The 60948-nt window shown below is 44.7% G+C and overlaps 2 protein-coding genes across 4 annotated transcripts; one reads left to right on the forward strand and one right to left on the reverse strand.

The window, feature by feature from the left end:
- The first annotated feature begins 24648 nt into the window (after positions 1-24648).
- On the forward strand, positions 24649-51304 carry MRPS5 (mitochondrial ribosomal protein S5). Its single transcript, XM_039718821.1, has 11 exons — positions 24649-24750; positions 25713-25850; positions 35392-35517; positions 35809-36042; positions 38439-38473; positions 45656-45746; positions 46440-46486; positions 47133-47190; positions 48007-48069; positions 49194-49330; positions 50743-51304. The coding sequence occupies exons 1-11, from the start codon at positions 24684-24686 to the stop codon at positions 50965-50967; spliced, it is 1221 nt and encodes a 406-aa protein (XP_039574755.1). The 5' UTR covers positions 24649-24683; the 3' UTR covers positions 50968-51304.
- A 3234-nt stretch (positions 51305-54538) lies between these two features.
- MAL (mal, T cell differentiation protein) lies at positions 54539-59956 on the reverse strand. Of its 3 annotated transcripts, XM_039718823.1 has the most exons (4): positions 59306-59945; positions 55869-56039; positions 55602-55730; positions 54539-55373 (listed from the first exon to the last, which is right to left on the reverse strand). In XM_039718823.1, exons 1-4 carry the CDS (start codon positions 59390-59392, stop codon positions 55299-55301), a joined length of 462 nt encoding a protein of 153 aa, XP_039574757.1. In that variant the 5' UTR covers positions 59393-59945; the 3' UTR covers positions 54539-55298. The 3 variants fall into 3 exon arrangements, with proteins under 3 accessions (XP_039574757.1, XP_039574758.1, XP_039574756.1); XM_039718824.1 differs by lacking the exon at positions 55602-55730 and having other exon boundaries at positions 59306-59956; XM_039718822.1 differs by lacking the exon at positions 59306-59945 and having other exon boundaries at positions 55869-58823.
- Positions 59957-60948: the final 992 nt, after the last annotated feature.

Here is a 60948-nt window from a genome sequence, read left to right on the forward strand (position 1 = left end):
AACACCTGTCTGCTTTGTGAATCAGATCCACAATTACAAGCCTTTGCTCAGTGCAGTTAAGACATCTCTCCAGGACAGGACACTTGCATTCTGCTCACCACAACATGGGGTCTGTGGCCAGAGCAGCAGTCCACAACCTGTGGGGTGAAGAAAGTGTAATTGGTTCCCAAAAATGGGAAAGCAGCAAAGCAGAGTCAGCTGACACCAAAATGTCCTATGGAGTCTATGCTGTTTCACCAGATTGCTCACAGCAGCTCAGAAAATCTTACTCTTGCCTTTTTTAATGCACTATGTTGGACTTTTAATGCAAATTTATATTCTTGTCAACTTCCATTTTTTAGTCATTTTCCAGCTAAACTTCATTGGTCAATGTGAAATGTATTTTTAACTCGTAGGGACCTCAGTTAAAAACAAAAATAGCAATGGAAATTGTTTCATTTTCTTAACAGCCAGGGAAATAAACATCAATAGTTGCACTGTTCTGCACAGAAGCAATGGGAGAATAAAGAGAGATGAGTCCTGCAGCTGAGTGGAAAGCATTTCTTGAAGCAATTTGGAAAGTGAAGTTCATCATAAGTGCTCAGGGGCCAACACTGTGTGCTCCTAACAAAAGTATATGTTGGGCTTTTTCAGTATCTATTGCTATCATTTATTCAGAAGGAAGTTTTTAGTGCTTTTAAGGTAAATGCTGATTTTAGAGTAGTGCCATTTAAATAACCGAACCCGAAATGCTGTTTGCATTAGCAACCAGCAAAAGAGACTCAGATCACTGCCATCATTCCCTGAACTCTCACACAAAGAACACTTAATAACATATCACTTCCTGAGACAGAAAAGAGCATTAAAGGAAAGAAAACCAAGAGGCATCCTGCTGAGATAAGCATCATTCCTCTCAGACTTGCTTTCTTCCCTCTAGAACAGCAGCTCTGATGGTGACCATTAGAATAACCACAGAGGTGGTTTAGTTGCCCAGCCTGTTGGCAGCAGGGATCTGATTTGCTTCACATCTACACACATTGCAAAGAGGGGCAAATGTTCTGTAAAACACTACTTATAACTATTGGTAATTCACAGCCATCATTTTGTGCTGCCTCTGCAGGGCTGGTTCAAGAAATAGCTGAGATTTTGGCTGTGATGTGCCTGCTCAGGAAAAGGAAGGTTCCAAAAGGTATCACTGTGTTCTCTCAAATGTCAGAAGTGCCCAGCATAAGCAACTCATCGAAATAAGAAGTAGAGGGCCAAGCTAAAATAAGGAGGAGGTCAGGGGGCATCCCCAAGTTCTAATGTGATTCCGAATTATTATCAGTCATTAAGAAGCACCCAGTTCATGCAGATTTTACAAATGCAAATTTGTAATCAGAGGAAGCAAAAAGACCACGCAATTGTCAAACTTGAATTACTCACACCGAGTAAAAGCAAGGCAGGGAACAGTCTCCCTGTATTGGGCAGGCTGAATAAGCAACTGGGGTTTTCATTTCTCTCAGGGACCAAAGTTCTCTTGCAAAGGAGCTCCTGTGGCTGTGCATGTGGGCTGGTGCATGTTTGGGCAGATATTGAAAAGAAGGCAGAAGTGGAAGTGCTGAAATCCACATCAAGAGGCAGGAGTAGTTTTGGAGCAGGGTCAAAGTGAACAAAAAAGAGAAAGGCTCTGTGAATGCTGGAGAAGTTGAGAGTAGAGAATGCCAAGAATTAAGCTTTCCTCCTAAACCTCACTGAGGTACGCTTTTCCCTGTGGGAAGTCACCGTGATACTTTTAAACAGAGATAAGAGGGCAGGGCCATGGAAGCTTGGTGACTTGCAAGGAGATGCCTGGTGGTGGCAGCTTTTCCAGGGCTCCTCCTCTCACGATGGCTCAGCTAAATTTAAATGGAGTGCAGTAAATTGAGCACATGCCTGTACCAGGGTCAGGCAAATGAACAAGGGAACAGATCCCACCATCCTCTCAGAGGCTCCTGGTGTCAGGCACGCATTAAAATCAGGAGGATGCTTGCTTTAACATCTGCAAAAGTCTTAACTGGCATTGCTAATTGAATTTTAAGGTGTTGGGGTTTTTTTTAAATTCAACTAAGATTAGCACAGAGATTTGCAGGAGAAAGCTGTTGCTTGGCCTTAACAAGTGGGAGGTGCTGTCAGAGCTGGAGTGCAGGTGGGACAGTGGCTGGTGAGTCAGTGGGTGTCCCAGGAGCCTCACAGGATCCCTTGCAGGATTTGAGGTCCAGAATTTGGCTCCCCAGTGTCTGTGTGGAGTCTCCATCCACATCTGCTTCAACCTGCCCATCAGGCTTGTGCCCTGCTACAATGAAAGTTTTAAACCATAGTTCAGTCTTTCCAGCCATTCCCAACCTGTCCTAGGGGAAATAACCACTGGAGGTGGAATCTGTGGGGATTTTTGCCCAGGATAAATTGTGGCTCAAGAAAATGCATAACAAGAAAAGGCATTAAAGGAAAATGTTTGTCACTGTAAAAATCAAGTACCCATGATTTAGCAGGTAACAGATTTAATGCTGCCTGTGTGAACTTTATTGTACTCTCCCCACCCCACAAGAGTGCTTGATTGCAATGTCATGAACTGCTTTTTTTTCTACAGTGCTTATGTCTCTCTTACGGAGCAAATTTGATTTTCTAACTGCATAATATTTAACTATAATATATTGTTAATGTGAATTCCTTCTAAGCAGCCTGGATGGCAAATGCTGAGAATTTGAAAGTGGCTGTGTAATGGTATTTGGGACGCTTGAACTGCAAAGGTTTGCATGCTGCTTAATTTTCTCTGCATGTAGCAGAGCACAGGAAGAAGTATGTGCAGTATGGAGTACAGAGTGTTATTAAGAGAGAGAGAGGACTAATTCTAGACTGGGGTCTGTTTAAATCAGTGCCTTCAGCAAGGGAATCTGCAAGGGGTAGCCAGAGCATGGCACTGCATCAGGGATATTCCATGCACATTTCATCCAGAGCCCACCACAGGACGGGTCTGGCAGCTGCTTCCATCTCCTGCTCCAAACCCTGGGAGCTGCTGTGCTCCCAAACCACCAGCACTGGGGCCTCGGAGAGGTGGGGACGTCAAGGTGGATGTACTGAAGCACTGAGTAAAGAGGAAATAGAAACTGTTCAAGGGTTACTAAATCTGAAGTAAAAGAATGGCAGCAGAGGCAGCCACAGTCACGAATCTCTCTTTGGACTGGGCCAAAGCACTTAAATCCAAAGCAGTCCCTCCAGGTGGAGTGCACTATAAATATCCACTAATTGCCTTTAACATGAAAGAACGGGGACTTGTGGTGATCCATCTGCAAAAGCAAAGAGTCCTGTTTGGCTCTGTGGAAAAAGCAGCTGGGAAATGCCGAGGAAGGGGAGCTGGTGCTGCTGTCAGTCCCTGTTGTCAGCCTTCCACCCAGCACTGTGAACTTCCAGGCTGGATTGCCTCGTCACAGCGCTGCAGGAGTAGGCCAGGTCCAAGGAGGGCAAATCCTTCAGGTCCCACTTCTCACTGGAGCTGTTTGATGTTAAACTGAAAAGCAGAAAAATCTGTGTTAAAAGGAAGATCAAATGACCCCACCACCCTTCTGCCAGAGGAGGCAGCGCTGTGGAATATTTTTAGGTTTTTGAAATTTAATGGTTTGCACTTCATGATTTTCTGTGGAGAAGAGAGTGAAATGGGGAAAAAAATCTTCCTTAGGCTTTCATTCTCCTGTGCCATAGCAAGCCTCTTCCCATCCTTTGCATCACAGAATAGAGAATAATGTAGGTTGGCTCGGAGGAGTTCGAGTCTGACTCCCTGCTCCGAGCAGGTCCAATTACAAGGGTTTGCTCAGGGCCATGTTCAGCTGAGTGTGAGTATCTGCAGGGATGGCAATCCCACAGTCACTCTGGTCCCTGTTCCAGCACATTTTGTGAAAAATCCATTGCCCTGTTAAATGGAGAGTCACAGAAAAAAAGATTTTCAATCATGGCATTTTCCCATAAAAATACCGAATCCATATTTTCTCCCATGATGTCAGAATATTAAAAACAAAATCAAGAAATAACAGCAGATGCAATAAAATATTCCAAAATGAAGTGCAAAACATTTTCACTGTGTCAGAATCACACAGTTCTCACAAGTTTTTTTCCAGCTTTGACAGAAAGGCATGTTCTTAGGGTTTGTTGCCTGGTCTAAATCTTCCCAGTCAGCTCTAACTAGAACTTTGGATAATGTTACTGTGTGATGGGGTCCTGGCACAGAGCCCAGAGCCTCCTCCTCTCTTGGGCTCTGGAATAAGAGCTGGCGATGACATGTTTGATTCTTTAACCCCTGACTGCCTCCTCTGCCATTGGAAGGTCTCTAACCCAAACACACTGCTCTGGGAACCCCAGAACTGGGAATTTGCTCCATGCACTGTGGTTTTCTTTGTTTTGGCAGGCCCACACTTGGATGTGCAGTGCTGCTGTTTCCAGCTCGATAGGTGCCATTGCTCTCTTCTTCCATTGTTACACACTTCGATTTTAGTGACTGCAGGAAGTTTTCTGGTTTGTTTCCAGGTCTTTCAAAGACATTTGGTATTGATTAAAAGATGGGTAAACTACTTCAAAGGCTTCTTAAAGACCTAAGCACAGGTTTTGAGCACTGGTGGAGCTCTGTGGTGAAACCACTGTGGCAGATCTGAGCCCAGCTGTGCAGAGAACCCCTCACAAGCTGAGGGGAAGGAAAATACCTCACCTGGGCATTTTGCAGGTTGTCCCTATGTGGAAATGTTTTTTTGATCAGAGGAAGAGCCAATCATGATGCCAAGGACTGTGACCTTCCTTTGGTCACTGATGTAAGCCTGCCCAAAAGATCTCTTATGCAGGGCAGAAGTATAAATGCCATATAAATACCACCATATAAATTGTACACCTCACCATTTATCTCCCCCTAATTTGGCAAGATTTAATACAGCAAGATGTCAGCTGGAAGAACCCACAGGAAGAGCAGCCTGAGAACTGCTTTTAGAGGCAGGGCAATCTACCAGCCCTCTGCATTCAGAACTTCTGAGCCTTGCCCCTGAAAGCTGGGTTATTTAAATCCTTACACAGATAGAGAGGCCTTCTGTTCTGCCTCCTGGCACTCATTTCACAGTTTCAAGCCTTTTCACTCCATTTCATTAAAGAAGAAGGAAAAGGAGGAGAAGGAGAAAGTGAAGGAGAAGGAGAACTGAGAAGGAGAATAGCACAAGCTGAGATTCTGGTCCTGCACAGAATCAATTTATTTCTGCACGTGAATATGTGTATGTATGTATATATCCACATATATAAACAAATACACAATTCCAGCACCTGACTTTCTAAGCACAGATGTCTGCTTTATAGATGAAGGAGCTGGCTCGACCACAAGTTTTGTCCTGCAGCTGAGAATAAACTACTTTTTCCAAGCTGTCTCCAGGGCATTTTTCTGCTACTCAGCTCTGCCTCCTGGTGTGCTCTTGCTCTGACTTGAATGAACACAATGACACCAGCGTTCCTCTAGGTGGGAAGTAGCTTTGCTGAGGGCTGTCAGCCCCAGGGCTCTTGTTTAGATAGAGACACAAGAGCAAACAGATATTTTCTCCTCCATGCCATTGACATTTGCTCAGGACACAGCATCCTAGGCCATGCCTGTGCACATCTTTCACCCACATGGATTTTTCTACCAACAATAAAAAGAATGCATCACTTAATGGCTTTACCATTTATTTATTAGGCAGTCATTAATGTTTTTTTTTTCTAATATATGAATAATAAGCTATCTGTTCAGGTGAGTTGGTCTTTAAGTCTTTCAGCATTTGTTAGGCACAAGTCCCTGGAGACAAAGCTCACAGCTGCCAGATTCAGCTGTTCATGCCATTGGTAACCTAGGAAGCTGCAGGTCATCTCCTATTAAGCATTTATGTGGTTACACAAATGAGAAGAGCACAAAGTAGCAGAGGTCCAGAGTATCTCTAGGAATAAAGGTCATGCAGTAGCCATCCCATATAATTAACAGAATTTACACTTGAGGTCGAGCTGGTAAGGAAACCTGGTCTGACTCTGAGTGTGGGGGTGTAGCTGGGAAGGGCCTTCAGTCCCAGCTCAGGAGGTGCAAGAGACACCCCAGAGTGGCTCCTGCATGGTCTGAGAGGGAGGTTTCATTAACATGAGAATGGCCCCTGACCACAGCTGGGCTGGTGCCAACACCAGATCATGCCTTTGCCTGTGTCCCGGCAGCCTCCATGGCTGGCAGTCCCCATCTCTGTGGAGATCCAGGCTTGGCTATGCCAGCCTCCCAGGAAGAGGCCAAACTGATCATCCCAAACACAAGAGCTGGCACCTTGGTCAGCTCCTGCTGTCAGAAGAGCATTTCTCCCCAGGGGCTAAACGGGCACAGACAGTGGAGAGCTCACAGGACTGTGGCAAAACTCATGGTGAGGCACTGTAAAAGAAGACAAAGCTGATTTTAAACCATTTCTGGTTTCTGGAAAGACACATTTCTGTTGCTCTCCCATTCTTCAGCACTCACAAGCATCTAGGCGTGGCTGTCCAGGGTTCCTTGTGGGGACACAGAAGATCAGAAAAAACAGATTCCAAGTGTCCTGATAGCACCCATGACACTGTGTCACTGTTGCTTTTACAACCCAACCCAGACCTCAGTTGGCTTCAGCAACAGCGGGAGAAGTCACATCACTGGTGTTCCAGCACCAACATGCACCAGCAGTGCCCACAGTCCCACCTGCTGCCAGCTCCCAGGAATGGTCTGTGCTCCATTCTGGATGGCACAGCTGCTCTCTTGCCTTGCTGCATATCTGCCATTCCTTGACTTGTGCCCTGCTGCTTCTTCTGGCACTTCCACATATGTGCTCTCTTACAGGAAACTGTCAATTCCCTTGGCAAACCCCTTCAGGCCTGGAATGTTTTACTCACTTGGACAAGACAGCTCTTCTCTTATTAAAAAAAAAAAAAAAGACAAAACAAAAAACCCAAGAGAGTCAGAGACAGTTAAATTAGTGCATGAATCCAACTGAGCTGCAGGAATTTGTATGAATGGTGGTGCTACAGACTGTCACTAGCCAGGTCCTCTCCTTGTTGGTGTCTGTTGCACACCTGGAGGAAAATTTCTATGAGTCACAGGCAGAGCAAAGAAAACAAGACTTCTGCTCTGGGCATGAGGGATGAGAACAACGTGTTGTTCCTTTGTGGAGCTGATGTGCTCTTTGTCACTTCAGGAGTGCCATGGAAATCCAGGTCCTGGGCTTGTACAGGTTGGTGGCTCAGGGGACAATCCAGGCTTCTCTTGGTTTTTCTCTGTGCTGTCACCTGCTGCAGGAACAGTGCTGGGAGAAAGCAGAAGATGAAGAACTCCCAGATGAGATGAAGAACTCCAGCATCACTTCCAAGGTGTCTGTTGTGAACTTTGGAGCTCTGCACTGTGCTGCTGGCTCACACTGCACGAGGGGGTGCACAGCCCCTCTGCCTGTCCTTGGCTCTTCTTCTCTCCATAGGACTGATTAGGGACACATTCTCATTCTTAAATCTCCTTTCAGGTCATAACATTAGATCTGCCCTGACAAAGATTAGGCTGGCCTCAGTTTTTTGCTGGTTTATTCTTTTTTCTCCAATCCATGTCTCCTTTAAAGAAAAAGAAAAAAAAAAGAAAAAATCCGACACCAAAAAAAAAAACCCAACACCAAAAAAAAAACCCCACATGACAAGAAAAATCAGGTTATTATGAAGGGAAACTGTGCCCAGAAGGCAAAATGCTTCAATAAGAGAAAAAAGGGAGAGAAAAATACTGTTCTCTTTAGGCTGGCAGAAGCCAGGAAAAGCTGCAAGTCTCCTGGGAAGTCTTGTTACTGAAGATCAAAGAGGCTCAGAGAAGAATTGCCTGGTTTGGAAAAAATCTCCAGAAAGCTCTTAGCTCCATCCACAAGCCACTTCCCATCCAGCATCTCAGCCAGTTAAATATCTTGTGAGCCTCCTTCAAAGCAATGATCTAAAAACTGCAGAGTGTAAAGTGGGATTTGATGGCCCCATGTATATTCACAAATACGTTTATGCCCTGAGCAGGCTGTAATTCCAAGGGCTGTTGCAAGGCAGGGGCAGAGGCACCCAGGGGAACAACAGAGTGGGCTGGGAGCATCCACAGCATTCCCTCACTCATGATCTATAGCAACCTGAGCAAAGAGCCATCAAGCAGAACAACCCCATAGCAAGAATGTTCATCAAGAGAAGGAGCAAATAGACCTGGCCACTATTGCTGAGCAAGTTAAGGCAAGATTTCCCCAGCACACAGGTGCTTATTTCTTTTTCAGCATAATTCTGCAATAAAAGCTCTCTTTTCCCCAGGCATTAGTGGCAGATGACAAGCTATAAGCATAATTGCACAGCTAAGATATTGCTTTTGCTGCAGCTAATGGCTTCTTTCCTCAATAAATGATACAGGCAAGAATGTTTGCACTTGGTCCTTCAAGTACTCCGAAAATCGGAAAAGACTGAAGCGTTTCCTGAGCTCAAAATAGAGTAATGTATTCACAAATTATATTCAGAACATTGGTACTTTATTCTGAATGAGGCAACAAATAGAGGGCAGACCAAGTACCCACCAGCCTGCTCAAGTGCTCAGCAGAAAGTGCTTCTGACTGTATTTGTAATGCAAGGCAGTCACTACATCGCTACAGTCAAAATATTTGACTTTGTTTACAGATGTCAAAAACAGCGCTGAAATTCATCTTTCCCAAGTGACTGTGCTTCTTCCAAGCAAAGATAAACAAATGCTTCTCGCAGTGTTCTCAGATCCCTGAGTGCCTCAGGTTGTCTCAACTCATCGTGGTACCCAAAGTCACTCTGAGGCAGCAGAAGACTCCCGGGGCGAGTTCTCAGAAGAAAACTGTCAGCATGCTGCCCTTCCCACCTGCCAGCCAGTGCCATGAATGAGGTGCAGCCCACTGCAGGCTCTTCCTGGGCAGGAGCTTGGCTTGGAGAGCTGCTGAAGTGACCCAAGGCACAGACAGGGGACAACTGTGCTGTCCCAGGGAAGGCACACTATGGTTGTGTTCGAGGGTGCCAGGATGAGTGAAGAGATGAGAATCTTACCTCTACATTTCAGAAGGCTGATTTTATTATATTATAATATTATATTATATTATATTAAAATGCTATATTAAAACTATACTAAAAGAATAGAAAGAAAAAATGTATTAGAAGGCTAGAAAAAATAAGAAAAGAATGAATAACAAAATCTTGTGACGCTCAGAGTCTGACGCAGCTGCACCTTTGATTGGTTATTAAGTAGAAACAACTTACATGAACCAATCACAGATGCACTTGTTAGTAAACAATGTTTAAACTACATTCTGTAACTATCAGATATTTAATTATTTACATTTCTTTTTTGAAGCTTCTCAGCTAAAATAAGAGAAAAACCTTAGTAAAAGACTTTTCATAAAATATCACAACAACGGTGTGCCTTGCACTGGGATGTACCACAGGCTTCCTTGCATTGAGTAATCAATTAGCTGGTCCTTTGCTAATTGGAGCAGGTCAGCTGTGGGCTGGGGAGCTGGGTATGAGCTATGTCCATTCCTCATGGAGGGGATGTAGGCGTGCTGGAGAGAGTCCCAGGGAAAGTGTGAGGTGGTTCCAGGTCTGAGACCTGGGAAAGGTGAGCTGTGACAGGAAAAGGAGGGGTTGGCTTTATTTAACCTATCCTGGAAATTGTCACCAGAGGGACTGGGCTTGCAGCCTGCCCAGGCACTGCACACTGGTGATAAGCATAAATATTTAACATTTCATATTAATGAAACAGACTCTCATGTGCCCTAAAGATAATAGCTGGCGAGCTGTCACTTGGAACATTTGAGGTGCAAACAGCTGCATTTTTCCCTGCAGCAATTTTCCTCAGTAAGAATACTGATATTATTAAAGTTTGCCCAGAAAGCCTTTCAGCAGCTCATTAAACACAGCTGTGTATTCTGTGTAGCATTAAAGCAATTCACTTAGTAATTAACTAAATGTATGAGAAGACATTTTAACTAATATTGCTTTCCTCATGAGAGTGGTTTTCATTCATCTCAATCCAGTGTCCTCCCAGCTGACAGCATGGCAGGAGGGGATCAACATCCAGACAGGATGGGGCATGCTGCCTGTGAAGCCACTGCATGGCCCTGGCAGACTTTTCCATCTGAGCACCTCAGGTCCTCCTGCAAACCAAGCATCTGCTCTGGACTTGACACCCTTCTCTCTCTCCTGTCTCCACCCTACTCCTCCAAACAGCAATCTTGGGATTTCTCCACGTTTTGCTCTCCTCTTTTGGACTTCTGTGTTTCTCCTCCTGTGTCCATAGGTACCAAGTATTTTCACCCTTTGTGCTGCTGCTGCCCTGTGGGTTGACCTTTGTTGCACAGATCCTCTTCCAGGTACCTTATCTGCAGAGCATCAAAGCCATCATTTCACTTGTGTTGTTCATAAATGGTGGTATGAGTTGGTTTTTCCTAACAATTAATATAACATATGGCATCCATTGAAAAAATTAAGTACTTTATTACACCATCATGTCCAATGCTCCTAAAGATATACGGGACACTCCCTAAATTTAAAAGGGAAACACATCCCAACCTCAAGACAGAACTAAGTATAATAATAATAATATGAATATTGTTTTTAGCAGCTTTCCTGTATGTTGTTTAGTAACCAGAGAATGGAAGTTAATTGGCATAAATCTTATTTTGGAATATTAGGCCTTGTCCTAGAGTCATTAAAAAAGGTTTGCTTTGTTTTGTTCACTTCCACCAGTGCATGATGCTTGTAAGGGAGATGGAAAACTCCTGAATCAATCCACTTTTCCTAACAAATAGTTTGCCACAGACTGGAACCTCTTTGCCTTGTTAGTACAAAGCAGCCTGCAAAGCTCAGTGTTAGACAGAAAACAGAGCAGGATGAGAAACTCGCCTCGTCTTCTGAGAATTTACTGTAAATTTGCTGCCAGGCTTCCCTCCCTGGGTAGGGGAATGGTGTTTTGCCTGTTGGTGACGAGCTGTAATGGGATCCCACAAGAGGTCCCCATTGTCACTACTTAATGTGCTGCTGAGCAGGAATCTGGGAGAACTGGTCGTTATCTGCTCAGGCACTGGCAGCACCAGGCTGGCAGAGAAGTACCACAGACATCACACTCTGAGGCAAAGTCTGACACCCACAAATGAACAGGATTTTCACTAGCAGCCTCCTCCTGCTACACAGCTAATTTAATTGTGGTGTAGTCAACAGGGAGCAGTGAAACTGGACTTATTAATAAACACATTTTTTTCTTTTTCTTGCACAGTCCCCAAGGTATTATTTTTCCCTCTTGCTTAATGGTGCTGTGTAACTATGGAAACCTCCAAACTCTTCACTCAAGTTTGCAGGGGGCAGGGGGAAGCAGGGGCAGAGAAAATGGAGAAGAGATATTATTTCTTTGGCAGATTTCCTACAACTCCTAGATCCCACAAAAACAAGACACTCATTCTCTTAGGGGAAAGTATTCCTCTTGTTCTGTGAAATCTAATGATCATTTGAACACAGACAAATTTTCCATCTTGGTCTTTATGTCCTGGATTTTTCCACTCATCTGGCTGAGCTCGGGGTTCAATTCCCTGGATGCTGCCCAACTCATCATCCACGCAGGAAGGAAACAGAGGGAAGAGAATCAGGAAAGCCATGGAGACTTCTAGAGGCTCCTCCAGCCTTCCTGGTGAACTCAAAGCAGAGAAACAGGAATCAGTTTCCTGCTCATCCTCTTAGCCAATACATCCCTTGGTTCATTCTTGTTTTCATGGAGCTTTTGGTCTTGCCCTGTCCTGGGAGAGTGACAGTAGTGGGGACTGTGCAGTCCCTGCCTGCTCCTGGGGCAGAGGGGGTGCTGGGAGAAGGTGAGGATGACAGGATGGGCAGAACTTCTGTCCCATGGCAGGGGGAATCTGCCCCTGAAGACTGATCAGCAGTGCATGGAGAAAAGCCTCCCTTGGTTCAGGAGTGAATACTGCAGGTGTTGGTGAGAGCAGAAGTAAAACATCCTGAGAGTACCCCAGGGCCTGGGACATGCTAACACTTTGTCATCAGATACAGCAAAAACCCACAGAGACACCAAGAGGAGATGGGGCAACAGGGATGGCATTAATAATTGAGATTTTCTTTGGCTGAGGGGTGAGAGGCTTGCATGGCAGGCTCAGCCCACTGGGAGCAAGCACAGGGAAGGTCTGTGCAGCTCTTGTGCCAGACGTGAGTCAGCTCGGCTGCACACCCTGGGTGGGTGAAGTGACACAAAAAAACCCCAAGGCAGCTCAGTGAGGGTGTCACTTCTGCTCACCCTGAAGCATTTACATCCCTCAGCAGCTGATCCAAGTCAGTCTCATGTAGCTGCTGAGACAGCCACAGCTTAAAAAAGAACCTGAAACAAAATGGGGAACGTCTGGGGGCTGACAGGGATCTCACACTGAGTATTTTCTCGTTTGGGACAGGAACCTGTTCCCCTTTGATAAGGCAGGGATCACTCCAAGAGCTTCCCAAGCTACATGAGGACAGATCTAGGCAGATGTATGCCGCACCTCTGCCCTGGAGATCCTCAAGGAAGGAGAGCTCAAACTCAAGCAAGCTGATGTTACAATTGGACTCATTTAAAATTCTGTGATCTATGTTGGTTTCAAGACATGACAATGAGATGCAATATCTGAAACCTTCACAAAATCACAGACATGCCCTTATCTTTTGCTGGCTTTTGGCTGCAGTGGCAATAGTCTCTATTTCTTCCTGTGACAATACTTCATCAGCTAGTTCAAAGGATTTTAGGAGTGGAGCAGGATGGTCTGTTTTCCTTACACTGCCCATCTCTGCCAGTTCATGCCTTTCCTCATGTTGTTCTGGGCTTTCATCAGCTTTACAAATGCTCTGCAGTTCTGCATGAGAGCCCTTTAGTTCAGGAGCTTCTTGTGAACCTGTTACAGGTCAACATGTGCCTTTCTCACAATGCCTGGAGCAGGTTTTTGCTAGCAGCTTGGATAACTCATTTTTCTATTCCTCATTGTTCTGGCTGGTCTGATGACTAACCCAGTCTTTAAAATGCATTATTTTCAGGATTTAAACACAGCAATGGTTTACCTTCTCAGCATTGTTCTTTTGTTTTTAGTATTACTTCACTCTGGTGATACAGCAGAAGGTGCACTGGTTTGAAGCCAGCAATAAATCTAAGTAACCCTTGGAGTCTTCAAGGTTTTAAGTCTCCAGCATTAACATATTTCTGTGTGTTATTTTCTGTGGGTGGAGCAATGGATGTCTGTGACTGCCTCATTCAGAGGAATAAAAAGAAGATTCTTGAAACAATTGTCAAGATATATTTTTTGTTGTTGGCCAGTAGGGTTGGGACACTTGGCTCCTTCTAAGACCTTTGAAACCTCCACAATCAATCCTGACCTCCACCTCCTGCTAATATTTGCCAGGAGAAAAGCTCAGTCTAAGGGTTTATCCTCACCCACCCTAAGAGGGAACAGCTATTGCTGCATGTGCCTTTCCTTCCTGTGCTGAAGACAACATGGAAAAAGGGAAGGGAAGGGAAGGGAAGGGAAGGGAAGGGAAGTCCATTGCTCTTAGCTTCCCTCATTTGTTTCCCTTGACAGAAAATTGCTATTTTCTGAAGTCAGGTGTTCAGCTTAATACTCTTGCAAGGATATATCTAAAAACAATATTTTCTCAATGGCCTTCCAAAAACAGAGAATAAAGCTCCCAGTTGGCTTCTGTAGCATGGCCATGCAATGACAAGAACTTTTTATCCATGGTTTCTTCTGGGGATCTCTAAGGATGGTCTGAAGATACAGACTGAACAGATTTCTCTGCATGGATTTCCTATTGCTTGGAAATAGGATCTTTGGGGACACAATGTGCCTTCACCAAGAAAGATCTCTGTTCTTTGCTGAATGACTTTGTCCCACCATGGGTCATCTGGTATAAAGACCAAATTTTCTTACTAGAGTTTATTCTGCACTTCAGGCCCTGAAGATCCCAAAATTTTAGCCTCAGTCCATGGTCTTGAACTACCCCATAGCACTTATGGGATTCTTTCCTTGTAAAATGGAGGGGTTTGCACACCCTGAGTGGTTTCAAAGGCCTGCACAGACTGCAGGCCATGGACTGGATATATTGCACTTGGTTCAGCTATTAGTAACTGAGTTCTTCTCTCTGAGGCTGAAGTATCCTCTGTTGGCAAAGGAGACAGGTTTTTCCCAAGGCAGGAGGAGGAAGGGGAAGCAGTGGGGTCAGTGTAACCTGTGGGATTAGTGGGGCTATGCCATTTCCCACCAGTGAAAGGTTTGGCCCACTGTGCTAATAGCATTCCACAGGGTGTGTTCTGGAGCAGAGCACCCCAAACACGGCTAAAAATAATCCCTTTCAATTGCTTACAAGTGCTCAAGCAACTTTCTATGCAGAATTTTTTAAAAATTATTCACTGCACGTAATTTAAATTTCATTGCTTTCATTACTTGGGGAGGCAGGGAGAAGCTACCATGAGTAGTTATTTTATTTCTGGCTATAAACACTGGCAAAACCCAGTAATTGAAGTTGGAGTTCCAGGGAAATTTCTCAGCATGGAAATTAAACCTCTTTCTTAGGAGACCATTCTTCTTTGGGCTTCCAAACATTCTTGCTTTATTTTTTTCCCAAAGGCCAGTACAAGTAAAAGGTTTCTGCCTTGCTCTTTGCCTCTTTTATCTGCAAGAGAGCATTGGCCTCAGCAATGATGTGCTCCTGTGGGCATCCTTCCAGGTGTGCCCTTGGGAGCTGCTGCTGCTGTTGGTGCAGCTGCCTGGACATCCTTGTGCACTCCAGGGCCAGACATCAGCCTGACCTCTGGCACTCAGCAGTGGGTTGGACTGTTCACAGGTCAGGATCTGCCCCGGGAATGCTGAGGAGCAGGACAGGACTTGACTTCAGGAAAACCTAGTGTCTCACATTGCTTTGGTTTCCTTTCCTTCAGCATGTTATCCCAGGCTTCTGCTGAGATCTTCATTTGTTGATGAAATATTTCAACAGCTTCTTTAGAAGGATGCCAAGCAAGCAGAAAATCAAAGCATGCATTATGCATGTGAAGATACTAGTTCTCAATTTTTGTACAATTGCTTAGATCAAATCTTGACAGGATGTGGCTGTGAAGTTGTTCCACTGATTTCCAGTCAGTCTGTAATTGCCTGGAGATCTCAGCCTGTGAAAATACATCACAGCATCAGCCAGGGCCCCTCCAGGGGTAGCCTCGTGCTGTGGGTAAGCCAGTATTGGAGAGGAAAAGTGGAAAACACAGATAAGTAGGGAGCAATAAAAAGAAGGAGGAACATCTCACAGCCTGTGTTAGAAATGATGCAGCTGTCTGTCCCTGCTGTGAATCTTCCCCAGCCAGTTTCAGGTGCCTCATGGAAGCTTGTTCTCACCAGCCTCCCCTCCCAGAGCCACCTGCCAGGCTTTCTGACAGCCCTCATAGAATCATTTGAGTTGATAAGCACCTTTTAAAGGTCATCTAGTCCAATCCCCTTGCAATTCACAGGGACATCTTCAACTAGACCAGTTTGCTGAGAGCCCCATGCAACCTGACCTTGAATGTTTTCAGGGATGGGTCACCTCCCTGGGCAACCTGTTCCAGCATTTTATCATTCTCATTATAAAAAACTATATCTTATACTTGGCCTAAATCTACCCTCTTTCTGTTTTAAACCATTATCCCCTATTCTATTGCAAATAAATAAATAAATAATAAAAAATTAGTCTACTAACTGCTCTACAGTGTGCCCCTGTCTTTCTCCTTTAAGTATTGAAAGGCCACAGTAAAGTCTCCCTGGAGCCCTTTCCCTCCTCCAGGCTGAACAGCCCCAGCTCTCTCAGCCTTTCCTCATAGGCAGAGCAGTTTTTCACATCCTTTTTTGACAGTGTGCTCATGCTTACCTACCACACCCAAGAGAGAAGGGGCTGAGATTCCCACTCACTATGCTGGGATGTCTGAGGCAGAGTTCAGACCTGTCTGACAGCTATTCTGCCTTTGTTTGTTCTGTATTTCAGACCCTGACACAAACCAGCTCAGCTGCCCTGGCCCAGGTCACCTCCACCAGCTCACAGGATTGGCAGACAGGGAGTTACTTTTAATTTTTTAATTTTTTGATTGTTGCATTAATTTTAAATTTCTTTAATCTCTGGCTTGTCAAGGAGGCAAAAAAGAACCTCACCTCTGTTCTAGAGATGTAGTTTAAAGAGGAGATGACAGTATGTTTTAATTTTTTTAAAGTTCTCTCAAGCAAAATGAACATTTATTTTGTGCCTGAAAGCATCTATTTTCTGAGCCATAACTCCTCATCTCTGTTATTCACAATGTACCCTTTGGCTTCCTGACATTCTCTAGAGATGTCCCAGTCCCTGGCAACATGTCACTCTTATTAGGACTGATTCCTAGGGACCTTGAGTGACTTCTGGGAAAACGCTGGGCTCCTCCTCAGGAAGACAAGGCAGGCTGGTTCTCATTGTTGCTGGGAGAGAAGCAGTCCCCCAGTACCAGCTCTGAGCATTCCAGCCTCCTAATTTTGTGCTGCTACTACTGCGGGCATCCAACATGAGATTTAACTTTTTGGCTTGGTGCTTCACTATATTTGCTATCTCATGAATAAGCCTTTGAGCTGGGTGTGGCTCAGATAAGTCATGCAGATGGGAAACAAGTGAATGTGAGGTGCTGGCTATGGGAAACAAGTCAATGTGAGGTGCTGAGCTGCCAGGGAGCAGGACAGCCCAGGAGTGCAGTCCAAAAGAAGGTGAACTTTGTGGCAAGACCATCCTTGCCACCAGCACAGGAGAGAAGCAAACCCAAGTAAGTGCAGAACTGTTTAAGCTATCTTCTCCTGCCAGCTCTGAGTCACCTGGGTCCCCAGCACTGACTGCTGGAGCTTATTTAACAACCCAAGAATATGCAAGAGAATGTTGTCCTGAGGGTCCTGTAGTCATTGCAAAAACTGAGATCCTGCAGGTCAATAAATAACCTGTTATCCTGGCAGAGAGCACATAGGTAAAAATTCCCCATGGAGTGACTCCATGACAAACACTGCTCTTATTTCCCTCAGTACAATGTTTTTAGAGAAGGAAAACAAAGACCCCACATAGTCAAAGGAGAAATTCCAACTTAGAGGTTTGGAGGTTCCAAGTTAGAGGTTCCATCTTGTAGGTTTAGTGCTGGTAGAGAATGTCTTGGTCCTGTACAGAGTTTCTGCCTTCCTTTGTGGTAACTGGTATCCCTCAGGGTGACCAGTATCAAAGCTTCCTTTTCTGTTTTTTTCTGTCTACACTCATTCTTCAGCCAGAGGCAGGGGTCAGAGCCTGCCAGCAACAGCTTGCAGCTATATTTCCTGCTGCCATGTGACAGTGGCCCTGGCAAGGAGCCTTTGGAAGAGGAGGTTTGCAGACAGGAGTGTCCAGCCTAACTGCAGCAGCAGTTCCTGCAGGATTCCTCACTGTTCTGCAGGATTCCTGCACTCTATTTCACATCAGGTCCTGGGGAAGTCAAGTGCAGATCACCTGAAGCCTGGTGTGACAGATCCCTCTGATTTCCTGTTCTTGGGACCTGCTCATGCCAGCACAACAGTGACAAGAGGACTTGCACAGAGACCCTGGGCTGGTCAGGTGTGCTGTCACTGCCACAGCAAGTGTCTGTGTGTCCCAGCTCTGCTGCCAGTGCTTTTGGATGTGCCCACTGTACACCTGAGTGCCAGCAGCTGATTTTGGGGGACAGCAGCCTTCTGCTCAGCAAATAATGTGTGTGACACAGGTGGAGTATGGATTGCTCCTGCCAGCAATGGGATGGACAGCACACAAATAATGTGAAGAGCAGATCAGTTGCTTTTTTTACCAATCCTGTGTGTCTGGCTGCTGCCATACATGTAGAATCCAACTGCAATGCATTTGGTGCCAGGTAACAATCATATTTAGATCTCAGAGGAAATGTGTGGCCAAGCAGGGGTGAGATTAATGTTATCCTGGATGGGAGGATCCTGCTTTGTTTATTGGTCTGTGTGACTGATTGACTATTTTTCTGACTGCACAGCCTTCAAAACAGGTTAACTGTTAAGAGTGACTGATTTTCCTGCGTGACTCCCAGCACAAAGCAGCAGTTGCAAGGCCCAAGCTGACCACCTGTGTATCAAAAGTGAAGGAGCAGCCAGGCAGAGCAACCAGCAAGTGCTTTAGATATGAACATTGATATCATTTTTGGTATCATTTTTTATTGGGAAGAGGCAGCAAGGGTTTGACCTGATGCCACATCACACAGTGCTGCTGGGTGCAGCATCACTACAGCTGCTGCAATTCTGTTGTGGATATCCCTGACCATGAAAACACCTGGGATTCACATGTCACCACCACCTCCATAAAACTGAGGCTTATGCCCAAATAATAAGAAAAGTCAAGTACCTGGAACTCCTGAAGAAAACAAGTGATCAGACAAATGGACTGAAAACAGAGGGGGAGAGACAGAGAGGAGGAGAAAGCACACTGACCAGGGCAGGAATGTTTCTGATCCCAAGTCAATGAGCAGGTGTATTATTAAACACCCCCTGAAGATTCCAAATTACTGAAAGCTGCCTGCTTTCAGCAGCTGTACAGCACCTCTAGATTAGCAGAGATTTGTATTGCCTTTGCCACTCTCCTTGGCATCTGATCTTCGGTCCCAGAGATCTTATAGCAACTCTTGGTGGCTGGGGTTAAGCCATGACACAGGCAGGAACTGTAGGGGTAGCATTTGCAAAGGGAATTTTGACTTTGCTGCCACAAAACAAAGGAATGACCAGTTAGGAGATGGTGTGTCAGTCACTGCTGCCTGGCTGACAAGAAGCAGGTTTTTGGCAGAAACCCTAAAACCACTTTGGTACTAAAGGCATCTGCACTCTGGCAAGGCACACCCTCATGGCTGCTGTTGATGGCCTTGGTCTGGCATCTTTCATAGCACCTCGTTGAAACAGGATTCAGTCATCAGCCCCCAAGATGTACAAAAGCAAACCCCAGGTTTCCATGGAGAATCTATTCTGCTTTCTCCCTGCATATCTGAAGTTCCTACCAAGGAGGAGCCAAAGCAGTGTGAGGCATTTGTTTGATACTGCTTTTACAACGGGAAAATGTGCACTAGGGAGTGACTTTAAAACATTAGAGCGTTACAAGCAATGAGGCAGGCAAAAAAAACCCCAGGGTTTTATGTTATCAGTTGTTTAAAATTATCAGTCTTGCAGATACAAATTAACTAGATTGAGACTTGGCTATTATTCAGAGATGGGGAAAACCCTAATCAAAATCACATCTCCTCTGGAATTTTTGTCTGCTAGCATTAGTGTACAATTCCTCCTTTATTGGAGCAGGAAGCCTGCCCTTGTATCATGCATTATCATCCTGCATTGTGCCCCTCCCAGTGGCAGCAGCACCCTTCACAAATCGATGACTAATCCTGATTCAAATCAGTTATCAGATATGATGGAATTGTTTTCTGTGCCCTGAGACAGCAAAGAAATAGCTGTTAACATCACTTTGCTGAAAGCATTCCAGTGCAGGGCAGACCTGATACGTGTCTCACAGGAGCACAGTGGGATACTAAATGCAGCTTTTGCTCCAAGATGGTTTAGAGCCTTTCAGAAATTCTTTCCTTAAAATGCAGCTTCATTTTTTAGAGGGGGTGGGAAGAAAATAAGTGCAGTATCTCTCAAGAAGGAGGAAATTCATCCTCTTGGAGTTAAATCTTTAAGCTGAACTTTAGGAACTGGCTTTCAGGACTGTATATTATTTTTTCTCAATCTTTTTTTATTCTATGCAGCATTCTGAGAGGCTAGTTAGTGCATAAAGCAATTGCCACTGGCACAAGACAAGAAAACTCAGCCCTGCTCACACTGCTGGCACTGAGCAGCCGTCCCAGTGTAACAAGGTAAGTGACTAAAGAGCCATTTCACTGCCTGGGTAACAAATTTGTACAAGGCAAATTCCTTCTCTTTGGTAAGTGATGCACAGAAAGTGGCATTTCCATTACATCACCCAGTGCATAAATATAAAAGAGGGTTTAATTCTCTACATGACACAATTACTTCCAAAAGGAAGAACTGGAAATAAAGACCTCAGTGAACATATCTGCAGGAATTTATGAGGGACTAATTGGTTTTACCCAGGGTGACACTGCAGGGTCACGTCCTGGCACATGTGATATCTTAACACTGTGACAATGGGCATATTTAAAGTGCCAGAAGGTAAGATAAAAATCCTGTTTAAAAGATTATGTCTTGCATCAATTTTCTGCCAGCAGCTAATCTGCCAGAACACTACAGGAAATTCTTCCTTACAGCTTCTGGGTGTATTTTTGTCCCATAAGGTACAAAGCAATCACTGTGTTGCATGTTGAATGTATGACAAATACTGAGGACACTGTAGGCTGTGTGCTTCTGCTCACTGATGCCACTGAAGCAATTTGTTATTCCTGTAGTCTTTAATTCTGAAACCAGTGCATCAACAAGGAGATTGGTAATGCAGTATACAGACATGCCTCTATTGTAGAAGATGCTGTTCAGACCAACAACTCCACTGCCTTTGCTGCACAGAAAGGAGAAAATAAGAAGGAAAAAATAAAAAAAAGCTGCTGTGAAGCCTCTCCAGAAACATCTTCCCTTCAGAAAAATGTTCTGAAAGAATTCATTCCCTAGCATTCTGTCTTCTCATCCTTGGCAGGGCAATGGCCCACAGCCACAGTGGCAGGCCCTGTGCAGAGACAGATCCCACCCCAAGAGGACTGCACCCCAGGGGACAAGGTGTGTGCAGCTGGACTGCCAGGCCACCTTCTCATCCTTGCTGTGAGGGACTTCAGGGTCCTGAGCAGCTCCTAAAGCACGTTTGGACTCCCACAGTCTATGGGACTGGATGAGATCCATCCCAGGGCACTGAGGGGGCTGCTGGAAGGGCTCACCAAGGCACTCCCCATCATTCACCATCAGTCCTGGCTGACCACGGAGGTCCCAGGTGACTGGAGGCTGGTCAGTGTCACACCCACCCACAGGAAGGGTTGGAAGGAGGATCTGGGGAGCTCCAGGCCTGTCAGCCTGACCTCAGTGCCTGGGAAGGAAATGGGGCAGATCTCCAGTGTGATCACAGGGCACACACAGGGATCAAGGACAGCCAGGAGGGTTTTAGGAAAGGCAGGACCTCCCTAACCAACCTGATCTCCTTCCATGACCAAATGACCTAACTAGTGGTTGGGAAAAAGGGAAAAGCTGTGGATGTGTCCACCTGGACTTCAGCAAAGCCTTCGACACCATCTCCCACAGGATCCTCTGGGAAAAGCTGGCAGCCACAGCTTGGGCAGGGGCTGCCTTTGCTGGGGTGAGATCTGCCTGGATGGAGGGCCCAGGGTGTATGGGGAATGGGGAATTCTGCCCCCAGAATGTGTCTGGCCACCAGAGGTGTCCCCAGGGCTCCTGCTGGGCCCAGTCCTGTTCAATATCTTGTATCAATGGTCTGGATGAGGGGATTGAGAGCAGCCTCAGTAAATGTGTGGATGCCACCCAGTTTGGTGGCAGTGTGGATTGCTGGAGGGCAGGAAGGCTCTGCAGAGGGCCCTGGGCAGGCTGGATCCATGGGCTGAGGCCAGCTGGTGAGGTTCTGCAGGGCCAGGTGCCAGGTCCTGCACTTTGGCCTCCAGAGCCCCTGCAGCAGCACAGGCTGGGCAGAGGGGCTGGGAAGGGGCTCAGGAAAGAGGAGCTGGGGATGGATGGCAGCACTGAACAGAGCCAGGTGTGCCCAGGGGGCCAGCAAGGCCAGTGGCACCTGGCCTGGATCTGGAACAGTGTGGGCAGCAGGAGCAGGGCAGGGATTGTCCCCTGCACTGGCACTGGTGAGGGCACACCTCCAGTGCTGTGTCCAGTGCTGTGCCCTCAGTTCAGGACAGACACCTCACCTACTATCTATCAATATTGCATGACAAAAACTTTATCTTGAACCCAACAAAAACGCCCACAATCAAAGACTTTACACTACAGAGACAAGACAGCATCTAAACTAAAAAACATTTTAAAACTTTTATTCCATTTTCAATCTCATATAAAAAATAAAACAATACAAATATTATAATTCCCACCATTACAATCAAAAACCAACTATTTCCTAATTACAATACATTATAAACATTTCTTAGCTTATCAACTTTTGCTGCACTATACTATAAATACTTTAAAGCTAATCATCTAAAATTACTCTTGACAAAATTACTCATCTCATTTGCAAAACCATCCTTTAATTATTTCTAATTCTATTTCTCTCTCAACCATATCTAGCCTATTCCATAACATTTCTAAACCAATATTTCTGATCTCAGAATTTACACACGAATACATACCATGTAAACCTTGACTTGAAAAATTCTCTATAAATTCACTTCCCACAGGTGACAGTTCAGGAAGGACAGGGAGGGGCTGGAGAGACTCCAGAGGAGGACAATGCTGAAAGATCTGGAGCACAAGTGCTGTGAGGAGCAGCTGAGGGAGCTGGGGGGTTAACCTGGAGAAAAGGAGGCTCAGGGGTGACCTCAGCACTCCTCACAGCTTGTCAGAGATACACATGATAATGTTGGCTTTTTGCAAGTATTAAAATGGATTTTACACGTGTAGTGTTAAAGTAACTTTGTTATATAGTTTTTATTTCTGTTAATCAGGCTTGGGGAGAAGGATGCACCCCTGACAGTGAACACAAAGAATGCAGAATTTATGGGCCCCAAGGACACTGAGCAGAACTCCCAAGACAAGGAAGAGACCAATAGAGACACCTCAGTGACCGTGCTGAATCAGCCCTGCCTGGGTAAAAGGCAATTCCAGCAGGGACAGATCCCAGCTGTTGGTTTCTCTGGGTCTGCAGTGAAGGCTCTTGAGACAGCAGCTCATGTTCACTCAGATGTTTATTATTTCTTATCAGTGAAACAGTCTCACAACCGTGAGTTCAGCAGCTTTTCATTAAAAGGCACAAAATGGCCAATGCTCTCTTGTTACAAGGTCTTTTAAGACCAAACTCTCCAATTAAGAGCTGACACCTGGATTATTTTCCCTTTTAACCCAATAACTGATCCCTGGAAGCCCACAATGCAGACTTTTCTGCCCAGATACAAAATGCCACCCAAACCCAGGATGAAGAAGGAAAAAGAAGGATGAAGAAGAAACCCGGGACAACACCCTGTGCCCTCCATCTTGCTTCCATCCACAACATACTAAACATCCCCAAACCTGAATTTCTCACCAAGTGATACACCTACACTGCTCTCTATAATTTATTTCACACTTTTGTGGATTCTAGTCTGTATTGAAGTGTAGGAAACTTTCTCCATGAGTGAGGGTCAAAGTCAGTGCTGCCCTGGGGGTCAGGGCACCCCAGAGCAGGCAGAGAAATATTCCCAGTACTCTGGGTTTCCACAACCACCAGCCCACCTCAGGGCAAGGGAAAGCCTGAGCACAACTTGTAGCCAAGGAACATTCATGCCTTGATTTCTGGAGCGCCCGGGTTGGCAAAGCCCTGAAATGCACAGTGGATGTCTCTCCTGGGTGGGTGCCCAGCGGCTCCTCCGCCGGTGCTGGTGGCCAGCAGCATGTGGGAAACACCAACCACTTGGTTTTGAAATTTCAGAAGTTTAATAGTAATAAAATGGTTATACAAATAGCAATATAATTAGAATAATACAATTTGAACATTTGAGATTGGACAATATGAGACAATAAAAACAAAGAGTTATTGGACAATCTGGGTACCTTTTTCTGGGCAACACAAGCCCGAAAAAGGACACAGGTTAACAGAGGATTAACCCTTAAAAACAACTGCCTGTTGCATATTCATACACCTCACACATGGTGCATAAATTCCATTCAAACACGGGATTGTCTGGTCACTGTCAGCTTCTTCCTCTTAATCCTAACAGAGTCTTCATGGCTGAGCAAGGCAGGAAGAAGTTCCTTTCTTCTGATAATGGAGCAAGAAATTCTCTGAAAGATTTAGGTGTCCTGTGGCTCCTATCTGGTGCGAGTCCTTTCTTAAATATCTTGCATAGCACAGTTTCTATTTTAACATTATGTTATAACCTAAAACTATATTTAATACCCTACTTAAGAAAATTAATATAGCATAACTTTCTAGCATAATACAATATCCATTTTAATACTTGCGAAGAGCCAATCATAAAATACACATTTTTCACAAGAAGAACTGAAATGGGAGCAAAGCCCTAAACGCCTCCCCAGTGCCAGAATTTATTCCAGCTATCGGAAACGAAGCATTAACAGCTTCAAAGGTGCAGTCCGCACTATGAGGCACCAGTGCAGCTGGAACAGAAGCACCTAAAAAGAACCTTCCAGAAGAGGCTTCAGTGCCCTCAGACCCCAAACCCGCAGCGGGCTCCGCGCGCACGGGCCCCGCCATGGCGGCGCTGGGGGCCTGCCGGGGCTTTCCCTCCGCGCCTGTTCACCGCTCGCCTGCCCGCGGCATGGGGAACGGCGCAGGGCAGAGCGGCAGCAGAGGCTCCACTAGAGCGGCACAGAGGCTCCGGCTGAGCGGCAGCCGCTGCCCTCCGCCTCCCGCCCCGCTTCGTGCCCAGCCGCGCTCGCTCGCCGCGCTTTGCCGTCAGGCAGCGCGCGGGGCGCCTCGCTACGGCGGCCGGGAGGGGGTGCGGGCCCGTCATGGCGGCGGCGGTGGTGGCGGCCGGGCGGGCCTGTGCCCGCGGCGCGCTGCGAGCGGCCTGGCGAGGTGATGGGGCTGCGAGGGGAGCCGGGGCCGCCGCCGCGGGGACGGCAGCGGCCACCGGCCCGGGCAGGCCGCGGGAGGCGGGGGGGATTCCCTGCAGGGCGAGGGGAGCGCGCTCAGGGTGCACAGCCGGACATCTGTCCATGGGCACAGCCATGGGGACATCCATGGGCACAGCCATGGGCACAGCCATGGGCACAGCCAGGCAGCCATGGGGACATCCATGGGCACAGCCATGGGCACAGCCATGGGCACAGCCAGGCAGCCATGGGCACAGCCATGGGCACAGCCAGGCAGCCATGGGCACATCCAGACATCTATTGGCACACACAGACATCCTGGGCACAGCTGGGCATCCATGGGCACATGGATCCTCCTCAGTCACTTTTCGAAACTCAAATGTATCATCTTTTGAAGTATACTTAGAAGGAAGGGAAAATGTCTTTGTGTTCCACAGTGCTCTAAATACTTTCTTGCCTTTCTTTGCTGCGGCACAATGGAAGCAGTCAATGAATTTCAGGTCTCTTTAGATCCTCAGGGCAGTCTGTAATGAAGAGGTGCCAAACTGTGATTAGAGCCTGAGCATTAAGAAGGGCTTGAAAACAGGCTGGTGGTTTTTCCTTAGTGAAGGGAAACATTTCCACAGCCTAGACACAAGAATATCCTTAAAAAACCCCAACCATTTTTTGCAGGTAAACCAGGGAAATTAAAAGGTGCAACAACTTCTTAATAATTTCTTGAAATTATTAAGAATAATAATTTCAAGAGTGCCTTCTTCTCTTTGTGACATTTTGTGTTGCAATGTTTTCCCTCCCACATTCTGCTTTGCACTTCAAGACAAAAGGTGCAAGTCTGATTCCCTTTGAAAATCACTGGCTTCTCTTCCCATGCCTATATTTGCAGAAAGCACAGTTTTAAGGAAGGGAGTGTGCTGTCTCTAAACACCTGTCTGTCTTTGTTCCCAGGGTTTGCTTCTGTGCCAGTGAAAGGGAGCTGCAGTTCCCACTCCAGCCTGGCATGGGCTTTGCAGACACGGTGCTCCCTCTGTGCCCCCTGGACTGGGACAGTGGAGCAGTGCAGGAAAAGCAGCTTCTTCAATACCTGTAAGTCCTGAGCTGGATGAAAATTATTAACTGTATAATCAGGAGAGGGAAAGAAAGCACTGCTTTGGAGGGAGACAGTCATGAAAATCTGTGTATACTGACTTTTTGTGTCTCCTGAGGTTACAGTGGCAGCTGCAGGTGTTGACAGAAGTGTGTGCACAAAATCAGTTTATCATCTTTTAACAGCAAACAGGGTTAGCTTTGTGTCACAGTGAATCCATCTAATTATGTCATTGGATGGGAGGAGGAAGCAGCTTCCCCTCTGTTTCCTAGGCCTTTATTCAGAGTATGAATTGTGTGTTTATCTCCCAAATTATTTTTGAGCCACGGGCAAGGCCTGCTGTTCAAGCTGTGCTGCCCCAAAAGTGGAATTGCTGCAGTGCAAGAAGGAGTTACACAGAAGCTGTTGGGAACAGCCCTGCAGGTTGTCTGCTCTGCTGCAGTGTTTTCCTCCTGCCCTGAAAGGAGCTTCAGCCATGCTTGCCACAGCTGAGGAATGATGCTGCTTAAATTCACACTCAGGGCTGTGAGCTGGGGTAGCTGGGGGGCTTTTCCACCTGCTCTGTGCTTCCTTGTCCTGTCCCACAGGGGGAGAGAAGAAATGGTAAGGATGCAATCTCTGGCAGAGGTAGCTGCAGCAATCAGAGAGTCAAAATTTGATTCTTTCTATTCCATAGAATTTAGGAGCTCTGCAGAATCAGCCTCTCAGAACTGGTGGTCTCTTCCCATTCTCAGCATCTGGGTGCAGAATATTGCATTTGTTTTCTTTACATCTGCTCAAGAAGAGGGGTTAAACATTCAGGCTGGGCTTGCTGCTCATCTTCTCCAGTAAATTTTGACCCTTGACTGATTCCAAGTACTTGAGGATGGAGAGTCTCCAAAGGCTTGGGAAAGGCTGCAGTGTGAGCTGCAGGCTCTGCATGGAAAAGGCTTTCTAAGGATGCCACCTGCAGGGAGAACTCGTTTGACAAGCAGCAACAAGATGAGAATATGTAAGAAGCCTCCCTCTGTTGTTATTTTGTTTATCTTAAATTAAACGTGTAGCACCACAAGTGATTGCAGTGTGATTAGGATTTGTAGGTTAGATTATTTCCTTAATTAGCCTTGTATTCACATTCACAAGCTCTGGATGAGTTCTGTTTTACCAGGAGCTTTTCCAGATGTCTGGTTAAATGACTGAATTACAAATATTTGCTGTGATGGCATCCGTGTTGTTTAGTAACATTTGATACATTTAGGCAAACTACCTAAAACTGTTGGCTTATTTAATGAGATGTGACAACCTGGAAAAATGAAAGTGTACCTCCTTTATGTATGAAACAGAGACAACATCCATGAGATTCATAAGACTCAGGGTTTTGCATTTCAAAGTACAATTATTCTAGGAATAATTGTATTTTGAAATACACTGAAATATAGTTTCAGTATAATTTGAAATATACTTTCTGTTACAGAAGTAAAAAGCAGAATCTTCCCAATGCAAATGAAGTGGGTACAAACAGTATAAATCACTCAAACCCTTAGCAGTGCAGTTGCTTCAGAAGTGGCAGCATTTAAAATGCAGATATGACCATTTTATGTGGAGTAGCTGTCAAGTGAAATGTCAGCCAAATGGCAGAGCTTTGTGCCTGAGAAGGGTGACTGGATTTTTCTCTCTCCTTAGTGAATGCTTAATGATCTTCCATCATTCCTTGGGCAATAGTACTGTGCTCTTGTTGGTAGGGTCATCTGTACCTTCAACATAACTGTTATTTTTAATGGTTTGACTGCTTTAAATAGAAGGAATTCATTTAAATAGGAAAAATTGCAATTACCCTAGGATTTGTCTCTGATCCTTACCAGGTAGCTCTCTCCTGCAGCTCTGACACAAAAACATACACGGGGATTTATTCCTGTCCTGTGACATGTTTCAGTGAGTTTTTAATGAAATAATGTAAAATTATCTTCTTATTCCAGGCTTATTCTTTCCCCTTTCCACCCTCCTGACCAATTCAGGAAGCAGTTCAGTTTTCATTTACTGATTTGGCTGTCTCCCAGCCTTGGGAATTATCTCTGACCCCAGGCATCCAAACCAGCATGATTTTCTCAACATCTGTTATGTATCCAAGTGCATGTGAGATAAAGAGCTTTTGTTTGATACTGGGACTATATAAAAATTAGACTTTCCTAGTCACAGGTCATTCCATCAGCCTTGGGAGCCAGTCATGGGATCATAGAAATGGTTTGGGTAGGAAGAACCTTAAAGAGCATCTTGTTCCAAAGGCACTTCTGTGGCCAGGGACACCTTCCACTGCTCCTTGAGGCTGCTCCTTAATTACATTTTGTACCATGTTGTTGTAGTCTTATGTGAGTTTTCTTTGGCATAAATTGTTCATTTTGACACCCATGTCTAACTCCATGATCAGAATTTAAAAATATTTACTTTTTCAATTTAAAAAGAATTATTCTTGAAGTATGATCATTCCAGATAAATAATTACAGAGCTGCCTCTTGTCATTGTCAGTGGTACCGTAAGAAGAGTTTTGATATTTCAGCATTAAGGATGTAAAGAGTTACATCTGAACAACTGCTTTTTAATTTTTTTTTCCTTTTCAAGAGAGTTGTCTGTATGTTGAAGAATAGTTAATTGCTTTTAGTCAAAAGAAAGGGGACTGAATGCCTTATAGTTAATTGTACCTGGAGAGATACAATTCTATTGGGTTTTGATTTGATTGGGTTTTTTTTACTGTATTGATTTTGATAGTTTTATGATATTACTTTTCAAAAGCATTTAGCCTCTGATTTTCATTTTGTTTTGAGGAACTGAACCAAGCCAAAGGTGTTTAGTTTGCAGAAACCTCACTGAAATTTCTCTTCTCCATATCCATCTGGTGACACTGAGACATCATAGTTACTAAAAATAAAAAATGAAAGCTTTAATAATCAAAGCAACCTTCAAAAGACAGCAGCATTTACAACAACATATACTAGCCACATCTAAGGTCCTTGGTTTTTCATAAAATGTTATAAAGAAAAAAAAATACAGTTTCTCAGATGCTGGAATTGTAGCTGGATTTATTCAGGGCTTGAATTGAGACTGACAATCAACCTGACATTCCACATCTACAGCTTCTGCTGACATTGTGACAAATTGCCAGTTTTAGAAAATGTGAAATTCTGATCTGAGTGTGCTGTGGAAGTGTGCTCAGGGTTTGCAGTTAGGTGGAGTTATTCCCTGTGTCAGTGTAGCAGTGTGAATGTATCTTTTGGAATATTTTCCAGGTTTTGTTTTACTATCAGGATGCAAGTTTTGTTTCTGGATTTTGAGGAAAATGCCCAAAACTTTCCCATTCTATCTTGGGGAAAAAAAAAAAAATAGATGTCTTGCCAACAAATTTGCAGACCCACCTAAACAAAATTTTAATGCAATCCACATAATTGGACATTTGCATTTTTAACAATGTTATTAAATTACTATGAATAAGTAGGTAGCCCCAAGAGCTTCAGAGTTGTATTAACAAAATCAAACAGAGAAAGTTTGGTAGCAGATGAGGGTTTTTCCTGTTTCACTCTTGTGGAAATCCCTCTATCAGTGGGAATCAGAACTGAGCTTAAGTTTTCAGTGAAAACATACCAGGTATTTGCAGTTCTTATTTTTAATCTGCAAACTTTTATCTAAAACCAATTTTATATCTGTCCCGTGGTAGTGATCTCTTGGATGGCCTCATGTTGATGTTTGTGGTGTTGCTGTAGCCCTTGTCCTGGTGAGACCTCTCCAGAGCCCAGATTGTGGCAGTGGGCAGCTGGGTGTGCAGGTCATGCTGTGTGACTCAGTAGTGGCTGTCTGGACTGAACACTTCACAGTCTGCAGGGCTTCCCAGCTTTGTGTAAAGGCCCTGGAGAGCTCACAGATAATGCCCTCAGAAGATGACATCTGCAGGGGGTGGAGGCAGAATTGCAAAGAGGAGCATGTATTTTGCTTAAGCAGCCCTGATATTTAATGGCCTCACCAGGAAGGGGGAGATTTTTGTCTTCTCATTATCTTCCAGCAGAACTCAATATCAGATATGCTTCATATGCTGCCATTTAACAAGGCTGAGAGGTCTCTTTTGAGAAATGGTCTCTTTCTTTGAAGAAATCAATGTTTTGAGTGTGGTGACTTAATACACTTGAGAATAATCTGGCATTATATTTCATTTTTTATAGATCTTGTAGATCCATGCTTTTCTGCTCATGGGCCAGGGTTAGACAGGAAATCAAGAACCTGATGTCATGTGATGGCAGATAGTTGCATGTCAGAGGTCAGGTGGCAAGAGCAGTGCTCATTGGGATGAACACGCTGATGTTGATGAATCTGCTGTAGAATCTCACATGTTAAAAGGGATCCCTCTGGTCTTAGAGTGCCATTGTTCCATTTTTTTCTCATTAATAAATCTCTTTGTATTTTCATCTGCAGAATATTCCCTTTTGAATCATGGAGGAGAGGATTCAACCTAGAGGAGTTAAACAATTTCCATGAGTAACTTTACAAAGCCTGAGTAGGTCTTGAAATGAAAGACTTCCACATTTAAAGCTAAGAGGAAAATATATTAGAAACACACCTTCCCAGGAATAACAGATGGCATGAACTGAGTTGACAGGTTTTGAACAGTGTATGAGTTCAGCTGAAGATGATTAAGGTGTATAAAGTCAAGCTCCATCTTTGTTTTGGATGGTTCACTGCTGTTGTTTTGGAAGTAGGTTTTAATGTAATTGTGAGAATGACTGCAGCCACTCATAAGAATTGAGCTTGAAGTTGAATGTTAATACATGCAATTGGAAATGACATCTAAATTATTTGAGTCATGTTCAGCCACTGTTGTAGGTTTTGCTCTTAAGACAGCTGCTCTGTGTATGTTTTTTTCCTAGCACCTTTACCCTAAATGCTTTGTAGTTAAGGATATTGTTGTCAGGCACATTTTGTAAGATGGTGGAGAGAGAATATGACATCATAAGTTTAGATTTTTGGATCACTCTTTTTCCTAACCTAAGCCACTTAAATTGCAGGTCTTTGCCAAATCGTGGTTAGAGTGGTTGATGTGGCCTGCTCTGTGCCAGCCTCTGTCCCAGGAATCTTTGAAGTACACATGAAAGGGAGCTAAAAGCAGAAAGTTATTTTTTGGAATAGTGTTTGTGAAACAGCAGAGAGATGTATATTCCTGCAGAAAATGGGAGACCAAGGTTGAAGTCCTTCAAATCAGGAAGTGTGTGTGTCTCCAGGTTCCAGATAAGTGTGTTAAACTTCTGGATTAAGTACAGGGGGTAAGGGGTAATGAAGTGAAGGCCTGCATCCAAGAAGAAATGTCTCACTGTGGTCATTAAGCAGCTGTGTATAGACTGTAATTTATCATTAAATTTGTAGTAGAATATGTAGCAGCACATTCTCTACTCTTTCATATTCCATACGCATGAAGCATTTTTTTCTAAATCCTGTTTTTGTTTGGAGATGGTGGCAATTGGTGTCTTCTAAGATTTTATCTGTTAATAAAAGTGTGTATTCCAGGCTGAAACTTGGAAGAGAATGTAAGTGGTTGAAAAGACCTTACTGATTTCCTTAGGTAATACAGCTGCACAAATGTAATGGTGTTAGTGGATAACAGTGCACTGAGGCACTGTTTATTATAAGTAGGAGTGTGATTATTATAACAAGTTCTTTAGTCTTTTTATTATGTCAATATTAATGTCTTTGTATCTCTGCTGCTGTGCTGGCACAAGCTATTTGTCACCAAAATCCTTTGGGAAAGATTACTTGTATTGGAAAGAAGTGAGCCTACTTAGCTGTTTTACAAAATTGATTCTTTCTTTTACTCCCTTCAGTTTTCCAGCTTACTGCTCTTTGTCTTTCTTTGTACGCTCAGCAAGCTGTGAACTCATCTTGCAGGAGACAAAGAAATCTGATTTTAATCTCAGTTAATGAGTATCTAGGATACTGGTTTCTGATGTGGCTTACAGCAAGTCTTTCAATACTTTTGCATTACTGAGGTGTGGCCAAATATTAATCTCATAATTACCTGTCTCATTCCTGATATTCAGGGATAATATAAAAATACAAACCCCCAAATCCTTTCCAGAGTATTACAAATATATTTTGTGTAGATTAAGCAAAATGGAGTGATGTCACACAGACTTACTGTTGTTAGTGATCAGCTTGCATAAAGCATGCTTTCAGCTCAGTTCTGTAGTGGATCTTTTTCTAGTCTATAAAATAAAATCTTACAGATGACACTTTCTCCCCCCACTCAGTAGCTCTGTGCTTTTGGGTAACTGACTAAAAATGTGTAGTGGCTTTTATGACTGGTTTTTATTTTAGCTCTTGAGGAGTGCATGCAACATCCTGTTTTACAAAGCAAAATAAAATAAGCCCATAAATCTCAAAGACTGCATATCTGCTGTAGTGTCTTCATTCCAGAGCATCTGCACAGGTGTGAAAGCAGTGCACTGGTCCTCCTTTCTGTCTGCAGTTACTTCTCCAAATCAAGACATTCCTCCTGCCTGTGTGTGTGCTCACTAATCACCTTGGTGCTTTGCTGCCAAGATTGACCTTTCTTACACACAGATTTTTGTTTTCACCAGTGGTGTGTTGTCTGTCTGTCACAAGCAATGTCCCCACCACTGCAATCTTCCTGATGACAGCCTATCCCTTTCACATCCCATTCTTGTCACTTCGTCTTAAAATCAGCGTGATGCCTCCATCCTATAAAGAACTCAGCTCTGCAGCCTGCAGGCTTCTGATGTGTTTCATTAAATGCAGCTGCTTTCCAAACACATGATGGGATTATTATAGACTGATGAGATGAACTGCACTTTGGGACCAAATGTGATGTTTTCATCTGGTTCTAATTTTGTCAGAATTTGTGCAGTGCTTGAGGCCAAAGCTTGACTCGGCCTGACCTGTTCTTCATGGATGTGTTGGCATTGAATGTTCTCCTCTGGTGCAAGACAATGTCCTTACTCTGTGACCTTTGCTACTTTCTTCTATTGGAATTAAAGTGATCTGATTGTATGTATATTTGGAGTGCAGCTCAAAGTGCAGGATTTTTTTGGCATATATTACCAGCTCCAGAGCTGCTCTTTTCTCTTAACTGTTTGTTGCTGCCCCTGTGCAGCCTCCTTTGCAGCTGTTTGACCTTTTGTAGGGTCACCCAAACTGCAGATTGAAGGACTGTTCCAGCTTAAAAATAGCCTTGCAAAGAAAAATATAAGTACCTTTATTGTGATTCCATGTTTCCAGGCTAGCAGGATTATAATTTTTTTAAAAAGAATTGCTAGTTACACAGTGTTTTCTGAATCAGCTAAGAATTAAATCCTTAACAGGATTGATGATCAGCCTTCCAAGTAATGGAACACCCCCATAGTTCACTTAGCATGAATGTACTGAAAAACACATTAACTACTTTGCTTTTTTTTTCCCCTAAAAAACATTTGCAGTAAGGAGATAATGCATTTTTATATAAGTTTTTGTTGGTTTGGTGGGGGTTTTTTTTGTTGTTTTTATCTAACAGCTACATGCATTGGTGTGTTGTAATCACTGGAAGGTTTTTAGTGGCTGACAGTTCAGACACTGGTTTTAAGACATTTGATGCAGCTGCTGCTTGTGGGAATTTTTTTTTAACTTCCAAACCTCTGGACATTGGGGTTCACTTGAATGTCCAGAAAAGAGCATGTAATTTCAGACAAAAACTTCTCTTTTACAGGGCCTAAAGCCTACCCAGGAGGCTTTCCAGTTCTTGCCTCACAGCATGTAAGAAGTGGGATAAACTTTGGTGTTATCCATGGGCATTTGTGCTGGTCTGTAATACACAGATTTCCACTTGTCTGCAGTAGAGCCAAAACCTCTGTTACATGTTTAGCCTTGTTGAGCTGTTCATTCACCATGTTTTTTGGGTATATGGTGACTTTGGAGGCCACTCAGCTCTTGGCTGTCTTGAGGTAATATTTTGTAGCTGCTTGGAATTGCAGAGTTGTGTGTCCTTCCTTGTGTACTTGCTTTCCGATGTACTGAGATTTGGTTGCTGGATGCAGGACTCTTAAAAAGGAATCACTTATGCTTCCTACTTGGAAAAAGGTATTTGACTGAATAGGTGTGTCACACTCTTGGAAGAACCACCTTGACACCTTAAGCAAACTTAGTACAAAAATAAATGTGGGTGCTTAGTGGCCCCTCTGGGCATCCTGGGTTGTTTCTGTCCCTCACTGTGTTGTCAGCATGGCAGAGCTTGCCCAGTTCCAAAGCATTTTCCAGTCTGTGGGGCAGGATCTCTCAAGCACATTATTCTGAAAATAATTAATTGTGGTGGAAAAAATGGTAGTGATATTATGGTTATTTTAATTGTCCTGGTTAGAAGTTTTTACTGACTTTTTCTGCCTACTTTAAATAAAATCAGTGTGTAATCAGAGAAGACAAGATTTACACTGCCACAGTAACGCTGCCCCTGGGTCAAGCACACAATAGCATTGATCTGCAAACAGAACCTTGGTGATGCTTCTGCATTCTGGCTGGAGAGATGGAGAGGGAAAAACCTCCTGGAACTCAACAGGGGCAAGTGCAGGGCCCTGCCCCTGGGGAGGAACAACCCCAGGCACCAGCACAGGCTGGGGTGAGCTGCTGGGCAGCAGCTCTGCACAGAAGGAGCTGGAGCTGTCCATGGGCCAGCCGTGCCCAACCTATCCTCTGTGATTCTGTGAAATATTATCTATGGTGTCTTTTCACATAAGCAGTTTCTTTTTGGTACAGTTTTTTATTTTGGTTTTTGGGGGTTTTTTTTGTCTAAGCTGCTGTGGTGTCCTGTATTGCCACCAGCTGGGTGAGTAGGGGTTTGCAGGTAACTACTGAATATGTTTCCTAAGTCTTGCTGTCCTGTGCTGGGTGAAGCACCAAGGCAGTCCTGGCCACAGCCACTGCCTGAGGAGGCCTGACAGAGCCAGAACTCTGTGGTGATGCTGTTAAAGTCTTTTGTATTCCTTCTCTTTACATTCCTTTCCACTTACACAGGCAATAATGGGGACATTATATTTTCAGAACTAGAGAAAAGCAGCAAGTTTATGTTTTGCTTAATCTTTTGTGTTTTGTGCATTTTAAAGCAGGGTAGCCCTTGGATGTTTTTAGGGGTGATTCAAGTTGACTGTCACTGATCAATGTCCTTGGATAAGTAATGCAAGGTATTGCTGCTCTGAGTTACTAATGAATGATTTTGTTTCATGACCTGGAAATGAATACTATACTGGTTACTTGTTAGGAATATTTGTCTTTAAATCAATCTTGAAAAACCTTGTAAAAAACATGCCCTTGGCTATGGGCCTCTCTCAGTGCAGTAATCAGGAGTACAGACACATCTTTGCACCAAATACATATGCACAGAGTAGGAAATTACTTTCTTGGCAAGGCAGTAATGCTACAGTTTAAATTCCAGCAAAGCAAAGATCAAGCAGGTTTCAAGTTTGGGGTTATTTTTTGTTCAGCTTCAGTTTCCAGTGTAAGCTGTACTTATAACTTAAGGAAGTTGTTGTTTTTTTTTTATTTCAGTGACAGCTGATCAGCTATGGAAAGGAGCTTTGGCAGAGACTGGTGTGGGAGTAAAGAAAGGAAGAGGAAAGAAAAAGAAGAAAAAGCTAAGGAAGAACCTCAATAGAGGCCAGGAGATTGGTGAAGGTAGATCACAAATACAAAGCTGGTGTTTTTGTGTATAGTGTTTCTTGATTTCATAGTAGACAAATTCCTTTTCCTTTCTGTGATGCCAGAACTGCTTGAGATATTTTTCTTCAAACAAAAAAAATCTTGATATGATTATTTAATGTTGGTTTTGCTTTTCCAGTTATAAATTCTGCATCATAGAATGCATTTGAAATATGTAAGAATTTTCCATTTTGTTGCATTTTTCCTGATTGCAGAGTTGCAATTCTAATTTGGAGCAAAGCATAATTTTTCTCTGTTATTTCTAAGGACGTTCTGGTTTCCTCTGGCCTGGTCTTAATGCTCCTGTGCTGCAGACTGGGAAAGTGCAGGAAGTTTCCCAACGGAAAAAAGAAGAACGAGAGAGAATTCAGTCTGAAATCATTCAGCAGAGAGATACGTTTGAGAAGAAAAAGAAAATAAAAATTAAGAGAGAGGGAGGATGGAGTGGGAAGTGCTGGGGAGGTGTCATTCTGGATCCTCCTGACCCTGGTCCTAATGGAGGTAAGAAAACCAATTGTCTTCTTCAGCTCCCTTTGTCTTTCTGAGGGGAGACTTGGAGAAAGTGAGATCCAGACTTTTTCTGTGATTGACAATTGGTTTGTGCTTTGTTCCAGGCCCACACACAAGCAAGCTAAATCAAAGAGCAGGTGCTGCTCACGCCAGTGAAATCTGTTAAAACACTGCTTTATTTCCTGCAGCTGTTAGACTGTTCTGTGACATTATAGAGTGAATGATTTTATGTGGTATTACAGAGCACTCTGTTCTGTCACAGCTGCTACAGGAGTCTTGAAGGATGGAAATGTTCTTCTGAGTCCAGCATCAATTGTCTTGAAGTATAGTCATGTTTTTTTTATAGTTTCTTAAAGGATTCTGTGGGATAAATCAGTCTTGTTGAAATTCTAGTTCAAATAATGAAATAGGGTTAAAGATTATGTAGTTTGAATGTAGCTTTTAGAAGAAGCTGCAATAAATAACTCCCATAATAACTATAAAAGTTATTTTTTATTTCCTAAGTAGTTCAGTATAGTGAAGCTAGAGCTTTTACATGTACAGCAGAGAGGTGACTTTTTTACAGTGCTGTTATTCAGACTACTAGAGATTCTATAGTCTCTAGTTTGGAAGCCTCATCTTTTTCAACTAAGTAAACATGAAAAAGACTTGTCAGCTCCTTTTGGGCCGTTTTTATTGTGAAACTCTGCTTATTGACATCTTTCTGTACACTTTTATAGTAAGAGGAGCTAAGAAAGACAGGTGGTATTTTCTAGCACTGTTGCATTTCATTTTGTTACCCTAAGAGCAAATAATCTGTGGAAGGCAGTGATGGGACAATGGACTTGGCCGACTGTCACTGAATCTTTCAATGTAAAAATAGGAGATCTGAGAGCTTAATTGCTCCAAATTCCCCATAAGTCAGTGGTGGAACATGGAGCAAGTCAAGAAGTGCCATGGTTCTAGTTTCACACTCTGAACACCAGACTGTGTTGAGTTTATCCCACTAAAAGAAGTGACAGCTGTTGTAAACAGTGTTTATGCATTTGTGAACTTTGCCTTCTGGTGTTTTCCTTGATTTTGCTTTTGGCTGGTACTGCTGATATGGATTACTTGCATTAAAGTTGGCAGTGTGGAGCCTGTTCTAGTCAGATCAAGTTCTGCCAAAAAGAGGAGAGGGCACTGCAATCAAAATAGGAGAATGAAGCTGTCAGCCTGTATTGTAAATGAGGCGGAGAAAAAGCAGTTTCTGATTAGCATCCACTGATTTGCTTTTAATCTTCTAAAAATGTTGGGGATCTTCAGCCCCCCACAGTTCTTTCTTTCTTTTTATTCAGAGGATTAATGATTCTGCAGAGCAATTGGGACAATCCCTGTGTGCAAAGCAATGTCAAGGTGATAGGAAGAGCAAACCTGAAACTGCCAAACCCAATGAATCCTTTTGGCCTGAGACTGTGGCATGACTGGATTCCCTGGTGTCACTTACTGTGCTAGCTAGAAGTAGAGAAAGAGCAGTATTTTCCACTTTGAAATCAAATTAGTTTTCTCCCAAGTTTGCAGTGTTTCTTTAGCAACTGAAGAGCTTCAGAGGGAGCAGAGTGCAGCTGGGATTCATATCCTTACTGTGAGCTAGAAATCTGCTTTGTGCAGCCTGACACATCTCTAAACTGTGCCAAGATTATCATGTTTATAAACATCTTGGAGGTTTTGTGTAAATAATAAACCAGTGTTTGGTCAAGGACTGAGGCTCCAGTTCTACACCATTACAGGCTTTTAAGCTTTCCTCCAAAATCTCACTGTAACTACACCAAGTAAAGGTTTTCTGTGTTATACTGAAATGCTCTTGTTCATGGGGTAGGTTGGAAAACCAAGAAGTTGTAAGGACTGTGGTTATTTGAAGTGGTCATATATTGTTTTGTTTCATGCTCCCCCTCCCCTTTCTGTAATTTCATAAAGGTGTAGATAAAGAAGTACTTGCATTTCCATAGAATCAAAGAATAGGTTGAGTTGGAAGAGGCTTTTTACAGGTAATCTAGCCCAAACCCCAAATTTTTTTGAATCCTTGTTAATTGTATGATAAAAGCTTCCAAATATTCTGAAAATATTGGATAATACTTTAGTCATAATGGAAGTGACCTATCTGTGATTTTAATGATTTACAGCTTTTGCTCTGTATACATGAAATTTGAGGTTTATTTGCAGTTTTAGAGCAGTATTTAGGGAAGAAGGCAGTTTACACTACTTCTTCAAATTATTCTTATCTTACCTTTTCTACTTCTTGCTGAGACTGCCTTATAAATTACAGCTCCATAGAAGTTGTGTCCTTCTTAATTTGTACCACCTACAGGGGGGTGTGCTGATAGACAAGTAAAACAAGGAAATGTGACACCCTGTTTTTCTCCCTACAGAAACTTATGAAGACTTTGAAACAAGAGTCATTGAGGTAAGCATTGCAAATCTTTCCAGGGACTTTGAAGAATTATCACTACTTTATATTGACCTTGGAATTATTTAACAAGTCTTTGCCAAGTCAGTATTATAGCAGTAGGAATTAGTCTGGTTTTCTGTTTCAGCTGCACAACGTATGAGAAAGTGAGTTATCTTGTCTCTTCATTTGAGAGAGATGGGCTAACAGAAACATTTTCTTAAAAAATAGCCTGATTCACAACAGCTCCTTGTCTGAAAGTTAAAAGAATAATCAGGCAAGTCAGAAGCTGAGCTACCTGACAGATGTACTCCAGAAAAGCATCTGAGGCTTCTCTCCTGTTCTGGTAAATGTGCAAATGGGTTTCCTTGTCCTTGATTATCTTTCTGCATTTTTTGAGATGACCATCAGTTGGAATTCGGTCCAGTGGCTTGAGTGTTTTCTAGATAAATCCAAATCTTTGCTTGTGGCAGTGGGTTTGGTACCTCCTGAGACGTGGAAAACAATGATGCTGTATTGTAATCTCAGTCTTGGTAATTTAAAATCATGAGTTGGTTTCTATTTATTTTTTTTTTAATCCTGCAGAGGGGAAAGATGTAAACTGTTTTAGATGTCTGCTGTAAGGATAAAAAGCAAAGGATAAAAAGCAGTGGATATAAATAAAAAGCAAGATAAATTTAGGCATAAAGAATGACTTGCAAATGGGAATTTGAATACTGAAATGGATTGGGAGTATATGGAATGTCTGTCATTGGAGCTTTTTAAAAACAAGTTAGATAATCTGCCAGAAGGGATGGGGAAACAAAATCTGTGACCTGTTAACCCATTTTCATATCTCAGTGGCTTTTTGGAGTGGACTGGGCCACACTATGGGCTTTCACTGATACAGCAAAGACCATTTGGAGCACTTGGCCTTTAGCTGAGTCTGTGTTTGAAGGCCATTTGTAAAAATTGAATTGCACAGGAACTGTTTTGAAAGAAGTGATTTTTGTTCCCAAGCCCTGCAGCTGGCAGTGCCTTCTGCTGCCTGAAGGGGCAGATTGCAGAGCAGAGAGTGTTGGTCTGCTGCTGTGCCCTGGCAGAGCTGGCTCTCACTTTGGGTGCCAGAGCAAGGGAGTTTGCCCTGCTGCCAGAATTATTTACAAACAGCAAAGCTGAGTTGCTCTGCAGTGGTTCCATGTGCTGTAGAAATCTGTCTCAATGCTTTATTATATTTGAGTAATAAAAAAGCTTTTAGAAGCAGGTTGGGGCTCTGCTGTTACATGAGATTGCCACAGATGTGAACTGAGAAAGTGGAGTGCTTTTGCAGAAAAATAGCAGCAGCAAAAATTCTCTGTTCAAAATCAGCAGTGAGCTCAAGATAATTGAGTCTTACAATTTTCTGATAACAAGTATGAGGTTTGAAATAAATAGATCATTTTAGCATTTCTGGCTTAAATAGGTGGGAGACATGCTGCTATTTCTGGATGTTTTCTATTCTCTTTACCTTCACAACAGTACAGGAGATTAAAATAATGTTGACTGGGAAGTTGTGCTTCACAGCAAGAATCTCAGAGCCATTTTTAAAGGACTGCCTTATGAACAAAGGTATAATAGGCCCTTTCTGTTGTGATTATGCTACTGAAAAGGCTGTGCTGTTTTGCTAAACAAAGAAAGAAATTGCTTATTAAAGTGTTTTCTTATAGTGTAGAAACAGAAAAGCTGTAATTTGATTTCTCCTGACTGAAAAAATAGAGTATAGAAAAGCTCAGATTTTTGTGTCAACTAGAACTAAAGTTGTTATAGAGAACTTGGGTTAACTGTTTCTTACTTTCCCTGCCAGCCTAAGGCAACATTTCCTCTTCTGCTCATGTATTAGAGATAAGAACAATCTCTTTAAATAGAACTGATGGTAATGCTTAACTGGTGTTCTAACATAATCACAGTGGTAATTAAAATCTACAGGTGCAGCTGACATGTGCCATTATTATTTTCACTGGAAGGCTTCATTTCATGTGTCATCAACCCTCAGATTAATTTTTCTTTTATTTTTCTCCAAAATGAACATGGTAACATAGGAAAAAAAAGTAGCCTACATGACATCCTGTGCAGTAATAGTAATTGCCTTGTAGTGCAATTAAAATTAGAAAGTGAGACCTTGTACTCAGTAGGGCCTGAAGGCACAGAGCATGAGGTTAGTGGCCCTTGGAGTCTCTCATTAAGGGGAGCTTTCTGAAGGGAGAAGATAAAATTATAAATAAAGCCCTTTGCAAAAGACATATCTCAAAGGGATTTTGTCCAGCACGCTGAAATTGCCTCCTACTAGTTGTGAAAACTGTGCTTTGTGATTACTTGCTGGTTTGTTCATGTCTTTTTGTTTCCATTGCCTGCTTCTGGTGAAGGCAACTTGAAGAATTTTGTGCAAGCATGGCTCCATTTTAGCAGGGTCAGTGCAAGTTTTCCAGTGTCAGAATAGATCCAGTTTTGAGCCAGATGGTTCAGGTATGGTACTGTCCTTTTTAAATAAACCAACAAAAACACTCAGAGATTTGTGTTTGAGTGTTAAACTACAGAATGCAAAGTAGCAATAGGTGTTCTTGTCTCAGTCCATTTGGATCACTCTGATTTGCAGAGCAACATAACCTGTAAATTAAAGTTCATTTCAGGAGCTTGCTAGGCAGGAAAACAACCAACCACTCAATCCCCTTTGTACTGACTCATCTGGACAGGAATTCACTAGTTCTTCATTTAATTAATGAGGTTTCTAACTCAACAGTTCCTAGTTCATAATTGATGACTGAGAGGAAAACAATTGCCACACCGACAGTCAGAGTGTTCCTCCTTCCTCCTGTGTGGCAGTGCAGGTGTGGCACTGGGAGGCACCTCTGTCACTGGTGTCATCCAGCTTGGAAATGAGATCTGTGCCATTGCCATCAGATAGGGGACTCTGAGGAACTGCCAGACACACAGCATGGAAGGATGGTGGCTGCAGGGGACAGAAAGCTCTGGGTGGCAGTGGCTGCATAATGGATTCTGTTCCTTCCTGGAAATCTTGTTTGCCTTGTTGCTGTCACTTTGACATGAGGAAGCTGCTTCCCTGCCTACATCAGGCCTCTTCTTGACTCATCTTGGTAGGCTTGCTGCTTGTGACAAAAAGAATATTCTTTAATGCACAGGCTAAACCCCTTTGTTTCTTTTCATAAGTCATTGGAAGTTGTTTTTGCAGAGTGCAAAAAAAAAAAAAAGGCTTGTGAAAAAGAAATGCTGCATGAATTACAGTGTCTGAGATCCATTGTTTGACAGCCTTGACTAAAAAATTACATGGTATAAAGGATACTCTTTGAGTAATAATTTACTTCTAATGGAATGTTGCCTCAGAAGTACTTTTGGGGTATTTGTAGGCTCTAGATTTTGCTTTTAGAATATAGGTAAGTCTTCTGTTCCCTAGATGATGCTGACAGTGTCTTTAGAGTAGCAGTGAAAATTTCAGGCAGTTTTTAACATAGCACCTGAAGCTACCTGTTACATGAAAACATGAGAGGTCAGAGCTGTGCACTATTTCTGATATTCTTGGAGTACTCAAAAGATTTTGGCCTGCCCTAAAAGTAGAGTTTAGGAATACTAGCCTCAACTGGTTCTGTTTAATAAATACTTGATGATTTTTATCTCTTAACTGTCAGGTTGTATGGAAGAAATAATTGGCATTTAGAACACCCAGAAGCTTTTGAGTGACTTCTAATAGGGCATAATTATGGCTCATCCTTTGAAAAGGAAAAAAAGACATTTCAGATGCAGAATGACTTTGAGGATGCAATACTGGGGGCTCAATCCAAAGGATCTGTACTCAGCTGGGAGCTGTAGTACAAGGCCACACTGAGAGAGGAGAGAGAGGAACAGGACAAGGTTATTAGTGATGCTTGTGTTTGTGTGAGTGTTGCTATTTCTGTTTGTGTTGGCTTGCAGGGCTCAGTGTGGGATTGCATCCCCATCTTTCTGTGAGGGTACTTGGATGGGGAGAGCATCTCCTCCTCTGAGGGTGCAAGGTTAAGAGTCATTTCAATGTAAGCATTGCAGCTGGGAGGTGTTCTGCCATTGTGGTACCAATCTGCTCTACCCTTGGTGCACAGAATGGTGATGCAGCTACCGTGGGTTTGGGTTTTGTTAGCAAAATTCTTTTAGGTAACTGGATTGCCAAACCTTTTAGCTGTGCCCCTGAGCCTGTCTAGGCTCATTGGCATGGAACTGCAGCCTGCTCTCATTTTATTTCATTTCCCCTCATACCTTGGAGAACTACTGGGACCAGAGCTCTTATCCCATGAGGGGTCAGCCTGGGCAGACATTTCTCTGCATAGCAGCAGCAAAAGAGTGGCAGTGTCAGGAGTGTGGCCTGGAGGTGACAGGTTCCTAGAAATCATGACTAGAATAGGATTTCTAGAAAGGAGGGATTCCCAAGAGCAATCAAGCTGGCCAGTCATTCATTTGGCTCTTGCAGAAACAAAACCTCACAGGACGTGTTGTTGGATTTTGACCCTTTTTTAACCAAGTGCAACAGTTGAAAGCATAATAGTGTTTAGCAGCCTTTCTTTGAGTGTAGCTTGCTTCCACATTGTCATTTCTCCTCTTAATGGGTGTTTGAGGTTTCATTTGGTTTTGAGGTGCTGCTCTTCCCTCAATTCTAGAAAGAAAGCTGAGTTTGCAGCATTTCACCACTGGATGGTGGATACAAGGAGACAGTTAGTTTGAGGTACAATGTGATTTAGGTTGAGCATGTGCTGCATCTGCTTTCAAAGTTTAAAACTTGGCTTTCAGTCTAACTTGAGTGTCAGTCTGATCATGGGGTGGTTGTGCCTGGGTTTCAGTCACTTTTCAGAGGCTGTGCTGCTTGAAGAGTGGCACAGGAGCTCCTTGCATGTGTCTTTATTGCCACATTCTGGAAAGGGAGAGGAATAATCCATGAGGAGTTTTCTACAAACATCACATCCTTTATTTTTGACATGCTGACTCTATTTTTGTACAGATACCTACTGAGATTGGCAGCAGAAGATAAAAGTGTGTGCAAAGCAAAAATAGTATTCTCTTGATGCTCCTGGGGAGATGACTCTGCTTCACTCTCTTTTCTTCCATTATTATTTTGCATTTTCCCTAAATAGCCCATTTACACAGGCACTTTCATCTTATGGGGTGTGGGTTTTAGCTTGTTCTTGTCAGCAGTGAGTTTGAAGAAAGAAAAATAGCTCGGAATAAGCAATTGGCAAGGCTGATATTTCTTCAAAGTACCCTCTAGAATGTGTGGGCACCTTGAATTAAACAGCATCTTTATTGTAATGAAACCAAGGTGAAATTTTTGAAACCCTAACCATAATCTTTACCTAGTAAAGACACTGGAATTTTGTGGGAGTTGTTGGTTTCGGGTTGCTTTTGTTTTGGTTTAGATTTCTTACGGTGAATTTTAGTAAGAACGTTTAAACCATGACCAAGTATTTTCTAATAATCTACTTTCAGATGAATAACACTACAAGCACAGTAGCTTACTGAAAAATTACATATAGGGAAAAGGATTTTTATATATGCTATGTATTATCTTTTGATACTTGGTCTGTAATTAACGTATTACATATAAACTGTATGTCTGTATTTAAATAAACATTTAGTTCAATATATAAACAAAACCAAGGGAACTAGAACAGATGGACAAAGGATCTCAGATTGTTGTCCCAAAATTGGGTTCTCTCACCCAGTGTGCAAGAAATCAATGCACACACAGTGGAGCTATTTGATTTATTTATAGTTCTGCTCCAACAGGGGTGCTGTGGGTAAAGCTAGCACACTGAAAGCCAGAAATACAAACATATTTATGCAGTTTGATTATTTACAGTTCTCCATCATTAATCTACATCACTGCTTGGCTAAGCTGCTCCTTGCTTGGCTGTTTCTCACATGGATTTAAGGGTACCAGCACATTCTGAATTCCTGTCTGATGTTGGGGGTCCCCACTCACAGGCAGGCAGCCTCACTGGATTTAATTAATTTAACTGGATTTAACATGGATTTAATTGAATTCCTGTCTGATGTTGGGGGTCCCCACTCACAGGCAGGCAGCCTCAGCTTCAGAGCTGTGGTTTGCACATCAAAATGAGCCAGGTTCACCAAAGGACAAACTCTTGAAGTATTTCTAAACCCCAGCAGACCAAAGCTGGTTTGGGCTGACATATAACCAGTCTCCTCACCTTATCTCATCATTTTAGTGAGCTTTTGCCACATTCTGCATTCTCTAGGTCAGGTTTGTCCTCCCTTTTCCCAGACCATGCTCTCCATCCCACCTGTACTTCTGTCTCTTGTCCACTCTGGGATGTATTACACCATGTAAGGTGGGGGGCTGTAAGCAGTGGCTTGCTGATAGAATCATGGAATATTCTGACTTGGAAGGGACCCTTCAGGATCACTGAGTCCAAGTCCTGGCCCTGCAGAGAACAGCCCAAGTGCTTGGGATTGTTTTCCAAACCCTGCTTGAGCTCTGTCAGGCTTGGTGCTGTGACCCCTGCCCTGGGAACCCTGTGCCAGTGCCCAAGCACCCTCTGGGTGAGAAGCTTTTTCCTGATATCCAACCTAAGCGTCCCTGACACAGCTTCAGGCTGTTTCCTTCTTCTTCCCCTCTCTTAAATGGAATCTCCTTTTCAGCAGCTGTCATCTCTGTAATGAGACTGCCTTCTGCAGCATGCAAGTAGATTTCAATCCTAAATTTTAATTCATGCAGAGAAACAACAGACCTTGAGCAATTCCCGAGAGTGCTTCTAAATTAGGTTAAAATATGAGGGGGGCACTTCAATATTGGTGTCACTTTCTCAATATTAGCATTACTTTCCATTTTTTCCCATGTTTTTTCATCATGCTTGAAATCACACTTAAAGCTGGCAGCCTTAGAACATTATCTGTTTTGCAGCTGAACACAACAGAGGGGTTACTTTCATGAAAGGTAACTTTCATGAGGTAACTTTTTAACCTTTATGTATTTAATGCCTTGAAGCCAGTGTCCCACTGCAGATGCTACCCATTGACAAAGACAGTATAGATATTCTGAGTGTATACTACAGACCTCTGATACCCTTTTGCAAACTTGACTCTCTTATAAAAACAAAACAAAAAAAAAAGAAAAACTAACAAAACCCAACCCATTTGGACTATGTGCAACAACAGGAAACTTTGTGTTGCTTTTTTCTTCAGGTGAGAAATGTGTTTTGTATGAAGGCAAAGGAAGGCAGAAAAAAATCAGTGCGTGCCTTGGTGGCTGTTGGGAATGGTAAAGGGGCTGCAGGTATGTATTGTGTGTATGTATTTATTGTATGTACAAGGTAACCTCTGAGGAAGACACAATTTGTGGCAGCTTTAATAAGACAGCTGTGTTCATGGTCAGCCAGAGTTTGCTGGACTTTGCTTATGTGAAAGATTCAAGGCCTTGTGTGTTCCTCCAGCTGAATTTTGCTTGCACTTGGGAGTGGAGGAATATTTGCAAAGAGAGGAAGGTGTGGTTCTCTTGCAGAAAGATGAAAAAACTCCTCCTGCCTCTTCTTTGGAAAGCTTCTTCATGGAATGTGTTATCACTGTAATCCAGATGTCCTAAATGATGGAACTGAAGTTGTCCCAGGCTTTTTTTCTTCATTCCCTTCTTTATTTTTAAACAGAGTGGACTATTTCTTTTGTCTGAAGCAGTCACCACTATTCAGTTGTTTGAAACAAAGTTTGGTCAAACACACAAAAACAGCTTAAGCCTTATTTTTTTCCTTTTACAACAAGCAGTTGGCATCCAGATGTTAGGTGTTCACAACTCCTAAACTGTTTGTCTCTGTGATTTTCTCTGAACCACTTTTTGAGTATGGCATCTGCAGTGGGGTGGAAATTTAAATGCTAAACATGGCTGTGAAGTTCTTTGGTTTTTTCCAGTTTTCTTTCTGAAGATCATCTGCATCATCTGTTTCTCAGCAATAAAATGCCTCTTTCTGTCTTGCAGGTTTTGCCATAGGGAAGGCAGGTGACAGGACAAATGCTTTAAGGAAAGTATGTTGATTGAATTTTTTTTTAGTTGATGATAATTACAAATAATTCATACCTACACTTAAGGGGTTTTTCCCTAATAATCAGTATAATTTGTAGTCTTTGCAAAGAAGTAAGTCTATGCGTTTGCTTTGTCTGTCTTGATCCAGATAATCATAGAATGATTTAGGTTAGAAAAGCCCTTTAAGATCAAGCAGTCCACTTGACTGCCAAGTCCTCCACCAGCCTCAGTGCCCTGTCTGCACATCTTTCAGACACCTCCAGGGATGGTGACTGAGCCTCTTCACTGGCAGCCTGCTCCATGCTTGGTAACCTTTGCAGGGGAGAAATGTTTCCCTGAAAACCTCCACTGGCACAGCTTGAGGCAGTTTCCTCTCATCCTATCCCTTGCTACTTGGGAAAAGAGACCAACCCCCACCTCACTTGGGTCTCCTTTCAGGTATCTGTAGGGAGCAGTAAGGTCTCCCCTGAGCCTCCTCTTCACCACACCAAACATCTTCATTTCCACAGAGTTTAGATGTGGCAAATCTGTTTTCCTAAGTTGTTTTTCTCTTTCTTTTTTTATATCTAATTAACTGAATAATGGTAAATTGCAAATGCTTAGCAGAATAATTCAAGGAGAAAAATGTTTTCTGCTTTTATTCCCTAGGCAAAGAATAAAGCAATAAGCTCCTTGCACTTTATAGAGCTGTATCAGAACCACACAAGTAAGTATTATTCTTTCAATGTAAGCACTGAATATACCAGCAAGAACTGGTTGCAACTACTTGCAAAGCATAAAAAAATGTTAAGTTTTTCTGGTGTGATGCATTATATTATAATTTTTTATAACCTGGTCTAGCTGAAGGTTTCCCTGCTCGTTGTGGAGGGGTTGCACCAGCTGACCTTTAAAAGGTTCCTTCCAACCCAAACAATTCCATGGTTCTGTGCTTAAAATTTGGATACTTAATGCATAGTATTTCAGCCTCTTACTAGCAAGATTAGATCTTTCCTGGCACAGTTTGAGTTAAGGGAGTCAGATACTGTCAGGGCATTTTTCTTTACAGTGAACTCCTGTGCTTTTTCCTTTACTTTGTCAGAGGAGATGATTCCCTGTGACTCAGCCCATGTGTGCTGACCCAGCAGCCAGGGAGGACCTGGGCTGGAGGGTCAGCCTGATGTTTCCTGGTAGTTTTTTGTTAGTATTCTGTATGGAAAATCCAAGAATGCTGATGCCTGTGGGGAAATCTTAGGTTAAAAACTAGATTATTAAAAAAATACGAGTCAAATTGTGTCATGTGAGCTCAGTTCAGAACTAAGTGAGGCTCACTGGAGGCACACCTACCTATTTTTCAATAGTAACATATATTCACAGGTATTTCAGCATTCATAATCTATTCCAGAAATTTACCTAGACTAATCATTCTCCTTAAAGAAGTCAGGGGAGAGTAAAACCAATTTCACAGGTCAGAAAAAGAAAGGCACTAACTGAAGCTTTTCCAGAAGGAAGAATTTATCTGTAATGCCTTTTTTCCCCCTTCCAGTTTACCACGACATTTCTGTGAAATTTAAAAGGACAAAAATCCGCATGAAGAAACAAAACAAAGGTAATTAAGTTTAAATTTTTAATTTTTCATAATTACTGGCTGGTATTTATTGATGAACTTTACTTCTGTAGTGTCTAGTCTACCATGTTTTAAATGTTGAAAATCATCAGTCATTTTTCTTTAGAAATACCTACTGTGGCTGACCTGGCTTTGCTCTTGCAAATTGGGATTTGTCCCTTTTACACTGGTGGGAGCTCTCTCACTCTTCCCAAGTGTAATTCCTTCAGTTCTCAATGACCTAGGTGTGGAGCCTGCTCCTGCTCCAGCCACTGGTGGGTTTGTGTAGAGCTCCAGGTTCTCACACCCCTCCCACTCCAGGTGTCCCTTTCATTACAGCCTTGGGGGTGGTGAAGTCAGTTTGGTCTTCCTGGAAGTGGCACCTGAAGTTGCACGAGAGCTCATCAGTTTGGGGGGTGTTTTTTTTTTTTCTTTTCCTTGTCTCTTTGTGTTTCTTTTAGATCTGTGGCTCCATATATTTTGTTTCTGGTTTCTCCTTTCTCCCTCAATTTCCTAATTGGCAAGGTCTCCAATCAGATAACCTCACTAAAAGAAACATTCTAGCCCTTTTCTGCAGCTTCCCAGCCATTTGGTCCACAGGATGTATTTCTTTTTTGTGTCCTTTACTCAGCAGCAGCAAGACTGTCCTGCAGTTTTTAAAGATTACTAGAGCTAAGCCATGTGAAACAAACCTCTCTGGAACAAAAGTAGACTCTTCAAAAAATATCTGCTCAATTAAAACCTGGCAAGTGTAAGAAACCATCTGCAATTAATGCCAGTGTAGTACAGTTATGCATTGGAGCTGATAAAATCTCCATCTCTGTGATGGAGAGGGATGCAGGAGACACACAAACCTCTGTTGTGTTTGTGGATTTTGAAATATGTTTGTCTCTCCTTCACTCTGTGCCACTAAAATTATGACAAAGTCTAACTCATTCCAATTGCTTGGCCAGGAAAAGGGAAGTGATGCCTCTGCACAGCCCTTGGAGCCATTTTCAACATCTAATGTGTTCTACCATGCTGAGTAACAAAAACAACAACAAAGAAGAGATCTCAGTGCTCTCTTCTGAGTAAATTGTGTGCTTACAAATAATCACACAGTGCTCATTTATGGTTTTTCCCCCCAGGGTATGGTCTGCACTGCCACCGAGCCATTATCACCATCTGCAGGCTAATTGGCATTAAGGACATGTATGCCAAGGTCACTGGATCCAAAAACTTGATTAACATCACCAGAGCTCTCTTTAGAGGCTTGACCCTGCAGGTGGGTGCACTCCCAGTGCCCGTTAGGTATGGACAGGAGGGGATGGGTATTGTAATAGCTCATGGGCAAACAGTTTATATTCCAGGCTTAAAATGAAGCAATCTTACAAAGAGCAAACAAAATCAGCAAAGGGGGTCATTCCTCAGCAGTTTTATGGATTTGTCAGTCAAGAAGAGCTGTGTGTAACTCTGCCTGTTCCACAGCCAGGTGTCTGCAGGGGACATCTGAATTCCTGGGCTTTCATTTGGTGGGGTTTTGGTGACTATTGAAAAGTCCTGGGCAGAGGGAATTGTGGGCCAGGCTTGGTTGCTGCTGCTTGTTTGTGCTCTAGGTTCCCATTGAGCAAGGATTGAAGCCCCAGCTGCTTCTATTGCTGCTGTAATTGAGATCTCTGAATTCAGTCAGGGAAGTGGTGGTGCTGCCTCCACCTCTAAGTGCTCACAGTGGAGATGTCTCTGTCTGAGCCAGCTGCCTGGAATTGGTGGAAAAGCTCCCACATGCAGCATTTCATCCTACTTCCTTTGAACAGCAGCCTCAGGATGAGTCAGCCCTCTGGAAATTCCTGGTTATCTCCTTTGCTTGCAGTTTTGGTGGCTGCCAAGGTTTGGCTGCTTCCATTCCCAATACAGCCCTGCAGAGGTGTAGCTGTCAAGTCTGTCACCCTGTCCTGGCCAATGTCACCAGTTCAGCCTCAGGAGATGAGGGGGTTGTGATCCTCTTTACCTGATGGGAGTCACAGATCTCCCAGCTTAGCAATACCTCAGGGCAGTCACACTTGGGGAAGTCTGGCACTGTATTTTCAATCAGTGTGTCTGAGAATGTTCCACAGAACAAACAGGAGAAAGGCCTGCTGTATAAATTATTGCTTTTGGAGTTATGCACTTGATAGGTTTTCTTCACTGCCCTGAGAAAGAAAACTTTCCTGTCACCTGTAAACATTTACTTTGTAAAATCTGAGTGTTATGAAAACACCTCATAGGCAAAGGGCAGGTGTAATTGAAAATAATGTTACATTCATATCTTTATGAATGTATCTTTATGTTAGTTAATGCCACCTGTCTGGGCACTAACAGGCACTTTTCTGTTATCAAAGCAAAATTTATATCCACATAAAGACATAAAAATGTTCCTGCCAACAGGAACACTAGCCTGCCAACAGCATGTTTATGAGCAGGGTATGTCTTTCCAGAAGGAAGTTCCTCTGGGATGACACTGTAGGGCTGAGCAGTGTATCTGAGGTTTGGCTGTCAGAATTTTTGCCTAGTAAGATAAGCCTGACAAATAATTTCATTTACAGTTTATTAGGAAATTACTCTTTGGGGCCTTTTTTCCCTGCCCCACATCCTCTGTAGATTTTGGCCTGAAGTGCAGCCATCATGGTTTTGGTTGTCCTTTCCCTGTCCTGCTCCCAGGAGACTCACCAGCAGCTGGCAAACCAGAAGAGCCTCTACGTGGTGGAGTTCCGGGAGGAGCAGGGCCCTCTGCCCATCGTGGTGGCCCTGCCCCAGGGGCCCGTCCGTGAGGAGCCTGAGCCTGAGGATGAGGTTCCAAACACGAAGCTGGAGTGGAGGGAGGTGAAGGAAGCCCAGGGGATGCTGAAATCCCCCTGGGCCAGTGTCAGACGGGCGGCGTGCTGACAGCTCCGGGCCCTCCGCGCCTCCGGCTCAGCGCAGCTGGGAAAGCCTGGCTCAAGGGGGTCTGGGCTTGAGTTTCAGGGGAGGGAGCAGGAGCTCTCTCGTGCCATCCATGTCACTGCTGCCATTCAGGAGCACTGCTTGCTTTCCCACAATTCCCCTGAGCCTGTCCGAGTGGGAATGTTCAGATGGAAGCAGTCAGAGAACGAGTCTTTGGCTTCGAGCATGCATTTACTCCATTCCAGAGGATGGTTTGTCCATGTATCTTTCACAAGCTCTTGGGAAACTGTTGAAAATACAAGATTGTGAAAGCAATAAAGAACCATCAGAGTGGGTTTAATTTGGGTTTGTTTGGGTCTTTTTTTGTTGTAGTTGTCGTTGCTACATGGTGGTGTCTGGGAGATGCTGAAGCAAGCAGCAGTGGTGGGAGCTCATGTGTGCACCCTGTGTCTCACTGCCAAGGCTCAGGAGCTCCATTCTGTGCCTCCCAGTTGAGAGTGCCTGTCATAGCATTTCCCCAAATTCTGAAAGATGCTTGGGCCACCTCTTTTGTTGGTGTGGGAGAAAATACCTTAGAAATTCTTCAAAACCAACCTGGGAATTTGCATTTGGAGTTCTAATGTTAAAGACATTTAGGAGCCATGTTTTACACTGATTTCAATGCAGGTTTCTAAAGACAGCAGTTGTGTATATACAGACAGGCAGGGTGAATTTAGTTGAGTTTTATCTCACTCTGGCAATGAAAATTCTATTTCCAAGGCCATGCCTGCTGAGCAGTGGGATGAAGGGTTTTTCCCTGTTCACTAGGAAAAAAATACCTTCAATACCTCAGTCAAAAGATACCTTCAATAGGGATTTCCAGGTGTTCAGGTTGCAAAGTTTCTTGTCCCAGCACATCAAGCTGCTGTTGGGGGATGTGTGCTCAGCTTCAGCTGGCATCTCTGCTGTTGAGCTTAGATCCCTGCATAAAATCAATCTTTTGTGGCTTTACTGTTCCCACAGGTTTGTTTATATTAACACAGGGGCTTGTGTAGATGTTTTACCCAGCACACAGATTGCTCATTGCTCACAGAAAAAGCTGGCTGTAAAATGGGAAATTCCTGCATTTTCCATGGAGCTGGTCATAATTTTCTATTAAAAATCAAATTCTTCTCCTGCAATTCAGGAGAAGATGGAGGTTCTCCTAACTCATTGCATTGCTGGAGGCAAGGTATCCAGTATGCAAATATTTGGAGAATAGTTAACAGAGTGGTTAAACCACTTAGTTAAGCAAGAGCAACCAAGATTACAATCTGGGCATAGTTAATGAATATGTCTGCAATCTTGTTTTTAATAGGAACTGAGGCTTTGCCTGCCTTCAGGTGCACAGATTGGTTTAACTACCGTGTAATTGCCTGCTCTCCAGAGCAGGTGCCTGCAGACCTTGTCCTGCCGAGGAAGCTGGGGCAGAGCAGAGATGAGGATTCCACTTACACAACCAGATGAACCCTGGTGGTGGCTGCAGGGGCACAATAGGCTCAGTGTTTCAGCTGTGTGAATGGGACTTGTAAATGCCCTGAAAAAAAGCCTGATTTGTGGCTTTTGAAATGGCCTGCTCCATCCAGTTACATCTGCAAGGGAGTTCCAGTGATGGAGGGGGACCAGTCTGGGGGGTTCTGGGAATTCCTGAGCAAATGCAGGGCTTTTAATGTGGGATTTAATTATTAATCCCCCATTAATATGGGATTTTGGGGCAGACTGCGAGCAGCTCTGCAGGCAGGGACTGCAATGTCTGTGTTGAACAAACTACAGGGCCAGCCTTCCCACATCCTGGGGAGCCCTGCCAGAGTGCCACTGGCCCCATGGAATTGTTCCCAAGGGAAAAGGCTTGCTAGCCTGCAGTGTCCATCATGCCCCATGTTTCCAGCAGTGTCAGCAAATTCTGGGGTCAGTGCTGCCCTCAGGGCTCCCTGTCGGGAAGAGATGTGCTGCACACGTGGTCTGGAGGTCCTGGGACATTCTCTGATCTCTGGGCAGCATCTTTCCCTTCAGGAAGTGCAGGGGGAGTGCCATTTTCCAGACAGGCCCCTTGGGCTGCCCAGCTTCCAGGGCATGGATGGCAGTCTTTGGGGCTGCGTTGAGGTGACAGGAAAGCTGGGCATGATGAACCTCTTTTGTGTCATTTTCTTTTCTTCCCACCTTGCAGGGAAGGTGCACATTGCTGCAGTTCAGCAGCCACCCCTCGCAGTGTCACTGTCCTGTGCTGGCCCTGCCACCCTGTGCCAAGCAGGGACCCCCCTTCCCCCTGCTCAGCTGCCTGGGGTTGGACTTGGGGTCACACCAGGAGGGTGTCAAAGTTCCAGCCCCATTTTCTGTGAGAGGTGGGGGTGTCTGTTCCATATGCCCAGCCCTCCCCAGGCAAAAGCTGGGCCCAGGTGACACTGGGGCCACAGAACCTCCCTCGGTGTCCCTCCAGCTGCTGACACTGCCATGGCAGCAGCACCTGGCTGCTTTTCCCAGTGCTGGATTCCAGCAAGGCTGGGCCGATGCTGTGGGGGAGGCACTCGGCAAACAGGGTGGGACAGAAGGACATGGAGGGGGACTGGTGCAGACTGGTGTGAGCTGGTGTGTGGTGGGCAGGGGGAAAGCAAAGGGCAAAGCAAAGCAGAAGGAAGGAGACTGGGGCCATGCCAGGCCGTGGGCTGTAAATGGGATGGCCACAAGGCACAGGGACAGGGATGTGAGGGGACAGGCTGCCCTGGGTGCTGGGCACACCTGGCTGCAGGTGGAACAGAGACAGTTTATCCCAAGGCCCAGGGCAGGGCTGCAGATCCCTGCCTTTGTAAACACATCCAAGCAGAAAGGCATCTTTGTGTTCCCTTGTCACATTCAGGGGCGTTAATAGAACCTGGGCACCAACACCCCCACACACACCCCATGGTGATGGGATGATGAAACCAGTTTCAATGGGTGGATGTTGAGCTTCAGAACCATGTGCCATTGTCCATTGCCAATGTCTCCCATTGTCCAATGGCTTTGAGTTCCCTCCCTGCTCTGAAAAGGGATTTCTCTTTCCACCTCTGTTGCAACCAGTTCCCTGTTGTCACAGTAACACAAGCAAAACAAGTCAGGCTGGTTTTCAGGAGGAGAAAATCTCCACAAATGTTTTCCTTAGTTTGTAATTAAAAAGCTTCAAACCAAACCCCTGGTCACAGGTGAAAAGTTTCCCCGGATATGAAGCAGCAGAGGAGCCTCCAAGTCAACTTTTATTTCCCTCTTGTCCTCTAGTTCTCATTGTTATCCAGGAACTTCAGACTTAAAATGGAGGCATTTTTTGCCCCACAAGCTGGAAGAGATAATTTAGCACCACTGTTTTTTAGGCACCTCTAGCATGTTGAAAACATCCTTTCCTGGGTCTAAACCCCATTTCAATTAATTCATTGTGAAGATTTAACCCCAGCTGGCAACTGAGCTCCACACAGCCACTCACTCAGCCCCCGTGGTGGCCCTGCCCTGTGAGGGTGCAGAGCTCCTGGGGCTGTGCCTGGGTGCAGCAAAGGGAAAAAGAGCAGCAAGGACTCACCCATTGACAAAATCACAGCAAACCCATCTTTATTAGTGACACCGTGGCAGTGTGTGAGAGAGTAGCCATTCACCAAATGCAGGAGTTGATTGCTTCTGCTTACTGAGGATTTGATTCTGATCACCCAGGGAATTCTCCTACAGCCCACTGGGCCCCTTCCAGGCTGTGCTTTGTAGGGGTGGGATCAAGGGCAGTGATAATTCCTGGCCTTACGGTCATGCCTCAGAATTCAGCAGCACCCTTCAGGAGCTGCAGTGACCCACATTGCTCCCGAGCTGAGGTAAATATTCCCATTGCTCATTGCAAGTCAGAGAAGGCATTTTCAGAAACTGCATGAAAATGTTAATTTGTACAGTGGTTTTAGGGGGGGAAACACACTTAAACGGTCACACAGCAATTAAAATGACACAGTTTCACACTTGTGCCTCTTGGTGCTTGTTCACTTTTCCCGTGATACCAGTAACAACCCTGGACACATAAAGGTAAAGTCCAGGGATATTTTAGCCCTTTGAACCCAACTACATTATGGTTTTTTAAAGCTGGATGGCTTTTTTTTTTTTTTTTTTTTGGCCCCAGCATCAAACTGTACCCAGCCTGTAAGCTACTGAAGGGAAACAGATTGTGCCAGGATATTCCTTTCTCTGGCAGGCTCCTTGTCTTCATCACCAAGATCCCACATAAAAAGCTGCTTGTTTCTAGGCTATACATTAAAACCCAAACCCCAAACCCAGCCCGGAGATGGCAGCCATTGTTCCTGGGGCTGTTCAGGCTCTCAGGACGATTTCCACCGCAGGAGCGAGAACACCTTGTGGATCACGTAAAGCAGGGTGGCCACGAATGCAAATACCTGGGATGGAAAAACACACCAGCCCGTCAGTGTTCTGTGGCACGGTGCCACTCCAGCACCGAGCCCACGCCTCGTGACATGCCACATGTCTGGGGACACCCGTGCACGCTGAGATGGCAACCAGTTTCTGTCCCCGCTCCCCAAACTGCTGGTGCAAATACAGATTTGCACTTGAGGCCACCCCAGAGCCACCTGCTGCCATTCCTTGCCCTCCTGCCAGGCACTCACCACGGCAGCAATGTTCTCCCTGTACTGCTGTGCCAGGGGCAGGAAGAAGCTGAGGGAATAGGTCATGTAGGCTTCCAGCACCGCGGCGCTGAGGTAGAACAGCGCTGCCGTGCAGTGGCAGATGACATCCTGAGGAACAAGGATCACACAGTCACCTCGGGGGGAGTCACACTGCCCCTACAACCATCCCCGGGCTGCAGTCTGGAGAGCAGCAGCAGCACCCTGCTGGTGACAAACCCACCCCCAGGGTTTGCCACAGGCACGTACCAAGGTGACCCAGCAGCTGCCGCCGCCGCCGTGAGCCCCGCAGAGGTAGAGGCACAGGAGGGAGATGGACATGACGAAGCAGAACACGGAGACAAACATCACCCAGCCCTGCAGCATGGCGTCTGGGACCCTCGAGGATGCCACCAGGATCCACACAAGGCCCCCAAAGATCTGCAAGTCAAAGTGGGGGACAGGGTGAGTGTGGGGTAAGGTGACTTGTCCAGAGCAGAGCCAAAAGCCACTCACACCTCTGGCACTGCAATGGCAGCAGCCCATGAGTTCTTCCCAGCCTCCACTTGAAAATGGGCATTCAGCTGGGAGTCTCTGCCACTGATCCTGACCCAAAAAAATTCCTCACTGGTGCCACTGCCACTCACACCCTCCCTACACCAGTGTGCTTAAGAGGCTGGCTCAGACCCTTCTGAGGGCTGGCTTTAGTGAATAGGGAGGCTGATTTAGGAGATTTGTGTTTGCTTCACACCCAGCGTGTCAGATCTCTGCCAGGAGCAGTGTCAAACCCAGCTCACCTGCACAAGCAGCACAGACACCTGCCCTCCCAAAGGTCACATGCAAATGTCACTCTGAAAGGAGAGAACAGGCTGAGGAGAGGTTTGACTCCCTCAAACCTGGGGAGAGGAAAAGAGTCTGAGGCTGCCAGCTCCTGCTTGGGAAAGGAAGCTTGTAGTGCTGCTCTTTGGGTCATCCTTCATTGCCTACACCAGAGCTGTGCCTGGTCCCAGGTGCTGGTGTGGGAGCAGGTGGGGCCTTCTCAGCCAGCCTTGGGAGCTTGCCATGGGTTTCCTGGTGGTACAGAGGGACAGCCATGGCTAGGCTCCATCCCTTCACCAGCAGACTCCTGCACAAGAGGATGGGAGCATTATGCTCAGTGTTGTGGAGTGCCTGGAGTGCAAGTGATGCCTTTGCACTGCAACGCCCTCAGGAGCTGTTCTGTGCCACAGATCAGCCCAGCTGTTCCTTGGACCTGTGCAAAGTTCAGTCTGTGCAGCATCCTGTGATAAGGAGCTCCACAGCTGAGCCCACACTCTGTGGACCTGTGCTGTTCTGGGGGCCTATCCCTCACCACCAGCCACTCTGGGATTCAGGCAAACGTCCAGAGGCAGGAGAGCCTTGCTGACTCTGAGGTCATTCTGATCCTTGTATGGCCAGTGTATCCCAGTCAGCATCCAAGTGCCAGCTCGTACTCATTTCCATTTCCATTTCCTTCCAATCATTTTGCAAGTGGAAAGAAAGTCTCTGATTTATGGTAACTCAGAAAATGTTACATCATTTTTGTCACCCCACAGTTGTAGGAAAGTTTGTTGGTGCCATTATGCAAATTGACATGTTACATCAATTATGTGGTTGAGATGTGGCAAAGACCTGAGTGAAAATGGGTCTTCCAGAGTGCTGCTCTTCTGGGCCCTCTTGTAACAACCAAAGGCTGAGCCTTGAGCACTAATCCAGTCCTTTCAATCACTCATGTGCTGACACAATGAGTGTGTTGCAGCTAAAAATCCTGGGGGAAAGCGTTATGGCTGCTCCATTAAAATCCAGCACAAATTATGGTGAGATACAAAGCTGGGGAAAAAAGCACCACAGCTCACTTCCTATCATTCACCATCTCTCCTTCCTGCAGGCTTTGCTGACCCACTCAGAAAATTCTGTTTGACGTGGTTTGATTATTGACTTTGGTTTTATGGTGAAGATTCATAAAAAGGAAGGAAGGATTGAGAGGCTTTCAATAACTCACAGCAGGATGTGGACAGCAGTCTAAGAAAAAAATTTCATCCTTTAAACAGCTTTTACAAAGAAAACTTATCTGCTTTCAGCTTGTTTCAGGTTTTCCATAGGTCTGGGTATTCATATGTGCAGAAAATTCTTCAAATTAAATGGATTACAATAATTAAACTGAGCCCCACAGATTAAAAATGGTAGTTTTTGATCAGCCCATGCAAATGTGGCCATCATCTGAGCTGCAGGCAGGATCTTATGAAAATTTCACAACCCCCTCAGCATTTAAAATGCCAATTTTGTTTTATTTTGTTATGTTGCTATCTTGGCCCATGGTAGGCAATCTGAGATTCCACTAAGGAATGAGAAACTCTCTATCCCTCTGATTCAAGCAGCCACCTCCTTTGTACACAGCAGAGGTCACACAGCAGCACAGCCCAGAATCTGCCTGGAGATGGAGAAATCCAGTCATACAGCATTCCTCCTTCCTGGGCGGTTCCTGGGCCTTCAGGATGCACATTTCCAGATCTTACCCAAACCAAAGGACAGGGTGCTCACTTCAGCAAGCTGCCCTGCCAAATGCCCTGGAGACAGGGATCACAAACAAACAGCTCAAGGGGAATGAGCCCTCTGAGGCCAGCGGGACTGACACAGCTCAGTGGCAGGGGTGGCTGGCAAGTGTCAGCCCAGCCAAAACCCCCACAGGCACCTAACATCCTCCTTCCCGTGGCTGCAGGAAACCTGGCATTGCTCTGGGGCAGGGACCAGGCCTGCAGAGCACGGAGGAGCGGCTGAAGCAAAGCCTTTCCCACATCCTCTTTGCTACATTGCTGTCACCGGGAGAACCAAGGAAACGCCGTCAATCCCAGGAGCGCGGACCAAGCTGGGTGACAGGAAAGGATCTGGTGCCAGATGGCAAAGCTGAAGTTTTTAGCAGGGAATAATCTGAACGCCATCCTCACAATACTCAGCCAGAGCTTTCAAAGCTGGACCAAAGCGCTGGAAATCTGGAAAAAAACCTCCCAAGCTCTTGTGAGAGGAGCACGTTCCAGGAGTGGGGCAGAGGACGGGGGGAAAAGTTCAGGCTGAGACTTTGTATCCCACAACCCATGCTCAGCTTTCAACCACGTGCGCCAAATCCATTAAAGATTGCGATCTCCTCCTGCTCAATGAAGTTACGATGTGGAACGAAGTTATGAGGTGTTTGCTCACCCTTTGCCCACCTTTCGCCGGTGGGGCAGCGCAGCCCCGGCAGGGGCACGCAATTCCCTGGGCTCGGGAATGCCGCGGTGGGGCAGCGCAGCCCCGGCAGGGACACGCAATTCCCGCGGCTGCCCTAAGCCCCTGCTCCAAGCCAGCAGCTCCCCCTCTGCCTGTGCTGAGGGTTAATTACCGCCAGGTAATTAACCATCCCCGTTTGGCAGCCTGGTTAAACCCACCGGCAACCCCTGCTGTTTCTTCAGGCAGGAAATCAAAGCCTTTTTCAAAGGCTCCAGAAAATCCCACTGCAGACTGAAGGAGAACTTCAGCGCCCGTGGTTTTCTGCGAGGATAAGATGCCGTCCAGCCCCGTGTGGCTCAGGGACCTGAGCCACATTCCTGAGCCGGTCTGGGGACAAGTGTCACCCCTCGGACACCTGCAGCACAACCTGTGCTGAGCCCCCAGCCGCAGCCACGGCCCTCCCCCAGGGACAAGCCAGCACTCACGATTTCGGGGATGAAGAGCACATCTGGGAAGGTCGTCAGGACGGCCAGGCCGCTGGGCAAAGTGCTGCTGGAAGTTGAGGAGGACATTGCAAGCCTCTGGCACGGTGCTCGTCGGCGCTCTGTGAATGCAGCCTCCTTACCTCTCCCTCTGTCTCTCTCCCTCCTTTCCTGCCCTTCCTGCTCTCGTTTCTTCCTCTTTTCTCCCCTTCCTGCTCTGGTTCCTTTCCGCCCTGCTTCCTGCTGACAGGTGAAGACAGCAGTGAGTGGCACAGGTGTGGCCGAGCCCTGTGACCTGCAGTCACATGGGAGATGCAGGGGCAGCCCCGGGGCGCTGGGAGCAGAGTTCGGCTGTCCCCGCACGGCCGAGCCTGCCAGGCAGGGCCCAGTGGCACTGGGGTGACAGCTGCGGGCAGCAGGCGACACCTGTGCCCATGCACCTGCACGGCCTCGAGTCCCCTTGGAGCTGCACAGTGAGCCAGCCTGGCCCCGCAGCCCTGAGGGGTCAGGCAGGGGACACCAGGGTGGCTGGTGGCCAGGATGTGACACGGGGCAGACAGCGGGGCCCAGAAATGTCCCACAGACATCCAGGGATGAGGGCAACCAAACTGCACCTCCATCATCTCTGCAGGAGATTGGAAGTGCCACGGTGACACAAATGACCTAAAATGATGAGGCTTCCCAGGCAGTTTCACTTTTTAAATTTTATCTTTTTGTCTGTAGTCCATGGGGGAAGTAATTCCCCTTCTTCTTCATACGGAATATTTACTCCTTTTTAACACACTTGGGCACACAGCAAAAACCACAGAACTCCAGAAGCTGAGGCCAAAAAGCGCAAAGAAAGGACTTTCCTTGAGAAAGGAGGACAGGGTAAAACCTGTCCCTTGGAGAAAGCAGTGGGGCAGATGAGTGGAGGAGGCTGCAACATTGGAAAAACTGGGGAAATGTTTTTAATAAGCAGATTAAGTGAGGGGCAGGTTACATGGCAGAGCAAGCACAGAACCACAGAGCTGGTGGGGCAGTGAAGGGGTGGGATGGATGCCTCTTACCCAGACCTTGAACTCTATTATTTCCAGTCTATTGAAGCAAAAACATCTAAGTAGATAATGCCAATTTTCTTTTTCTTCTGGAGGCCTTTTCTCACTTAAATGCAGAGTCTGTGCGGACTTTCATGACTTATTCAAAGGTGGGAGAGTGTTTTTGCTGCATCCACCTGACCTCCCCCTTCTCCAGTGAGATTCCATTTGCCCTAAAGTGACACAGCCACATGTAATGGATGAAAACTTGGATATGAGGCAAACCTAGAAACCAGTCAGCAAAGAGGGAGAGCTGGAAGCAGCGGGAATGTAGGGATTGGAGCTGGAGACACAGACACAGCTCCAGAGGGGTCTCACTGTCTCTGTAAGGGATGGGGATGAAGCTCTCCTGTTCCTGGGACCACAGGACTGGTGTGAGGAACAAGTAACTGCATTATGAATGGCAGCGGCACTAGAGTTGTTCCATTTGGAAGGGCTGGGACAGCTTTAAAGAATCCCTTCTTTGTCTTATTTACAAGGTTTTGGTGATGGATTAAAAAGCAGGGAGTTTAGTAGAACCCTGGGTTCAGTGGTGAAGAATGCTGACACAGCTTGACCAAACTCTCTTAA

This window comes from Passer montanus, unplaced genomic scaffold, assembly GCF_014805655.1.
Source record: "Passer montanus isolate IOZ18808 unplaced genomic scaffold, ASM1480565v1 scaffold40, whole genome shotgun sequence".
Lineage (NCBI taxonomy): Eukaryota > Metazoa > Chordata > Aves > Passeriformes > Passeridae > Passer > Passer montanus.

Coding starts and splice junctions, on each gene's coding strand:
- MRPS5 (XM_039718821.1), top strand. CDS start 24,684: ATGGCGGCGGCGGTGGTGGCGGCCGGGCGGGCCTGTGCCCGCGGCGCG. Junction 35,518..35,808: donor AGGCCAGGAGATTGGTGAAG/GTAGATCACAAA, acceptor GTTATTTCTAAG/GACGTTCTGGTTTCCTCTGG. Junction 48,070..49,193: donor CATGAAGAAACAAAACAAAG/GTAATTAAGTTT, acceptor TTTTCCCCCCAG/GGTATGGTCTGCACTGCCAC.
- MAL (XM_039718822.1), bottom strand. CDS start 56,144: ATGGGCTGCTGCCATTGCAGTGCCAGAGGTGTGAGTGGCTTTTGGCTC. Junction 55,731..55,868: donor GCAGCTGCTGGGTCACCTTG/GTACGTGCCTGT, acceptor CTTGTTCCTCAG/GATGTCATCTGCCACTGCAC. Junction 55,374..55,601: donor GGGAGAACATTGCTGCCGTG/GTGAGTGCCTGG, acceptor TTTCCATCCCAG/GTATTTGCATTCGTGGCCAC.